Source organism: Sciurus vulgaris (assembly GCF_902686455.1).
Source record: "Sciurus vulgaris genome assembly, chromosome: X".
NCBI lineage: Eukaryota > Metazoa > Chordata > Mammalia > Rodentia > Sciuridae > Sciurus > Sciurus vulgaris.
In genome coordinates, this window is record NC_136471.1 from 54,953,951 (window position 1) to 55,026,039 (window position 72,089).

Sequence of the window (72,089 nt, forward strand, 5' to 3'; positions counted from 1 at the left end):
ATAAGACCTTTAAAGAAGAACTTACACCAATACTCCTCAAATTATACCATGGAATAGAAAAGAAGGAAACCCTTCCAAACTCATTCTAGCTAGCTAGTATCATCCTGATACCAAAACCAGAAAAAGACACATCAAGAAAAGAAAACTTCCAAACAATATCTCTGATACACATTGACACAAAAATTCTCAACAAAATACTAGCAAAATGCATACAATACCATATCAAAAAGATAGTGCACCATGTTCAAGTGGGGTTTTTTCCAGGGATGCAAGTTTGGCTCAACATACAGAAATTAATAAACCTAATTAACCACATCAATAGACTTAAAGACAAGAATTGCATGATTAATAGATTCAGAAAAAGTATTTGACAAAATTCAGCATTTATTCATGCTCAAAACACTGGAAAAACAAGGGATAGTAGGAACATACCTCAATGTAAAAGCTATATATGCTAAACCCAAGACTGACATCATTCTAAATGGAGAAAAATTGAAAGTATTCCCTCATTACTCCTCTTCAACATAGTCCTTGAAACCCTAGTCAGAGCAATTAAAAGAAAGAAATTAAAGGGATATGAATAGGAAAGGAAGAACTCAAACTATCGCAATTTGCTGAACACATGACTGTTGAATTTAAGAACGTATACAATTGGTTGATAACACATAATTACTAAAGAAAGTAGAATTTAGGTTGATGAAAAAGGAATTATTTGCTTTACTTCAAATACATACTTAACATAAAGTGCCAAACTAATTATTATGAATGATCAAATGGTGTGATTAATCAACCTATAAAGGCACTTTTCATTCTCACTTTCAGATAAGTAACACTTGTCTTTTTTCCTGATAGCATGGCAACATGTACTGACTTCCTCATTTATTTGATTAGGCATTATTAGGGGAATTATTGGTAAGCAAGTAGTTTCTGTGATTACCAAACTTCAGTATAAGCTTGGATGTAGGTAAATCATGGAGGTGAGATACTGCTTATCTTGAAGTTCTTTCTCAACAATATCTTTACTGAGGTATACTCAGTGCATGAAATCCTGCACATTCAATGTATATGATTTGATGAATTTGAATATAAGCCAACCCCATGACACCATTGTCAAAATCAAGCATGTATATCACCCGTTTCCTAGTACCCTTTTGTTTGTTTGTTTTATTATTATAATACTTAACATGAGACCTATGTGCTTCACAAAAGTTTTAGCACTAACTATAGGCACTATATTGTATAGAAGATTTCAGGAAATTATTTATCTTGCAATAATTAAAGATTTATACCCATTGAATACCAACTTCTCATTGCCCTTTCCACCCAGCCTCTGGTGACTCCATTATATTATTTGCTTTTATGAATGTGATTATTTTACATATTGCATGGAAGTGAAATGATGTACTATTTGTCTTTCTGGGACTGGCATATTTCACTTAGAATGATATCCTCAATGTCTATCCCTATTGCTGCATATGACAGAATTTCATCACTTTTATGATGGCATAATATTCCATTGTATGTATATACCACAATTTCTTTATCCTTCCATTCATTAATAGACATTTAGGTTGTTTCCAAATCTTGGCTATTGTGGATAATAATGCAATGAACATGGAAGTGTAGCTATTTCTTTGAGATTCTGTTCCATGTGAATCTAGTACTTTTTTCAAGTTCTGTAACAAAAAGACCATTGTGAATTGAAAGGAGTAGTATTGAATTTTCTAGATCACTTTGGGTAATATGGACATATTATCCACATTATGTCTTCCAATGCATGAGCCTGGGATATCTTTAACATCTTTAATTTCTTTCATCGATGCTTTGTAGTTTTAAGTGTACAAAAATTTCAATTCCTTGGTTAAGTTTATTCATAATTATTTTATTCCTTTTGATTGTTTTCCTAAAGTTCTTTTGGATAGTTCATTGTTATTGTATAAAATACAACTGATTTTTGAATGTTGACTTTATATACTGCAATTTTATCGAATTCATTTATTAGTTCAAATACATTCATTGTGGGACATATTGCTGCTGGGACCAAAAGACCTGATAAGAACAATGTAGAGGAGGAAGTTTATTTGGAATTCATGATTTTGGGTCTCAGTCCATAGGTGGCCTATTCCTTTCCACAGGATCTGAAATGAGGCAGAACATCATGGCAAGAGTATGTGATGGAAGAAAGCAGAGGGGGACATGGCACCAGGAAGCCGAGAGAGACAGAAGAAACTCTCTTCTCAAGGAAAAAATGTAAACCCCAAAGGCATACTGCCAGGAACCTGCCCCCTCCAGCAACACCCTACCTACCTACAGTCACTACCAAGTTTATCCCTATTAGAGGATTAACACACTGAATAGTTTTAAATTATTTAACCCAATCATTTCATCTCTAAACTTTCTTGTGTTTTCTCATACATGACCTTTTGGGCCAATACCTCATATCTAAACTATAACACGTATTTAGTGTTTTCTATATGTAAGATCATGTCATCTACAAACAGATAATTTTACTTCTTTCTTTGCAATTTGGATGCTTTTCATTTCTTTTTCTCCCCTAATTGCACCTGTTAGGATTCCAGTACTATGTTGAATAGAACTGACAAGAGTGGACCTCTCCACCACTAGCTCTCAGTGAAATGCAAATAAAAAACTCGGTGAGATGTAACCTCATACCTTTTAGGATGACTGTTATTTAAAAAAGAAGAAGAAATAAGTATTGATGAGGATATGCAGAAAAGAGAATGCTTCTACATTATTGGAAAAGAGAATATAAATTTTTACAGTCATTACGGAAAACAATATGGAGGCTCCTCAAAAATATTAAAAAGAGAACTACTGTTATGATCCAGCAATTCTACTTCTGGGCATACGTCCCAAGGAATGAAATCTGTATGTCAAAGAGATATTTGCATTTCTGTTTTCATTGCACCATTGTTTACAATAGTCAAGATATGAAAACAACCCCAACACATGTCAATGAATGAACAATCATGCTATATATATAGCAGAATATATATATTATTCTGCCTTAACAAAAAAGGAAACAATGCAATCTGCAAAAACATGGAAGAATTCGGAAGACATTGTGCCAGACACAAAGAGACAAATAAGAGTATCCCTAAAGTAAAAATCCAAATCTAAAATGTTCCAAAATCTGAAACTATCTGATTGCCAACAGAACACCACCAGTGGAATATTCCACACCCACTGCTTCAGATGATGAGTTGTAGTCAAAATACAGGTACACTAAAAATATTTTCTAAAATTACCTTCAGACTATGTGTATAAGGTGTATATAAACATAAATGAATTTCATGTCTGAAGTTGGGTTTCTTCCCCCAAATATTTCATTATATACAGATATGCAAATATTCCAAAAGCTGAAAAAAATTCTCAAATCTAAAACACTTGTGGTCTCAAGCATTTCTGATAAGGGACATTCAACTTGTACTACATAATTTTATTTATATGTGTAATCTAAAAAAATAAAATTCTGAGAAATAGAGTAGGAGTGTGATTACTGGGACAGGGGGTGTGGTTGGGGTAAATAGAGAGATGTTGGTCAAAGGATACAAATTGTAAGATGAGTAAGTTATAGAGATGTAATATATAGCATGGTGACTATAGTTAATAACAATGTATGGGGTAGTTGAAATGTGGTAAAAGAGTAGATATTACATATTCTTGTCACATGTACAAAAAGACAACTATTTGAGGTGATTAGCCTGATTGTGGGGATTTTTTTACAACATTATCTAAATAGCAAAACATGATGCTGCATACCTTCAATATATAAAATTTTGTAAAATAGACCAAATGAATCTGAAAAAATGTCATTATCTTATGACCCAGCAATGAACTCTTGAGCAATTTATCACACAAAAATAAAAAGTTATACTCACAAAAGAACTGTATATAAATATTTATTGTAGCTTAATCGGTAATCACGAAAAATTGGAAATGACATTGATAGAAATCAAAGGGTGCATGGTTAAACAAATTAAGATACATTCATATTATGGAATACTATTGAGGCATAAAAATGCCCAAACTATTGGTATATGCAGCTTAGATGTTCTTATGCTGACCTATAAAGGCCATTCCAATTAGAATGGCTATTATCAAGAACACAAACAATAATAGAAGTTGGTGTGGATGTGGGGAAAATGGCACACTTTTACATTGCTGGTGGAATTGCAAATTGGTGCAGCCACTCTGGAAAGCAGTGTGGAGAATCCTCAGAAAATTTGGAATGGACCCACCTTTTGACCCGGTTATCCCACTCCTTGGTTTATACCCAAAGGACTTAAAATCAGCATGTTACAGTAACATCAATGTTTATAGAAGCTCAATTCACAATAGCTAGATTGTGGAACCAACCTAGATGCCCTTCAACAGATGAATGGGTAAAGAAACTGTGGTGTATACACATACAATGGAATATTATTCAGCCATAAAGAAGAATAATTTTATGGCATTTGCAAATAAATGGATGGAATTGGAGAATATCATGCTAAGTGAAATAAGCCAATCCCCAAAAACCAAAGGCTGAAGATAAGCGGATGATGTTATATAATGGGGGTGGGGGGTGGAGAATGAGAGAATAATGGAGGAACTTTAGATTATGGAGAAGGAAATGAGAGGGAGGGGATATGAAAAATGGTGGAATGAGACAGACATCATTCCCCTATGTACATGTATGATTACACAAATGGTATGAATCTACATCGTGTACAACCATAAAAATGAAAAGATGTCCCCCATTTGTGTACAAGGAATCAAAATGCAGTCTGTAAAAAATAAAAACAGTAATAATTTTAAAAAGGCCATTCCTGAAATGTTATATAATATGTGATTTCATTTTATGACATTTTTGAAATGACAAAATTAAAGAATGAATGACAGATAAGTGATTGCCATGAGTTAAGGTTGGGGTATGATAGGTGCAAGACGAGTATGGTTAATGAAATAAAATGTTAAAAAATAAGTAAGATTTATGTAAATAAATAGAATTTTTCAGCAAGACATTACATTTGTGATGCATTGTGGTTTTTGAGAAGAGATTGCCCAAATTACTTTTAGTTCCTTTGTTTCATATTAAGAAACAGGATTGACAGGCTGAATCTTTGGGTTTTATGTAAAGAAGGTATGTGGTAAATGAAAAGAGAAGATCTCTCCTTTCTGGGTCTGAGACATTGTAGAAAGGAAAAATGAGACACAGGGCAGGCTGGCATCCTAATTTCTCATCTCCCAACTTTTTCTTAGAGAGGGGGATTCATGATAATAAATGAGATTAATTATGGTAAGTTAAGTGATTGAACTCACTTCTTACCTCCTTGCATTCATACTCTTACCAAACCCTTATTGTGAGCAGAGTCTATTTCCCTGTCATTAGACTTTAGGATTGGCCATGTAGGTAGAAGGGATAGTGGGCTAGCTCTGAGTCCAGGCCTAAAAAGACCTCCATATTTTGGCTTGCCTCTTATATTTCTAATGTCACTATGAGAAAATATTGCACCATGTAATCTACTGGACCAAGAGGGATGAGACATACGTGGACTAGAGCAATGCTGATGATCCATAGTACTAAGAAAGGCAGCAGACCTTCCTAAACTTACACAGCTTGAAGAAACCATTCAGTTGATCTCAACCCAAGGTAGCTACACCACATCTCATCTGCATATGCATGGTGATAATAAATCATTTTGTATATTTTAAATCACTTGTTTGTGACAAAGTAATATCTAACTGATAAAATTAATCCGATGACAGTACAGAGTATGACATTTGACTATTTTGTCTCTCACATGATATAAACAGGACTCAATAGTAGTTAAGGATTTGCGTGAGAACTCATAAAATGTAGCCACAGAACTGGGTTCAAAGTGACTTTGATTAGTGGACATTATAGCTGAAATGCCAAGTCAGGAATAAATATAAGCAAGCTCCAGAGAGTTCTATATTGTTCACAAGAACTAAGGTTCTGCCGCAGCAACCAGGGAACACTGTTGGGCTGTGACTAAGATGAAAGGGAGCGCATCATATGCTAAATAAGCCCCAAAATTCTTCCATAAGTTTCTTTTGGCAAATAGTACCTGGGTAGACAAGTGATATGACCCAGGAGACCAGAGAATAACAGAGGTAACAGGGTTTATGGGACATAGGACCCCAGTTCTCCTTCTCCGCTCAGAGGTCCCTTAGGCTACATATAGCCTTACTGCATTAGTGTATTAGTCTGGGGTTTTGGGACAAAAATGTGTATGTACACACATACACACACACAAATATACATCTTAAGTACACTTATTCTCATGTACTATTTCTTAGAAGCATAGTAACAAGCATTTGCAGAGTGTTTATCATGTGCTAGACAGTATTCTACTAATTATTTGAAGAGCATAATGTCATTTAATCTCTTCTGGAAACCATATGAGATAGATATTATCATTGTATCCATTATATAGGTGATGAAGCTGAGTGACTAACTATAAATAAATGACATATGAACTCAGCCTATATTCAAAACTTACACTCAAAACCAGTATACTATTCTGTCATTTCAGAGAGGGATTATGGGAGAAGAAAAGCTATTTGAAAAAAAAAACAATTTCATATAAAGTAAAACAAGATTGAATTCAGTTATGTTCATATGCTGACCAGTGAATTACTGCTTAGGAGAAAGAAAATATCAGCTCTAGAAAAAAAGGAAAGAAATTTTAATTTCTGAACAGTTGTAGTGTGAGTTCAATTTGTTATCTCAATATAATTGCATGCAAATGCATTAGAAACTTTGTTCTACATTTTGGGAAATGATTAATTCTCAAAAAAAGCATCTAAACTGGGTAGGCGTGGTGGTTCACACCTGTGATCCCAGTGGTTTCGGAGGCTGAGGCAGGAGGATCACAGGTTTGAAGATAGCCTCAGCAATTTAGCAAGGCTGTAAGCAACCTAGGGAGACCCTGTCTCGAAACAAAAAAAATAAAAAGGGTGGCAGGGAGCGTAGCTCAGTGTTTAAGTGCCCTTGAATTCAATCACTGGTGCAAAAAAAATAAATAAATAAAATAAAGGGGAATAAGAGATTCCCAGATGAACCAACTAATAACTAATATTTGGTCTGAAACTGAATTTCTTTACTCTTCAGATTATGCAAATGAAAGAAAACTTTGAACACATTTGGGAAACATAACAGACCACTGCAGAAAAATTTTGTCCTTTGTGTTTCTGGGATTGAAAATACGACAGAAAATTCATAAGGATATCAACGGTCAATTAACAAGAAAATATATAGTTAATTATGTGAAAACTATTAGACCTTACTCAAAATCAAATAATCTCACTTATAAATAATGACATGCCTTAACCCATCAAATTAAAACTTATCGTCTAGTGTTTTGCTGCTGATGAAATAATAGACAATCTCATATGTCGCCTCCAACATGACATTCTTTGACTAAGAAATACTGTTTTTAAAAGTTTATTCATGATAATAAATCCTTCTTTTTAGTGCTAGGCACCGAACCCAGGACCCAGCCTAGATAGGTGCTCTATCTTCAACCCTATAAAGTGTCTAAAGATTTTTAAAAGTGTCATAATGGTCAACAATGGGACATAGCTAAGTAGGTAATAGCGCAACCAAGCAGTTGAATACTCTGGAAGGATTAGCAAGGATAGCATGCTTTTGTTTAATGACTTGGAAAACTGTTCACAAATGCATTTCTAAGTAAGAGAAACAGATCTGACAACTAGGTGTATAACATTTTTTTTCAAAATATGCATATACATGTGAACTCAGAGATAAAATATCTTGTAGTATACAAAAAATGCTTGTGCTGGGATTACAAAAGATGAGCTACAGTGGAAGGTTTATATTTTTGTTTACTCTTCACCAAATATAGATTAATTTTTAAAGGGAAACAATTTATTTTTGTGTGAAAGGAAAAACATCAGTCAGTAAGGTGGTACACACTTGTAATCTCAGCAACTCAGGAGGCCGAGGCAGAAGCCTTGCAAGTTCAAGGCCAGCCTGGGAAACTTAGTGAGATCCTGTTTCAAACAGAAAATACCAAAAAAATGTATTGGGGGTGTAGTTCAGTGGTAGAGTGTCCCCGGGTTTAACCCCCAGTACTAAATATAAATAAATAAATAAATAAATAAATATTGAACATCAAGGCAGGTAAAATGAGATCCAGTCTAAAAATGAAGCAGAACAATCAGTAGTAACCTGAGGTTATTTGTGACCTCAAGAGTCTGATTTTTTCATTATTGTCTTGCACATCAAAGGCCAAAAGATAAACATTGAAATGCTTGTGAAACCTATGCAAATGATCTTCAGTTTTTAAACATTTTAACATGATCTTCGCTAGTAACTATATCGTTACATTGAAATTAAGTACGATTTAACATAGTTCATTTAAAGTCTGAATCATAGATTAGGATCATATATAAATCACAAGATGATATTTTTCAGTCCCTTACTCAGGAAATTATTTTTATGGGTATAATCTAAGCAGAGAAGATGATAGATAGGTGCGAACAGTGAAAGCAGATTCCAGGTGGTAATGGGAAGTAAATTAATAGCCTTCTTCCATACTCTGGTGATTCTCCTTTGAGATGTGGTTTCTTATCCAATTTCCACTAACATTTAAAAAATTGATATTCAGCTCTGATGGCTATAAAATGTCAAGTAATATATTTAGAAGTTTAAGGTTAGTTTTTGCATAGTGAACTGGGGTTGAAAAGAAACTTAAAAACTTAATGCAGAGATTTTGAATAGCCTTTTTATAAATAAATCAATATTTTCTATAACTAATCTCTCCAGTTCTTTTAATTTCTGCATATGTCCAAAGACTATGTATGAGCAAAAATGGTTAAATTTTCGCTAATTTTTACTTTGTAGTTTTAGAAAGCCGTAATCTGGTTTATACAGTCCAGATTTGGTAAGGAAAGTAGGCAACCTTAAAAACATTAAAGAATTTAATGTTTTGGGTATCCATGTTCTATTAAGTACAGTTAGCTTTCTGTTTTGGTTACAAATAAACACCTTTGGTATGGGAATAGTAGCACCTTTCTAAGATAATTTACTCAGGCAATATGCTACAAATCATCAACAGGGTGAGCACCATGAAAGAAATCTATGAAACACAGAGAAAAGTACAAAAATAAGCAACTTTTCTTTTTTAGAAATCTGATTATCATCAATAAAATGAGAAAAAGAGTTATCTCTTTGTTGATATATAAACATATATGTGCTTTTTCTTTTTTCCTTTTTTCTTTTTTTAGGGGGAGTGGTTACTGGGGGTTGAACCTAGAGATTCTTTACATCCCCAGTATTTATTTGTTATTTTGAGACAGGATCTTGCTAAATTGCTAAGGCTGACCTTGAATTTAGGACCCTTCTCTCTTAGCCTCCAGAGTCACTGGGATTACAGATGTGAGTGAGTGTACCTGGCTTCTTTCTCTTCCTTCCTTTTTCAAATACAAGTAAGCTAGTGGGGCTAAAACAAAGAACAGTAATATATGGTCACCTACTTGCTGATCATAAGAAGAAAATTCTCTAGTTTAAGGTAACTTTCACTGAATATTTTAGGGCTTAAATATATTTATTTCTGTATCTATAAGTAGTATGATTAGAAATGAGAGGATTGATGTGGTTGATTTTCAGGTAGTTTTAGGATGTTTTAATCTTTGCTTAGAGTACTGTTTTGATGCTTTAGCCTGACCTAAAATATGAATATTTAAGATTTTAAAATATTGGGAAGCTTGTATATTAACATACAACTTTTATATGGAACATTCTTTCCATTTTCACCCCATTTTTCTCTTGCATTATCTTTGTAAAGTGACAGTTTCTTTTCTTTATATTGGAAAAACAGAGGCTATTTCAATTATTTCTGAAATACTAATTATACTATCCTTTGCATTAAGTCAGTTTTTGATTGAATTATGATTCAGATAAAAGTAACATACGGAATAAAATTTCTTAAGAAAATTATTTAAGGATTATTATGACTGAGCCACATGATCAAGAAAAGTTTATGTATTACAGAAGACAACTAGTGAAATAAGAGAGCTGAAGAGTTGCTCTAAACTTCAAAATAATTATAACTGGGTACCAGAAAGCCTTGTCAATGTTTATCACATTACAAACACTTTAAAATATACTCTAAGGGTAATTTTAGTAAGTGTGGGTAATGAATTACTGACCCAATATTTTTATTGATAATCAATTAGCTGAATATAAACAAGAAAGTGATCATTAATTTTTATTATGCAAATAGTTCACTAAGGTGACTATTTCCCTATCTGTGTATTTCTCATTTTAATACTGACAACCTCCCCGAAAGAAAGTGCATACTAGCCATTAGATTCACTGTTCAGAGAATTTAAAACTCCAGAGGGTCCTGTTAAATTCAGCTTTATGTTGGCATAAGTATCTGCAATTGTGTCAGTAATTTACATTTAGGGAGAGCTAAAGTACTTTTCTTTCTTCCTTCCTTCCTTTCTTTCTTTCTTTCTTTCTTTCTTTCTTTCTTTCTTTCTTTCTTTCTTTCTTTCTTTCTTTCTTTCTTTTTCTTTCTTTCTTTCTTTCTTTCTTTCTTTTTTTCTTCCTTCCTTCCTTCCTTCCTTCCTTCCTTCCTTCCTTCCTTCCTTCCTTTCTTTCTTTCTTTCTTTCAATTTTTTTTTTTCCCTTTCTGCCCTTGAATGAATACAACTGCTTAGTCAGTATGGGAAATTAAATGAAGTAGTACTTTTTGGTCATTTTTTTTCATACTTCACCTTAAAGACTCAATTTGAAGCTAAAATTGTAGAATACAATGTGCATTCTATTATATTTTAAAGACATTGTTTCTTTGGTGGAAAAGTAGCTCAATCTCAAGAAAATGTAATATTCTATAACTTTTTAAATATCTTAGAATGTGTAACACAGGTACATTAAAGATGATGCATAGGGAAGGGTAGCCAATAGGAGTCATAAATGAAATGAAGAGGAAAAATTCAAGAGATTATTAGGCATTTATTACTTTAGGCCAATTAGCAAAGTTATAGTTCTGGGATGAATTTAGGAAATCATATGGACCAGACTTTCTTCTGTTTGGCAAGACTGTCCTTAATGATCAGTGACAAGGACAATGATAGAAATTCTGACCCAGCAGTGCAGACAGAAGAGATGTTGAAAAGTATGTCTTGAGACCCTTAAATTCACAAAACTTTGTAAATGCACCCCACAATTTTGACAGAATTGCTTTAGTAAATTGGTCATAAGTAGTTAGAACACATACTTTCACCTCTGGCAGAAAAATTCCTTTTGAATAGGGTAGGGTGCATTTGTGTGTCTGTGTGGGTGGCCTGGTTTATTGGAATTTTGGCTGAGCTTGGTGCAGTAACTCCATGTGTATATGTCCTCTGGATTTGAAATTCTATAGTGAGGCTATTAAAAATATACATAAGGTATAAATGACAATGACAAGCAAATAGGAAGAGAAGTACACAAGATTGCAATGTATATTTTTGAAAGCAGAAAGTGAATGAAAAGATATCTTTTCAGAATAAAGGATACAATTTAAAATGGTTTCAGAAAGAAATGATAAAATAAAGTGGATCAGTGACCTCTATAGAACTTTGAAAGTTTCAGAATTTAAAGATACTAGGTATTATCAAAAGTAGGGAGAGGAAAGATAGAGGGGAATGGAGAAGGAAATAGCTGAACCAGGGGGATTAAACACCTTTCATGCAGTTGTTCGAGCCTCCATGTCTTGCTCTTTACCTCTACATCCAAGAGAAAAGTGATCATCTTTCTCCAAACATGCAGTATTTGAAGATTTATTACTTGGAGAAATTGAACAGTGTTCAACTAGAAGTCTTACATATGACTAGTGGTGCTTTTATACAGGACAAAGAAAAGAGAATAGATAAAATTGCATATTTTCAGAAAAGAAGGAAGGAATGAGGGAAGGAAAAGAAAGGGGAAAAAAGAAAAAAACAAGAAAAATGGTCCTATCCTAACACACAAAATTTTAAAAAAGGATCCCAACCACTGGACATTGTGACAGTGTGGATCTTAAATACCCCGCAAAAGAGTATGTTTTGAAGGCTTGGTCTCCAAAGTAGCAGTGTCCAGAGGTGGGCTTTGGAGAGGCAATTGAACCATGAGGGATCTAACCTCATGAATGGTTTAATCTGTTTATGGGTTCATAGCTCAATTGGTTTTGGGGGAGGGGTTTTATCAAAAAAGCAAACTCTCTGCTTCCCAGCTGCCTGGAAGTGAGAAGTTTTGCACTAAGTACCCTCCATGATGATGTTTTGCCTTGCCACATGCCTACAAGCAACATCGACTAAAACCTGTGAAACTATGAACCAAAATAATCCTTTCCTTTTTAAAAAATACCTTTATTATTTATTTATTTTTATGTGGTACTGAGGATGGAACCCAGTGCCTCACACATGCTAGGCAAGTGCTTTATCACTGAGTCACAACCCCAGCTGTAAACTTTCCTTTTTAAAAAGTTGTTTTTATCAGGTATTTTGTCACAGTGATAGAAAGCTGACTAACACACACACAATTTAAAATTCCTAGCCCTAAAGGCAATGGAAAGACATCAAAATTAGTAGAGAGATAAAATTATATACATAAAAAGTAAATGAGTAGAATGCCATTTCACATTTCAAAAGCAATACTACCATATAGAAAATAATACGATATCCTCAAAATTCTGAGGGAAATAATTTTCTTTATGGAATTCTATATCAAAACAAACTAAGAATCAAATATAAGGGTAGGTCACCAAAAATTTACCTTCTGTGCACCTTTCTCTGGAAGATCCTCTTTCAAAATGAAAGATTTAAACCAGACAGAAGATGTGAGACATAGAAAATAGGGAGTCCAAGTTAAGAAATGAATTAAAAGAAATCCTGATATGATCATTGTGTAACAAACCTACAGAACAATGAGTCAGGAATGAAATGGAAAACAAAACAATACTAGAGGAAGAAGTGTTCCAGGGACAGAAAACTTCATAGATCGTTTTGATCATTAGGAAAATTAAAAAGGTCTTTAATTACTGACCTAAGGAGTATGTGAACACAATTATGAGTAGGTATGTAGGATAATACGATGAGTCACAAAAATTAAAAGCAGCAGCAATAATAAACTCTCGTTATATTATTCATCCATAAATGTATGTAGACTATAATGAGGGCAAATTTTCAAACCATTTTAATAAAAATTAGCTACAACATCAGGCAAAATACTGTTAATGTCTTTTCAAAGAATTGTCATACTAAGCAGAAACTGCAATTACTAGAAGAAAACATAGAGTCATCACTCCAGTAAAATTGAGCAAGGGGATCGGGGACAGGGGCAAGTGGAGGGAAAGGGAGTACTGTAGAATAAAATTGATCAAATTATGTTACATGAATGTACAAACATGGCATAATGAATCTCACTAGTATATATACTTATAATGTACCAATAAAAAATAAATCTTTCCTTAAAAAATATAATTTGCAGAGTAAGATAAGAAGCTGCTCTTACATATGACTATGGAAGTTTGTATACTCCTAATATCCAAAGACTTTGCGTTAAAATAATGTCCATAATAGTACCAATGTATTATATTAATTAATTGTATTTTATATAATTAAGGTGTACAATATATTTTAAATATACATATACATCATGAAATGATTACTATATTCAAGAAGACTAATATTTGTATCTCCTCACATAGTTCCTTTTTTGTCTGTTGTAAGAGCACTTGAAATCTGCTCATTTAGCAAGTTTCCAGTACACAAAACTAAGTATATATACTTTTTGTTTTGCTTTTTGGAACTGGAATTGAACCCAAGGGTGCTATTCCACTGAAGCTCCGCTTCCACCCCTTTTTACTTTTTATTTTGAAAAAGGGTCTCGCTAAGTTACCCAGGCTGGGCTTGAATGTATAATCCATGTCTCTTGGATTAGAGGCATACACTACAGCACCCAGCATTCACAATATTATTAAGTACAATCATCATGGTACACATTAGATATTTAGACATCCATCCTGCATAAATGAAATATCGACTCTTTGACCTACATATCCCTATCAATATTCTATTGTTTCTATGTATTTGATTTTTAAAAACTGCATGTCAGTGAGCTCATGCAGTATTTTTCATCCTTTGCTTCGCTTCATTTAGTATAATTTCCTCCAGATTCATCTATATTGTCAAAAATACCAGGATTTCCTTCTTTTTCAAGAGTAAATAATTATATACATAAATCACACATTATCAGTCCATCCACTAAAAGACACTTTGGTTTCTTCTATATGTTGGCTATTGTGAACAATGCCACAATACACATGGGAGCAAACATATCTCTGTAAGGTATTGACATTATTTCTGTTGGCTACATACACAGAAAAGGAATTGCCAGATCATAATGGCAATACTCTTAAAAAATTTCTTTAGGAACCTCTGTACTGTTTTCCATAAAGATTGTACCAATTTGCATCCCCCAAAATAATACAAAGTTCCCTTTTCTCCATACCCTCACCAATGCCTATCTCCTATGTTCTTGATAATAGTCATTCAATATATTATATTTATATGAAATCTTTCATCTTAAAAAATAGTAACAAGGTACCTGAAATTATCTGATACTCAAATATCCCTGTGAAGATGGCAGGACAGGTATGGTCAATGTCAATCTCATTTTGTACATTAAAAAAAGCGAAATTTGCCCATTAAGAAAAAAGAGGCAGATCTTATAGTTCAGATTTTGTCTCAAGAAAAAAAAAATGAAAGGTTTTCACAGCTTCATATAGGAAAGACACAAAGTTTATAATTTCAACTGAAATGCTAACTGCTGATATCGGTTGGGGATTTCTGTACCCATGTTATGTACACCTGAAGCTATGTTAAAACATAACACTACTTTTATATAAATCCTCCCAGTTCATAAAGAATAATATTTTCTTTACAAAACTAAGCTTTTAATTTTCTTGAAATTCTTGATTCAGAATAACATACATTTAAGTTAGAGCAATGGTGTGCACTAACACTTTCTAAAAATTATTTTGTATTATCAACTTGCCCATTGGAGGTGATAATGTAAAATATGTATTATAATCAGGTGGCCATCATAAAAGACTGAGAATTCATATTGCTTTTTATACCTTTAAGAACATTTTCATAACTATTATACGGTGCTATAGTCAAATGAATTTATTATAGGGGATTAGTCTTCAAAGTTTTCATGTAATGCAATTTCATTTGCAAAGACACATTACAGGAGCATTTGCTGCAAGAAAACACAACTTGCATTGTTTTGCATTTTAAATGCTAAGTCGCATCTTTATTTTCTACCTGTATTTGATATATATTCTTTGATACATGTAAACATTTACCATATATGATAATATATGTGGTATGTAAACATTTTTTATTTTAAAATCATTTGTCCAATATGATGGGTTTTAAAATATTTTTACTGGTAAATTATAATCATACATAATAGTAGGTTTCATTGTAGTATATTCATAACTGCACATAGCACAACTTTGTCAATTTCATTCCCCCATGCCTCCTCATTCTCTCCCTTTCTCCCTCCATCTAATCTCAATTCTCTAATGTACTGGTTTCTCTTCCTTTTTCATGAGATCCCTTTTTCCCTCCTTTTTCTCTCTATCTGCCACCTATGAGAGAAAATAAACAATACTTGACTCTCTGAATCTGACTTATTTCACTTTAGCCTGATATTTCTCCATTTCTATCTATTAACTAGTAAATTACATAATTTCATTCTTCTCCATGGCTGAGTAACACTCAGTTGTATATGCATACCATATTTTCTTTATCCATCTATGCATTGGAATACCTAGGCTGGTTCTGTAACTTGGCTATAGTGAATTGTGCTGCTATGAATGTAGGAATGCATGTATTATGGTAGAATGACAATTTCAGGGTTTTTTTGGATAAACACTGAGGAGTGGAATAGCTGGATCACATGGTAGGTCATTCCTAGCCTTTTGAGGACTCTCTATATGTGGTTGTACGGATTTGTGATCACACCAACAGTGTATAAGTGCAAGTTCCCCTCACATCCTCATCAACATTTATTTTTATTTGTATTCTTGATGATTGTCACTCTTAACTGGAGTGAGATGTATAGATTTGATTTGTATTTCTCAAATTGCTAAGGATATTGAGCATATTTTCATATACTTGTTGGTCCTTTTAGTTCTTCTTTTGATAAATGTCTATTTAGTTATTTTTCCCATTTATTGATTGTTTTTTGGTGTTTTCTGAGTTCTTTTTATATATTGAATATTAATCTGTTATTAGAAGAGTAGCTGGCAAAGATTTTCTCCTATTCTGTAGACCTTCTTTTCTCACTCTTGTTTACTGTGCAGAATCTTTTAGATTTATTGTCATCTTACTTATGGATATTTGAGTTTATTTCTTGAACCAGGAGTCTTGTTAAGGAAATTGGTGCCATGTCAACATATTTAAGGGTTGACCTTACATTTTCTTATAGAAGTTGCAGTGTTTCTAGTTTAATTCTTAGGTGTTTGATCCATTTCGAGTTGATATTTGTGCAGGGTAAGAGAGATTTATTTTCATTCTTCTACATATGGATATCCAGTTTTCCCAGCACCATTTGTTAAAAATGTTATCTTTTCTCCAATGCATATTTTCAGCACCTTTGTTAAGGATCTGATGACTGTCTTTATGTGGATTTTTCTCTTTCTTCTATTCTTATTCCATTGGTCTTCATGTCTATTTTTAAGCCAGTACCATGTTATTTTTGTTACTATATCGAGGTAGTATAATTCAAGATCAAATGTTGTAATGCCTCCAGCATTGTTCTTATTGCTCAGAATTGCTTTGGGCTGTATGTGGTGGTACATACCCATCATCCTATGGCTCAGAAGGCAGAGGCAGGAGGATCACAAGTTCCAAGTCAGCCTCAATAATTTAGCTAGTCCCTAAGTAACTTAGTGACACCCTATCTCAAAATAAATAAATAAATAAAAATGGCTGGGGAGGTGGTTTAGTGCTCAGTGGTTAAGCACCCCTGGGTTCAATTCCTGGTATTTAAAAAAAAAAAAAAAAGAAAAGAAAAAGAAAAAATTGCTTTGGTGGTTCTGATTTTTTTTCTTCCATATGAATTGTAGGACTTATATTTTTCTCATCCTGTGAAGAATGTCATTTGTATGTTAATGGGGATTGCATTATATTCAAAGATTGCTTTAGGTAATATGATCATTTTGACCATTTTGATTACATTAATTCTTCTTATCCAAGAACATGGGAAGTCTTTTAATCTTCTAAGGACTTCACTTTCTTTCTTTGTTCTTCTATAATTTTCATTGCAGAGGTCTTTCCCCTACTTGTTTAGGTGTATTCCCAGTTTTGTTTTTTTTTTTTTTTTTAAGACTATTGGGAATGGAATTGTGTTTTCTGCTTTCTTTCTCAGCACGTTCATTATTGAGGAAAGAAAACTATAGACCACTATTCTTGATGAACACAGATATAAAAATCCTCAATAAAAAATTAGCAGTGTGCATTTTAAAACACATTATGAAGATTTTCCACTATGATTAAGTTGTTTACATCCCAAAGATGCAAGATTAGGTTTGCATACACAAATCAATAAACGTAATTCATCACATGAATAGAATTAAGGACAAAAATCACAATAGATGCGGAAAAATCCTTTGTTAAAATCTAGCATGCATTCATTTTAAAAACACCAGAAAAACTAGGGATAGAAAGAACTTATCCCAACGTTACAATGGCTATATATGATAGACCCAAGGTCAATATCATACAAAACAGAAAAAACAAAACAAAACAAAACTGAAAGCATTTATTCTAAAATCAGAAACCAGACAAAGATTACTCTCATCACTTTTTTCCAATGTAGCACTTGAAACTCAACCCACAGGAATTAGGTTAAGAGAAGAAAATTAAAAGGATACAAATAGGAAAATAAGTAGATTATCTCTACTTGCCAATGACATGATCCTATAGTTAAAAGATCCAAAATAACTCTCCGGAATCTTCCAGAGCTGATAAACAAATTCATACAAAAATCAATAGCTTTCCTATACACAACTAATTTTTAAGATAATTGTTGTAGTAGCTTGGATTCCCCAGTGAAATCAATTGTGAAATACAGATTAGTATGTAGGAGTTTATTAGAATATGCTCTCTTGATCAACATCTGTGAAGGAAACAAAGTAATCAGGACTGGATAGAGGGAAACTTTGATACAATCCCAACAAAGGCTTCAGCTGACCCAAAAGGAATCTCTCAAACTGTGATGACACTTCAATATTGTCCCAAGGCCTATTTTGCTTATTTTCAAAAGAAATCAATATATAAAATAAAAAAAATTAAAGACCCTGTGAGTTAATATTAGATGTGAGCTACCTCTCAAGAAGGGGATGAGATAGTTTTTTACAGTTTAAGGCAATTGCTTTAAAGGACTGACAGCAGAGAAATCTCAGGCAATAAATAACATTCCTAGACACTGGAGGAACTGAATTGATAAATTCAGTTCCAAGATCCAGGTAATGCATTGCAGAATCCCCTCCAAGTATCTCCCAAAACCCAAAATTAATATCGTACTTAAGTAACATATTCCTTTTCTAGTGGACATATTTGAAATATAAACACTTAAGATTGTATATCAATTTGAGTATAGTCAGTTTCCTACATTTTAAATTCATATCAGAACCATTTTGAATATCAGAAAAAATTTTAGCAATCAAGTATCTATTTGGAAAAACATCCACACTTGTGTCTAACAAATGATTTATTTTTCTTTTGCTTACTCCTTTGCAAGAATTTTAGTCAAACTACAGAAATAAAATAAACATTTACCTTGGATGATTTAATTAGCCCAACATACTGCATCAAAATGTGATTATTTTATGAATCTTTGTGACCAAATAGAAGATTTAAAATAAAATCTTGACTGTTAACTCTTGTAAGATTAACCATCTCTTTAGAAATTAGGTTTTGCTTTATCTCACATGTATCATTTCTTATTTGAAATTGTATGATATGCTTAAGCTTCAGACTCAAAGCTTTATAGTCTGAAGAATTTATACAGTTTGTTAATCTTTTGTATAATAAACACTGATAAAGATTAGAATATTTTAAAAACTGGATTAATCTCCATGCTAATGAAGACTATATTTTGAACAAAATCCTCAGAAAAAAACATAAACAGTAACTTTTGTGGTCAGAGATTTTTATGGGTAAGAAGGCAAGTTTTTCCATGGAAAAATGAGAATCCCTAAAAAAAATTACTTTTTTCCCAATAAATTCATCTAAATGAATCAGGTCCAAAAGAATAAATATGAATAGCCTAGAAAGATAGATGATATCATAGAACAAGAATTTGCAAGCTAAACTTGAGAAAATACTGGAGATGAATGTGGGTTAAGTTTGTGAAAAACAGTTTTGTGCAGAAAATAGCTTTTCATCTTAATTCTCAAGACTTCTACTTTCCCCTACCAACTTTGTTGAGATGTAATATATAATTAAGATATACAGCATGATGTTTTGATATAAGTATACATTGTGAAATGATTAGTATAATTAAGCTAATTAACATATCAATAACCACATACGGTTATCTTTTGTGTTTGCATGTGCTGAGAACAACTAAGATCTACTGTCTTAGCACATTTCATGTATATAATAAGATATTTTAAACTAAAATCACCATCGTGAATCTTGTCTCCAGAATTTATTCATCTTAATACTGCAAATCTGGGGCTGGGGTTGTGGCTTAGTGATACAGTGTTTCCCTAGCATGGGTGAGGCATTGGATTCAATTCTCAGCAGCACACATAAATAAGTAAATAAAACAAAGGTCCAACAGCAGCTAATAAAAATGTTTTTAAAAAAATACCACAAATCTGTATCTTTTGATCACTATCTCCCTGATTTTCTTTATCACCAATCCCTGGTAAACATCCCTTATTCATTGCTTTATGAGTATGACTTTTTTTTTTCATTTTTAAATTTATTTTTATTGTAATCAAATGGGATACATGTTGTTTAAGTTTGTACATGGAGTAACAGCATACCATTTGCATATTCATATATTTACAGAGAGTAATGATGTTTGATTCATTCTGTTATTTCCCCCCCCCACACCTCCCACCTCTCTTTTCCCTCTATATAGTCCCTCATTCCTCCATTCTTGCCCCACTCCCACCCTCCATTATGTGTCATCATCCGCTTATCAGTGAGATCATTCATCCTTTGGTTTTTTGAGATTGGCTTATCTCACTTAACATGATATTCTACAATTTCATCCATTTGCCTGCAAATGCCATAATTTCATTATTCTTTATAGCTGAGTAATATTCCATTGTATATATATACACCACAGTTTCTTTATCCATTCATCCATTGAAGGGCATCTAGGTTGATTCCACAATCTGGCTATTGTGAGTTGAGCAGCTATGAACATTGATGTGGCTGTATTTCTGTAGTATGCTAATTTTAAGTCCTTTGGGTATAGGCTGAGGAGTGGGATAGCTGGGTCAAATGGTAGGTCCATTCTAAGTTTTCTAAGGAATCTCCACACTGCTTTCCAGAGTGGCTGCACTAATTTGCAGCCCCACCAGCAATGTATGAGTGTATCTTTTTCCCCACATCCTCTCCAACACCTATTGATGCTTGTATTCTTGATAATCACCATTCTAATTGGGGTGAATGGAATCATAGTGTAGTTTTGATTTGCATTTCTCTTATTACTAAAGATGGTGAACATTTTTTGATATGTTTCTTGATTGCTTGTAGATCTTCTTCTGTGAAGTGTCTGTTCATATCCTTAGCCCATTTGTTGATTGGGTTATTTGTATTCTTGGTATTCTTGGTGTAGAGTTTTGGTCGGGAAATTAGTGCTCTATCTGAAGTATTAGTGGCAAAGATATTCTCCCACTCTGTAGGCTCTCTCTTCACATTGCTGATAGTTTCCTTTGCTCAGAGAAACCTATTTAGTTTGAATCTATCCCAGTTGTTGATTCTTGCTTTTATTTCTTGTGCTATGGGAGTCCTGTTAAGGAAGTCTGATCCTAAGCCAACAAGGTGAAGATTTGGACCTACTTTTCCTTCTATAAGATGCAGGGTCTCTGGTCTGATTTCAAGGTCCTTGATACATTGTGAGTTGAGTTTTGTGCAGGGTGAGAGATAGGAGTTTAGTTTCATTCTGTTGCATATGGATTTCCAGTTTTCCCAGCACCATTTGTTGAAGAGACTATCTTTTCTCCATTGCATATTTTTGGCACCTTTGTCTAGTATGAGAAAATTGTATTTATTTGGGTTTGTGTCCATGTCCTCTATTCTGTACCATTGATCTACCTGTCTATTTTGGTACCAATACCATGCTGTTTTTGTTACTATTGCTTTGTAATAGAGTTGAAGATCTGGTATTGCGATACCCCCTGCTTCACTCTTTCTACTGAGGATTGCTTTAGCTATTCTGGGTTTCTTATTCTTCCAGATGAATTTCATAATTGCTTGCTCTATTTCTGTAAGGTACATCATTGGGATTTTAATTGGAATTGCATTGAATCTGTATAGCACTTTTGGTAGTATGGCCATTTTGACAATATTAATTCTGCTTATCCAAGAACATGGGAGACCTTTCAATCTTCTAAGGTCTTCCTTAATTTCTTTCTTCAATGTTTTGTACAATGTTCATTGTTTTCTACAATGCTTCATTGTAGAGATCTTTTACCTCTTTGGTTAGATTGATTCCCAAGTATTTTTTTTTTTTTTTGAGGCTATTGCAAATGGAGTTGCTTTCCTCATTTCCCTTTCAGCTGTTTCGTCGCTTGAGTATAAAAATCCTTTAGATTTATGCGTGTTGATTTTATAGCCTGCTGTTTTACTGAATTTATTGATGAGGTCTAGAAGTTTTCTGGAGGAGGTTTTTGGATCTTCTAAATATAGAATGATGTCATCCGCAAATAGTGATAGCTTAAGTTCCTCTTTTCCTATTCATATCCCGTTAGTTCCTTTAATCTGTCTAATTGCTCTGGCTAGAGTTTCGAGGACAATGTTGAATAGATGTGGTGAAAGAGGACATCCCTGTCTTGTTCCTGTTTTTAAAGGGAATGGTTTCAGTTTTTCTCCATTAAGAATGATGTTGGGGTTCGATCTCAGCCGAAATCATACCTATTCAAGACTGCAAATGTTCACCTCTTGTGAGTGCTGTATGACCACTGCCATCACAGGAGGACACAGGAAGAGCCAGAGTTGGAGGAGATGTGAGAATTGAAGCAGAAGTTGGAGTGATGCCTTTTGAAGATGGAGTAAGGGACCACAAGCCAAGGAATACAGGAGACTACTGGATACTGAAGGATCATGCTAAGTTGCTGAGGTGATCCTCGTGCTTCAGCCTCCTGAGTAGCTGGGATTAAGATGTGAATCACCAACAGTTACTTTTAAAATGGTTCATTGGTTTAAAAAATCATTCGGAAGACAAGGCAGCCAGGGACTTCCCCAAGCAGCCAGGCTCCCTCTGGTGGGAAGTGCCTTTTTAGGCTAGCTTCTCGGAGCAGACCGCCCAGTGAGAGCCTTTCTACACAGAGCCATCCAGAAGTCCCCAAGAAGCAGAGACCTCTGACCCGCAAGCAGCCTCTGGGACCAGGGCAGGGCAGTCAGAGACCTCTCCAGGTGGCCCTGCCCCCCTCCGGCCACAGGCTTTTACAACGGGGCAATCCAAGATGGTGGACTACAGGGTGACTGCATCTCCAGTCTCTTTAGAACTCAGGATTCAAGAAGGGGAGGTATTGAGAAACTCGGACTAAAATAGAAACACGGGGTGAGTCTCCCCCACCAGGTGAAGCTAGGCCTGGGTGGCAGACCCAGATTTGGGTGGCTTATTAGAGTAGGGCAGGGCAGCTAGAGTCTTCTCCAGGCAACCCTGGGCACTCCAGCGGTGGGCTTCTCCCACACGGCCGCTTCTCGGAGCAGGCCCCCGAGTGAGAGCCTTTCCACACAGAGCAAGCTCCAAGCCCAGGAACCAGTAGCAGGCTAGGGACAGCTTTCTTCGGAAGTACTGCATTATCAAGTTACTCCAAGACTTCAGGCTACTGAAGGCTGGGAGGTGATACACTGGAAAACTACAGGGACACTATAAGCAAATAGAGGAAATCTGCAATATCACAGAGTCCCACTGACATCTGACCAAAATAGAAAACAAGGGAAGAAAATGTCCCAAACAAACCTAGATACTATATCAATAAAACTCAATGACAGCACAGCAGAAGATATGTCAGAAAGGGAGTTCAGAGTGTACATAATTAAAACAATCAGAGAAGCAAACGAGGAGATGAAAAAGCAAATGCAGGCATTGAAGGAGGAGATGAAAGAGCAAATGCAGGCATTAAATGATCACACCAACGAACAGTTAAAAGAGCAAATACGGGAAGAAAGAGATCATTTCAATAAAGGGTTAGAGATACTGAAAAAAAAAAAGAAAACAGAAATCCTTGAAATGAAGGAAACAATAAACCAAGTTAAAAACTCCATAGAAAGCATAACCAATAGGATAGAACACCTGGAAGACAGAACCTCAGATATTAAAGACAAAATATTTAATCTTGAAAACAAAGTTGACCAAACAGAAAAGATGGTAAGAAATCATGAACAGAATGTACAAGAATTATGGAATATCATGAAAAGGCCAAATTTCAGAATTATTGGGATTGAGGAAGGCTTAGAGAAACACAGCAAAGGAATGAACAATCTATTCAATGAAATAATATCAGAAAATTTCCCAAATCTGAAGAATGAAATGGAAAACCAAGTACAAGCGGCTTATAGAACTCCAAATATACAAAATTACAACAGACCCACCACAAGGTACATTATTATGAAAATACCTAACATACAAAATAAAGACAGAATTTTAAAGGCTGTGAGAGAAAAGAATCAAATTACATTGAGGGGGAAACCAATAAGAATATCAGCAGATTTTTCAATCCAGACCCTAAAAGCTAGAAGGGCCTGGAACAACATTTACCAAGCCCTGAAAGAAAACGGATGCCAACCAAGAATCCTATACCCAGCAAAACTTACTTTCAGATTTGATGATGAAATAAGATCCTTCCATGATAAACAAAAGCTAAAGGAATTTACAAAAAGAAAGCCAGCATTAAAGAACATTATCAGCAAAATATTCCATGAGGAAGAGATGAAAAACAATGATGCAAATCAGCAACGGGAGGAAATAGCCTAAAAGAATAGCCAAATAAAGGAGAAACCAAATCATGTCAAAAAAACAAAAATGAGTCAAATGACTGGGAATACAAATCATATCACAATAATAACCCCAAATGATAATGGCCTGAGCTCATCAATCAAAAGACATAGACTGGCAGATTGGATTAAAAAGAAAAATCCAAAAAAATGTTTCCTGCAAGAGACTCATCTCATAGAAAGAGATACCCATAGACTAAAGGTGAAAGGATGGGAAAAAAACATACCATGCACACAGACACAGCAAAAAAGCTGGAGTATCCATCCTCATTTCAGATAATGTGGACTTCAAGCCAAAACTACTCAGAAGGGACAAAGAAGGACATTACATACTGCTTAAGGGAAGCATAAATCAGCAAGAGATAACAATCATAAATATCTATACCCCGAACATTGGCTCATCCATGTATGTCAAACAAATCCTTCTCAATTCCACAAATCAAATAGACCACAACACAATAATACTAGGCGATTTTAACACACCTCTCTCAGCACTGGATAGATCATCCAAACAAAAATTGCGTAAAGAAACCATAGATCTCAATAACACAATCAACAATTTAGACTTAACTCACTTATATAGAATATACTATTGAACAAAGCACGAATGCACTTTCTTCTCAGCAGCACATGGATCCTTCTCTAAAACAGATCATGTTTTAAGCCACAAAGCTACTGTTAGCAAATACAAGAAGATAGAGATACTACCTTGTACTCTATCAGATCATAATGGATTGAAATTAGAAATAAATGACAGAACAAAAAACAGAAATTTCTCCAATACTTGGAGGTTAAATAATATACTATTATATGATGAATGGATAACAGAAGACATCAGGAGGGAAATTAAAAAATTCTTAGAAGTAAACGAGAACAAAGACACGTCATATCAAAATCTCTGGGACACTATGAAAGCAGTATTTGGAGGAAGACTTATTTCATGGGGCGCGTTCAACAAAAGAAGTAGAAATCAACAAATAAACGACTTAACACAACAGCTCAAAGCCCTAGAAAAAGAAGAGCAGACCAACACCAAAAGTAGTAGAAGATAGGAAATAGTTAAAATCAGAGCCGAAATCAATGAAATTGAAACAAAAGAAACAATCGGAAAAATTAACAAAATAAAGAGTTGGTTCTTTGAAAGAATAAACAAAATTGATAAACCCTTAGCCACACTAACAAAGAGAAAGAGGGAGAAAACTCAAATTACTAAAATTTGGAATGAAAAAGGAAATATCACAACAGACACAAGTGAAATACAAAACATAATTAGAAGCTATTTTGAAAATTTATACTCCAACTAAACAGAAAAACCTCGAAGACATCAACAAGTTTCTAGAGACATACGAATTACCTAAACTGAACGAGGAGGACATGCACAATTTAAATAAATCAATTTCAAGCAATGAAATAGAAGAGGTTATCAAAAGCCTACCAACAAAGAAAAGTCTGGGACCACATGGGTTCTCAGCCAAGTTCCACAAAACCTTTAAAAAGAGCTCATTCCAATACTTCTCAAAGTATTCCATAATATAAAAGAGGAGGGAACCCTTCCAAACTCATTCTATGAAGCCAATATTACCCTGATACCTAAACCAGACAGAGACACATCAAGAAAAGAAAATTTCACATCAATATCCTTAATGAACATCGACGCAAAAATTCTCAACAAAATTTTAGCAAATTGCATACAAAAATATATTAAAAAGATAGTGCACCACGATCAAGTGGGTTTTATCCCAGGAATGCAAGGTTGGTTCAACATCCGGAAATCAATAAATGTCATTCACCATAACAACAGACTAAAAGTTAAGAATCACATGATTATTTCAATAGATGCAGAAAAAGCATTTGATAAAATGCAGCATCCCTTCATGCTCAAAACACTAGAAAAATTGGGGTAGTGGGCACATTCCTTAACATTGTAAAGGCCATCTATGCTAAGCCCATGGCCAATATCATTCTAAATGGTGAAAAACTGAAAGCATTCCCCCTAAAAACTGGAACAAGGGAGGGATGCCCTCTTTCACCACTTCTATTCAACATCGTTCTTGAGACTCTAGCCAGAGCAATTAGACAAACCAAAGAAATTAAAGGGATATGAATTGGAAAAGAAGAACTCAAACTATCCCTGTTCGCTGATGACATGATTATATATTTAGAGGAACGTGGAAATTCCACCAGAAAACTCTTAGAACTCATAAGTGAATTCAGTAAAGTAGCAGGTTACAAGATCAATGCTCATAAATCCAATGCATTTTTATACATAAGTGATGAATCTTCAGAAAGAGAAATTAGGACAACTACCCCATTCACAATAGCATTGAAAAAAAAAATACTTGGGAATCAATGTAACAAAAGAGGTGAAAGACTTCTACAATGAGCACTACAGAATACTAAAGAAAGAAATTAAAGAAAACCTTAGAAGATGGAAAGATCTCCCATGTTCTTGGATAGGCAGAATTAATATTGTCAAAATGGCCATACTACCAAAAGTGCTATACAGATTCAATGCAATTCCAATTAAAATCCCAATGATGTACCTTACAGAAATAGAGCAAGCAATTATGAAACTCATCTGGAAGAATAAGAAACCCAGAATAGCTAAAGCAATCCTCAGTAGAAAGAGTGAAGCAGGGGGTATCGCAATACCAGATCTTCAACTCTATTACAAAGCAATAGTAACAAAAACAGCATGGTATTGGTACCAAAATAGACAGGTAGATCAATGGTACAGAATAGAGGACATGGACACAAACCCAAATAAATACAGTTTTCTCATACTTGACAAAGGTGCCAAAAATATGCAATGGAGAAAAGATAGTCTCTTCAACAAATGGTGCTGGGAAAACTGGAAATCCATATGCAACAGAATGAAACTAAAACCCTATCTCTCACCCTGCACAAAACTCAACTCAAAATGGATCACGGACCTTGAAATCAGACCAGAGACCCTGTATCTTATAGAAGAAAAAGTAGGTCCAAATCTTCAACTTGTTGGCTTAGGATCAGACTTCCTTAACAGGACTCCCATAGCACAAGAAATAAAAGTAAGAATCAACAACTGGAATAGATTCGAACTAAAAAGCTTTCTCTCACCAAATGAAACTATCAGTAATGTGAAGAGAGAGCCTACAGAGTGGGAGAATATCTTTGCCACTCATACTTCAGATAAAGTGCTAATTTCCAGAATCTATAAAGAACTCAAAAAACTCTACACCAAGAATACAAATAACCCAATCAACAGATGGGCTAAGGAGATGAACAGACACTTCACAGAAGAAGATGTACAATCAGTCAACAGATATATGAAAAAATGTTCAACATCTCTAGTAATAAGATAAATGCAAATCAAAGCTACCCTAAGATTTCATTTCACCCCAATTAGAATGGCGATTATCAAGAACACAAGCAACAATAGGTGTTGGCGAGGATGTGGGGAAAAAGGTACACTCATGCATTGCTGGTGGGGTTGCAAATTAGTGCAGCCACTCTGGAAAGCAGTATGGAGATTCCTCACAAAACTTGGAATGGAACCACCATTTGACCCAGCTATCCCACTCCTTGGCCTATACTGAAAGGACTTCAATTCATCATACTACAGAGATACAGCCACATCAATGTTCATAGCTGCTCAATTCACCATAGCCAGATTGTGGAACCAACCTAGATGCCCTTCAGTTGATGAGTTCATAAAGAAACTGTGGCATATATATACAATTGAATATTACTCTGCCATGAAGAATGATAAAATTATGGCATTTGCAGGCAAATGGATGAATTTGGAGGATATCCTGCTAAGTGAGATAAGCCAATCTCTAAAAACTAAAGGACGAATGATCTCGCTGATATGCGGATGAGGACATATAATGGGGGGTGGAAGGGGTTAGCGTTAGGGTTAGGGTTAGGTTTAGGGTTAGGGATAAGGAGGGTGGTAAGAGTGAAGGAAGGAAGGACTGTATAGAGGGAAAAGAGGGGTGGGAGGGGTGGGGGGGAAGGGAAATATATAACAGAATGAATCAAACTATATTGGCCTATGTAAATTTATGATTTTTAATAATAAATAAATAAATAAATAAATAAATAAATAAATAAATAAAAAGAATGCTGTTGGCCATGGGCTTAGCATAAATAGCCTTTACAATGTTCAGGTATGTTCCTACTATCCCTACTTTTTCTAGTGTTTTGAGCATGAGAGGGTATTGTATTTTGTCGAACACTTTTTCTGTGTCAATTGAAATAACCATATGATTCTTATCGTTAAGTCTATTGACATGATGGATTACGTTTATTGATTTATGAATGTTGAACCATCCTTGCATCCAGGGATGAACCCCACTTGATCGTGGTGCACAATTTTCTTAATATGTTTTTGGATACATTTTGCCAGTATTTTGTAACGGATCTTTGCATCGATATTCATCAAGGATATTGGTCTAAAATTTTCTTTCCCTGATGTGTCTTTTCCTGATTTGGGTATGAGGGTGATATTAGCTTCATAGAATGAGCTTGGTGGGGTACCTTTTCTATTTTCTGGAATACTTTGAGAAGTATTGGAATGAGTTCTTTGAAGGTCTTGTAGAACTCGGCTGAGAATCCGTCTGGTCCTGGGGTTTTCTTTGATGGTAGATTTTTAATGGCTTCTTCTATTTCATGGCTTGATATTGATCTGTTCAAATTTTGTATGTCCTCCTGGTTCAGTTTGGGAGGAGCATACGTCTCTAGAAATTTGTCAATGTCTTCGGTAGTTTCTGTTTTCCTGGAATACAGATTTTCAAAGTAGTTTCTCATTATGCTGTATCTCAGTGGTGTCTGTCATGATATTTCCCTTTGCATCATGTATTTTAGTAATTTGAGTTTTCTCTCTCCTTCTCTTTGTTAGTGTGGCTAAGCGTTTGTCTATTTTGTTTACTTTCTCAAAGAATCAACTTTTTGTTTTGTCAATTTTTTGAATAGTTTCTTTTGTTTCAGTCTCATTGATTTTCAGCTCTGATTTTAATTATTTCCTGTCTTCTACTTCTTTTGCTGTTATTTTGTTCTTCTTTTTCGAGGGCTTTGAGCTGTAATGTTAGGTCATTTAGTTGTTGACTTTTCATTCTTTTCTGGAATGCGCTTCATGCAATGAATTTTCCTTTTAGTACCGCTTTCATAGTGTCCCAGAGATTTTGATATGTTGTATCGCCGTTCTCATTGACCTCTAAGAATTTTTTAATCTCCTCCCTGATATTTTTTGTTATACATGCTTCATTCAATAGAATATTATTTAGTCTCCAGGTGTTGGAGTAATTTCCCTTTTTTATTTTGTCATTGATTTCTATTCTCAGTCCATTGTGATCTGATAGGACACAAGGCAGTATCTCTATTTTTTTGCATTTCCTAAGGGCTGCTTTGTGGCATAACATATGGTCTATTTTCGAGAATGTTCCATTTGTTGCTGAGAAGAAAGTGAATCCGCTCATTGATGGATGGAATATTCTATAAATGTCTATTAAGTCTACGTTATTGATTGTTTTATTGAGTTCTATGGTTTCTTTGGTTGGATTTTGTTTGGAAGATCTATCTAGTGGTGACAGCGGTGTGTTAAAGTCACCCAGAATTATTTTGTTGTGGTCTATGTGATTCCTGAAATTGAGAAGGATTTGTTTGATGTACAGGGATGCATCATTGTTTGGGGCATAAATATTTACTATCGTTATGTCTTCCTGATTTATGGTTCCCTTAAGCAGTATGAAATGTCCTTCTTTATCCCTTCTGACTAACTTTGGCTTGAAGTCCACTTTATCTGATATAAGGATGGAAACCCCCGCTTTTTTACTGAGTCCATGTGCATGGTAGGTTTTTTCCCATCCTTTCACCTTTAGTCTGTGGATGTCTTTTTCTATGAGATGAGTCTCTTGCAGGTAGCATATTGTTGGGTCTTTCTTTTTAATCCATTCTGCCAGTCTATGTCTTTTGATTGATGAGTTTAGGCCATTAACGTTCAGGGTTATTATTGAGATATGATTTGTATTCCCAATCATTTGGCTTATTTTTGGTTTTTAAGTTGGCTTGGTTTCTCCTTTGAGTGGTTTGTCTCTAAGGTAGTTCCTCCATTTGATGACCTACATTATTGTTTTTCATTTCCTCCTCATGGAATATTTTGTAGAGAACATTCTGTAGTGCAGGCTTTCTATTTGTAAATTCTTTTAACTTTTGTTTATCATGGAAGGATTTGATTTCATCTTCAAATCTGGAGGTTAGTTTTGCTAGGTATAGGATTCTTGGTTGAGAACCATGTTCTTTCAGAGCTTGAAATATGTTGTTCCAGGCCCTTCTAGCTTTTAGAGTCTGGGTTGAGAAGTCTGCTGCTATCCATGTTGGTCTCCCCTACATGGAATCTGATGCTTTTCTCTTCCGGCCTTCAAAATCCCATCTTTATTTTGAATGTTAGACATTTTCATTATAATGGACCTTGTTGTGGTTCTGTTGCGATTCTGTGCATTCAGTGTTCTGTAAGCCTCTTGTATTTGATTTTCCATTTCATCCTTTGGGTTTGGGAAATTTTCTGATATTATTTCATTGAATAGGTTGTTCATTCCTTTGGTTTGTATCTCTGTGCCTTCCTCAATCCCAATAATTCTTAAATTTGGTCTTTTCATGATGTCCCATAGTTCTTGGAGATTCTGTTCATGATTTCTTACCATCTTCTTTGTTGGGGCAACTTTATTTTCAATATTAAATATTTTGTCTTCCTTGTCTGAGGTTCTGTCTTCTAAGTGGTCTAGTCTTTTGGTGATGCTTTCCATTGAGTTTTTTATTTGGCTTATTGTCTCCTTCATTTCAAGGATTTCTGGTTTTTTTTGTTTTTTTTTTTTTTTTTTTTTTTTTTTTGAGAATCTCTATCTCTTTGTTGAAATGATCTTTCACTTCCTGCAGGTGCTCTTTCAGTTTATTGGTATTATCATGCATTGCCTGCATTTGCTCTCTTATCCTTTGCTTCACAAATCATCTTAATCATGTATAATCTGAAGTCCTTTTCTGATATTTCTTCTACTGTACTGTCATTGGATTCTATTAATATAGAATCGAGATTCGTTTGGATCATTTTCTTCCCTTGTTTTTTCATGTTGTTCATGTATCTTCCCCTCTAGCAGTGCAGATCTGGGGTATTGCAGATTTCCCCCTATAGGCTTGTAGTGGCCCTATAGGTTTCCAAAACCCTTTCTTTAATGGGAGATCAATATTAGCAGTGCCCAAATCAGACACTATGCAATCCTAGATCAAATAGCCCCTATGGGGACAATAACAAGATTGTCATAATAAACAAAATGAGTTCAAATATTATCTTCAGTAAAACAAACAGGTTTGCAATAAGGTCTGCAATTTCTAGTGGAGGACAAGGAGGATGAAGAGGGATGTGGAATGTGGCTGTTAATGGGATAAGAAAATAATATACAGAAGTTCTAGAAAATAGAAAGGGTGAGAGTGTAATCAAAAGAAATCGGATGTTAGCATGCAAAAAAGGGAGAAAGATTCTCTGAGGGAACAGGTAAACAAAAGGAAAAGAGAGCAAGAAAAGTAAAGAAATAAAAACTTAAATTTTTTAAAAAGGAGAAAAAAGAAAATCTACTGTATAGCAGTCATATACTAATGAAACCTCCCAGTGTTCAGTAGCCTGATGCATGAGAGGTACCTGACAATGAGCTTCAAGCCTCCAGCAGGCATAGCAGGATGGGATTTGCCCCACCCGAAGATCGAAGCTACGGCTTCCAGGATTATCCAAGATGGCCACTCTGGCTTAAAAATGTGTTGGCAAATGTGGAGCTGCAGCTCAGGGGTGGATGCAGTCAGCTGGAGGTCCTGGAGACGGGATGCAGTTGGTCTGGCAGGGGTCCTGGAGGTCCAGTGTGTTTGGTGTGGTTGTGGGATCCTGGAGGCTGGGTGCAATCTGTTGGTCTGGGGTCCCGGTGATAGGGCGCAGTCAGTTGTTCTGGGGGTCCTGGTGGCAGGGAGCAGTCAGTCGATGTGAGGGTCCCAGAGGTAGGGAGTGGTCGGTCAGGCTGAGGGATCCTGGAGACGGGGCTCATTCAGTCGGGCCAGGGGTCCTAAGGGGACTGGCTGTTGTCTCAAAATGGTGGTAGCCACGTGTAATCAAACCTGCAGGTACTGTAACAGTGAACTTTCAGGCGACAGCAGGCAGCTGGTGCTCCACTGGCGGTTGCCGATCAATTTGCTGACTGTTGTCAGACGATCCGGAGGTGAACCTTGTGGGTTAGGTGATGGATAGGTGTAAGGCAGGCGATGGACAGGCGAGAGGCAGGCAAATGGCAGATGATAGATGCCTAACAGTGAGTAATCTGCTATCAAAAAATGCGTTGATATGCTGGCAGACTGCAGGTCATCACAGCAGACAAATGGGTAAACACCAGGGGATTGATAAGCAGCAAAAACTTCCTCACCGAGAAACAGATATCCTCTGCTTTAAACCGGCATTATGAAGCGACCAAGAATGCAGCCTCCCTGTAGTCCGCCATCTTGGTATCTGCCTGAGTATGACTTTTTAGGCTTCACATGAAATTGAAATTAATGAAGTGAAATTATCCAATATGTGTCTTACCATGTCTGGCTACCTTCATTCAGCACAATGTCTTTCAGTTCCATCCATGTTATGGAAATGTCAGAATTTCTTTTTTAACTTAAAAAAATTGTACTTTATATATGTGTACATAGATACAGGGATACATTGACGTATATCATGGATATTATGAAATATATATAATAAATATACATATTAGGAATTCTTTGGAAAGAACTGGATGATTCAATTATACATTCATCTTTGACTGTTATTTAGGTTTTTTCCATGTTTTGACCATTATTAATAACACTGCTATAAACATGGGAATGCAGACATACTCTTGAGATAGTGATTTGCATATATACCCACAGACTCTTATACTTGCTCTTTTCAGAGATGTGCTAAAACAGCCCTCCTGTGGGGGCACATGGTACATTAAATATTCATGATACTCTTGAAACAGTTGGAGGGGGTTCATTCGTGAGATATGTCAATTATTTCATGAGGAGTTTTTGTTGTTGTTGTTGTTGTTTTGTTCCATGGATTGAACCCAGGGACACTTAACCACTGAGCCACACCACCAATCCTCTTTTTATATTTTATTTAGAGACAGGGTCTGGTTAAGTTGATAAGTGCCTCACTAAATTGCTGAGACTGGCTTTGAACTTGTGGTCCTCCTGCCTCAGCCTCCCAAGCCGCTGGGATTACAGACATGAGCCTTGCGCCCAGCTCATGGGAGAGTTTTGATACCATTAATGAAGTAATTAGAGGATCTTTAGCTTCCCCTCTCTACTCTCAGTCTTTCCCAACCACCAAGCTATGACAATCACCTTGTTATTCTGGATGGGTTGAAAACAAGTGAACTTCTTAGGCAATGTCCCATACAACTAAATGAGTCATATCCTAACACACTATGTTCTCACTTTCTCCTGTAAGAAAAATTATAAGCCAATGGGGTTCTCCTTGGAAATAGATTTTGCCATATTGAGGCAGGAGTAACCCAGGAAAAATGAAATTTTCATCTTATCCTCTCCAATACATCTATTCTCACCTCTTTTTGCTCAAATGTGTGCAAGCACTTATCTGCTAGATTCTCAAAAAGTTAATCTCATGTGCAGATATTTGTAAAAATTAATATCTGTGTGTGTGTGTGTGTGTGTGTGTGCATATGTGGGTGGACAGGGGTTGAAGTGATAGTATGAAAGCTCTTATTCTGTATTCTTCCTGATGTAATTCTCAAATCTTTTACCTTCTCACTATGCTTCCAAATTTATGCAATTGTGTGGTGTTATTTTCAGGGTCAAATGCAGTCAGACAGCTGAATAAACTTCATATTTAATGAATATCAATCATAAAGTTAGGAATTTTTATTAGTTCTTGCAAGCATATCTCATTACATCCACACATCAACCCTAAGAGGTGACATTATTTTTCCAATATAATTGCTGAAAAGGGGATTGAGAAGTAAGTTAATTGCCCTATGTTACATGGTAAATAAAAGCCAGAACCAGATTCAAAATGAGGTCTGCCTTCACTGCAAATCTGATTCTCTTTTTTCACTGCTGTATGCTGAATCTTCATGGTACCGTTTCCTACTTTACCCCCACATTCTGTAGTTATAGCCCTCTGATCTGCATTGCAATATGCCTTCTAAAACTATAGAAAGAAACAATAACCCCAATTCCTTTAGTATATGGGTGGATCTGAAGGCTGATAATAGTTGACAATGTGACACACTGGATTTTGAAACATCAATTTCCAGTCATTTTAGGGAAGCATTTATTTTTCCAAAACTTCCTAATGGGAAATTATATGCTCTTCATTAAAAAGAAAAAGAGAGACTCTTTAGAGAGGAAGACATGCTTCAATTTTCCAATAACATAGTGTTTTTCTCTCATGTGAAAATAATGGAATAAATTTTAGCAGAAACTCAACCAAAAAAAGAAAAAAAGAGAAGGAAATTGTCCTGTTGATCTTTCTGATTTTCTTTGCCTTCACATGAAACTTGTTATTCTTTGAAATCACTTTTAATAAAACTTACATTCTATTGAGAAACTCACATAACTCCTCAGTATAATAAACTCTGCATATTATATAAGTATATGAAAAGTGTATACATAAATTTAGAGGCCAGGATTCCCAAAAGCAATAATTACTTATGTTTAGAACTGTTTTGTGTTGTTTTGATGAATTATCCCTAGCTTTTCTGTATTTTTATTCTTTGGTCTTTTAATTTCTTCTCTCCTTTGCCTATAATTATTTTTCAACATGCAGACATATTGGGAGAAACGTAAAGATGATATGGCCTCCACATGTGCTTCCTGCTGAGTTGTGTGCTGGGCGCTCCTTCAGTTTGCATAACTTAGCTTTAGTGTTTGCTTTGATATCTGTTCAAGCTTGTACTGCTGCTCTCCATTAGGCTGTGTGAGGTACTTGGAGCAGGCAAATTTAGTGTCATAATTAGTACTGTGTTTCACCCTGTTTAAACATACCTGCATAGTTTTCAGTTGGAAAAAGACATCCTAAAACTAAAACTGCTAAAATACCTAGGGAGATCAACTGAGGAGTAAAGCTGACTAAGTGACTGGAAAAATGCTTCTACCCTGAACCACCTACTTGACTGTGGACCTGCACCCAGCTCTTCTCTAGATGCTTTTTTAAAAAAATTTCTTTATAGCACGTTGTTGATTATACTGTTTTGTTATGATCATACTATTTTTATTGTTACTAATTTATTAAATAAACTTTATCATAGGTTTGCATATTATAAGAAAAAACAAGGTGCAGCAAGCTCTTCAAGAGAGGAAATGGTTAGAAAGACATAGCACTTTCTCTCTTTTCATGTTGGTGAAAACAGATTCAACCAGGTTGATTTATCTTTTCAAGTATCATATTCACTCTGGGAAGCTTTCCCCCCCATGTTTTAGAGTATGCTGAGTTTATTTAGAACTGGTTAAAATGTTATTTCCAGATGAAAAATGACTTCTACCATTTGGTTTCAGGGTAAGATAGGGAGGGGAAACTTTGGTCTTTTAATTTAATAATTATGTTGAGCCAGTGATGAAGTATTTGATTATTAGATAGCAATATCACTAGTAAGTTTTCAGTTGTCCAAAATTAATTGTAAACATCAGTACAATACCCTTTAGTTATGGTAAAGACATTTCAAGATGAATGGCTTATATTTTGTTACAATGTTTGATGTTCAAAACAAAATGTTACAATAATAAACATTAACTGAAAAAAAAAGAAGATATGTTTAAAAGAAATACTATTCCAAGAAAGTGTATTGTATATGTGGCATGAAACTTGGGTGTAAAATTTATTATTTCCCTACCTTTTCTAATTTCTGTTCCTATAAATGTTCATTATCTATTCCTCAAATTGTAGCTGTTTATTTTCTTGCGGTGCTTTCCCTTTAAAATAATAGTACTTAAATCAAAATGTTTCATCATCTACAATTTATGTGCAACTTTTCAATTGGTTATGCCTCTTCTAAAAGACATAACTGGTCTTAATTTCTCAAACACTAAAACCAGGATGGATATGTGAAGTTAAACATTTGCGTAAAAGTTTTCATTTTTTTCTTCATTTGGCTTAATCCTCTGTGCATTGACATGTATAAATATAACATAAACAATAAATGGAAGTATTTGGGTAGCAAATTAAAAACTATAAATTAATTAAACTATTAATTAGAAATGGTTTATAGTACACTTAAAATTGACTAAAATAATTAGTATTACAGAAATTATGTCTTTACTATTGCCTTTTTTTATTTGATGAAAGAATTAATTGATCAGATCATGAACTAAAACTTTAACACCTAAAATAATTGGCTACACCATATATTTAGATTTTAAGTTTTTTTCTGTTTTTATTGAAATTGTTAAATCATATGAATGATCTATATTATAATTGAAGTATTTAATAAATACAGATGGAATACTACTTAAAATTATGCCCAGGGGTCTTTGTGTCATGCCATTGGCATGTTAAAATAAAGGGACAAATTGATGAATTAATTTAGCTTTTCCCAAGCAATATGTTCAATTTGGTTCTAACAAAAATCCAATAAATGACTTTGTATCAACTTTGAGGAAATGTGATTGCATAAAAATTTATAAAGCCTGTGTTAGACAACTTCAATGGTCTAAGAATGCTAATTGTGTTCTTGGATATAATTTTCATTGATTCATTAAAAATGGAAACTCACATCTGTCAAGTATTGCTGTTCATGTTTGAAAAAGGTAATGTGTTTTGGTATTAGTCCATCACCATCATCAACAGGAATGTGTTTACAATAAATTAGGTGAGAAAGTATATGAACCATATATGCAAATCATTAGATTTTATTAGACCACATTTGTATGATTCAACTTAATTTTTTTTTCAGCTTAATTTTAAAATATCAGATTCTCCTACACTGCTATTTGGCAAATCTTAAGCCATAATACTTCATAGTTGATGCTTTTATACTTATTCCTATTAATTTTGTTGATCAAATCATGTATATCTAACCTTAGTGTTTGTGTTAGAATATATAAATAATTCATCCAACTGCTGTAGAATAGCTTGAAAAAGTAATCAAAACCTTAGAAAACAAAATGCATTAAACTCTTTTACAAAGCACTAATTAAAAATTTAAATCTGCTGTAACATTTTAAAATAAAATTATAGTTAATTAGCATAGGAATGTGATTACTTAATATTTAATTTTTTTTCAGCAAGGATATGCACTTGCCACCAAAATCACAAGTAAAATTCCACACGAAATGTATAACTTAGAAAATAATTGTGAGAGACTAATAAGATACTCCAGTTCTGAATTTATACCACATTTTAGGATATTATAAGAATAACCATGAGAAAATATTTTTAAAGAGATACACAAAAATAAAAAAACTAAAGATGAGTAAGGAATTCTGAAATTATTGAAAAATAAAATAGTAACTATAAAATACACATAGTAGGATGCCAGCAAGATGGCAGAATAGGAAGTTCCAGTCCTCATTCCCCCATAGAATACTGACTTTAGAAACCACCTACAGAGAGAGGAGACATTTGTGGGAGACCTAGATTTCAGCAGGGAAGTTCTAGCACCCTGGTAAAAAAAAAAAAAAAAAAAAAAAAAACGTCTGAGAAGAAGCACACCGCCGAGGAAAAGAAGAACAATTTTACTGCACTTGCATGAGCCCACATTTACAGTGGCATAGCTTGGTGATAAGAAAAGCTCTCTTCAGTCTGCAATTTCTACTATGGAAAAAAAATAGGAGCAAAGAGTAGCAGGTTTCCCTAGTATTGATGGATACTCCTTACAGTGTTTTCTTCTCCCTTATCCCATCCAGAAAACTGAGGAAATTGCCCCAGGGAGATTCAGCTGTGTTAATATTTTGCAATATTTATTCGTAATAATTAATGAATTAGGAACTTTCAGCAATTTGCACAGAATTCAATAGTCTTTTTCAGTTCCTGTTAACTAGCTTGTGGGTTAATGAATCCCAATCAAGATCCCTGGGGACAACTTACTTTTGGACCTCCTATAGTAAGCTTTTAAGTACCCTCGGCATGCTACATTTACCCTGTGTACAATGTCCTACACGTTCCCATGTTAACATCCCTGTGTACTCCCAGAATCTCAAAATCTTATGGATTCAAACAACAGGTATGGATCTCTGTGGTCAGCTTGACTCAAGTGGATTGGGAGAATGCATACAACCTTGAACATTTCATGGTACTACACTAAGGAAAATAAATGAGATGCTAACAGCAATAAATTTGGATTTATAGGATCATGAAAATGAACACAGTTCCTAAGAGTTCTTTGCATAAGAGAAAGCAAGAGAAGTGGAGTAATACATACATGCAAAGATTTGATAGATATCCAGAATTTCCAGCAAGTGTGACTGGTGAAGGTATTTCTCTAAAACCAGTCAGTAAAGACTAGAGGAGATAATTCTTCAAATTCAAAAATAGCAATGTAGATTTCAGGAAATATAAAGAATCAAGAAAGCATGATACCACCAAAGGAACAAAATAAAACTCAAGTCAATGACTCCAAAAAAAAAAAAAAAAAAAAATGGAGACCCATGAATTTCCTGACAGAAGGCATAAAATAGTCATTTTAAAGAAGCTCTATGAGGTATAGGAGAATAGAAAGAAAAGTAACCAATATCAAGAAAATGGTGAATAAGCAAAACGAGAAGTTCAACAAAGAGAAACGATGAAAAAGAATCAAATAGAAATAATGGAGTTGAAGTATTCAATGAGTTAAATGAAAATTTCAATAGAGAGATTCAACAGCAACTCCAGCATGGTAGCACATGCCTGTAATCCCAGCAATTTGGGAGCCTGAGGCAGGACAATCACAAATTTGAGACCAACCTCAACGACTTAGTGAGATACTGTCTCAAAACTAAAAAAGGGTTGGAAATTTATATTAGAAGTAAAGGAACCCTTGGTTCATTCTCCAGTACCAAAGCAGAGAGAGAGAGAAAGAAAGAGAGAGAGAGAGAGAGAAAGAGAGAGAGAGAGGAAGAAGAAGAAGAAGAAGAAGAAGAAGAAGAAGAAGAAGAAAAAGAAAAAGAGGAGGAGGAGGAGGAGGAGGAGGAGGAGGAGAAGGAGGAGAGGAGAGGAGAGGAGAGGAGAGGAGAGGAGAGGAGGGGAGAGGAGAAGAAGAATGAGAGAGATTCAACAGAAGACTAGATGAAAAAGGAGAATCAGTGCAGTTAAAGGTAGATGATTTGAAATTGTCCAGTGTTTCAAAGATAAAAAAAATGAAAAAGTGTCAAAATCTTATAGGTCTTGTGCAATCAATACATGCTTTGTTTATGTGTATTTTAGAAGCAACAGAGATGTAGAAAGGGATGAAAACTTATTTAAAAACATGATAGAAATATCCTAAATCTGAGTAAATAAATGAATTTCTATATTTATGATGCTCAGAGAACTCCAAATAGGTTAGATATGAAGAGGTATTTACTGAGACCCAATATAAGCAAATTGTCAAATGTCAAATAAAAAAAAATTTGAAAGTAGAAAGAGAAAAGTTAATCATAATACAAAGAATCTCTACAAAAGTACCAGTGGATTTCTCAGTAGAAACACTGCAGGCAAGGATAGAGTAGGATGATATATTCAAAGTACTAAAAGAAAAAAAAAAAGAAGCTGCCAGCTAAGAATAGTATACCTGATAAGGTTGTCCTTCAATATTTTTCATTTATTGCAGCATTACTAACAACAGCACAAAATAGAAGCAACCTATATGTCTATTGATGGATGAATGAAGAAAATATGGTATGTACATACAATGGAACATTTTTTATCCTTAAAAATAAAGTAAACCCTATAATATGCATAAAAAATGATAAACCTGAAAGACATGTGCTAAGTCAAATAATCCGGTCTCAAAAAACAAACACTATATGATTCCACTTATATAAAATATTTAAAATAATTGAACTTGTAAGCAGAGAAAGTAATGGTGGTTTCCAGGGATTGTGGAAAGGGATAAATAGTTATTGTTCAACTGGCACAAAGTGTCAATTATACAAGATGACTTAAGTTTTTGAGATTCACTATGTAACATGGTATACTCATTAATGACAAGAGAGTTTGCAACACATTTTTATTTATTGATGGGGTATATATTATGTTAAGTGTTCTTACCACAAAAAAAGAAGACATAAGAAAGCATTTGGAGATGATGCATATGATTTTAACTTATGGAAAAACTATTACAAATTGATGCATATGTAAATTTTTTAAATTTTAAGCTTTAAATATGTGCACTTATTTTTTATATCCAAAATACCACAATAAAACTGCTTTACAAAAGACAAAGATTGTTGGTGAAGACCACAGGCAATACTTAGTTATAATTTCTACATAAAAAAGTTACTTTAAAAAGATTAAAAGTAAAAAAATTGGAGAAAGGAGTATCATGCTAACTTTGTTCTAAACAAAGTAGATATGGCTATATAAATTTCAGGCAGAACAGAATTCAGATGAAGAAATGTTATCAGAAATAAGGATGGGTATTATATAATGATAAAAGGGAAAATTCCTCAAGAAAACATAACAATAATTTTGCATATACATCTAACAATGAAAGGTCAAAATACATGATGTAAAAATGGATAGAGCTGTCAGTAGGAAGAGATGAATTTTCTATTATAGTTGGAGACTAATAACCTTTATCAGAAAATGGAGAGATTCATCTAGTAAAAAATTGATAAGTAAACTCAACAGAACAAACTGATCAATTGTATATAATTGACAATGATAGATTACTTCATTCCAAAACTGCAGATAACATATTTTTTAAGCTTACATGTAACATTTACCAAGATGGTCCACATTCTGGGTCATGAATCATAGTTACAAAAATTTAAATAATAGAAATCTTGCAATATTTGCACTGAGATCCCAGTGGCATTAAGATAGAAAGCAATTAAAAAAAAGATAGCTGGAAAATCACCAAACAGTCAGAGATTAGCAGCACACCTACAAATAACACATGGATCAAAGAAGATAGCTTAAGACAAATTTTGAAATATTTTTAACTAAAATGAAAATACAACTCTTGTGGTTTGAATATTTCCTCCAAAATTCATTTTGAAATATAATTGTCAATGTAACAAAATTAAGAAGAAGGATTCTAAGAGTTGATTATGTTATGAGAGCTATGCCCTTGTGAATGAATTAATGTCATCATCATAAGAATGAGTTAGTGATACTGACCGGCACCCTCCCTCTCCCCGCCCCCCCCCCCATCACAGAAGGACCTCTGCACACCAGTGCTATGGCACCCCAGCTTCTTTGGAGGCTGGTGCTGACATTTTGAATTATTCCTGAGGGTGTGGCCACCATCATTGGAAGGGCGGCTCCCTTCCTGAGACACCTACAGGAAGGAAGACACCTACAGGAGACTGGAGGCCCTTTGACAGGTACCTCTATTTACTAACTTACATCCTACACCCTTCACCATCCTCTTGTTCACAACTAGAAATACTGTAAATAGTAATTGAACTAATCCTGTTTATTTTAATAATGTTAGTCTTTATGGGGGCTATCTGGTTCAGGGTTGCATTTTCTCTGTATTGGGTGCTGCTAATATTGATCTCCCCCTCAAAAGTGAAGTACTGGAAATTTGCAGGGTCACAATAAGCCTGAAGGGGAAAACCTCAACTTCAGATCTTCACTGCTAGAGGGGAATATACAGAAACAATATGAAAAAACAGGGAAAGAAACTGTCCCTAACAAACCAAGATGCTTTTTTGATAGAATCCAAAGTCAGCATGGCAGTAGAAATGACAGAAAAAGAGTTTAGAATCTGCATAATTAAAATGATCTGTGAAGCAAAAGATGAGATAAGACAGCAAATGCAGGAAATGCATGATCGCTCCAATAAATAGTTCAAAAAACAAATGTAGGATGCAAAAGAGCATACCAATAAAGAGAGATTCTGAAAAAAACCCAAACAGAAATACTTGAAATGAAAGAAACAATAAACCAAATTAAACACTCAATAGAAAGCATCACCAACAGAAGAGATCTCTTGGAAGACAGAACCTCAGACACTGAAGACTAAATATTTAATCTTGAAAATAAAGTTGAACAAACTGAGAAGATGGTAAGAAATCATGAATGAAACCTCCAAGAATTATGGTATATCATGAAAAGACCAAACTAAAGAATTATTGGGATTGAAGAAGGCACAGAGATACGAACCAAAGGAATGAACAAACTGTTCAATGAAATAATATCAGAAAATTTCCCAAACCTGAAAAATGAGATGGAAAATCAAATAAAAGAAGCTTACAGAGCACCAGATGCACAAAATTGCAACAGATCCACACCAAGGCATATTATAATGAAAATATCTCACATACAAAATAAAGATACTATTCTAAAGACTGGGAGAGAAAAGGCTCAGACTACATATAAGGAAAAACCAATATGGATAGCAGCAGATTTCTCAGCCCAGATCCCAAAAGCAAGAAGGGCCTGCAACAATATATTTCAAGCTCTGAAAGAACATGGATGCCAATCAAGAATTCTATACCCAGCAAAACTGACCTTCAGATTTGAACACGAAATAAAATCCTTCCATGGTAAAAAAAAGTTAAAAGAATTTGCAACTAGAAAACCTGCACTATAGAACATTCTCAGCAAAATATTTCCTGAGGAGGAAGTGAAAAACAACAAGTCAGCAAAGGGAGGAACTACCCTAAAGGAAAGTCAATCAAAGAAGAAACCAAGTCAAGTTAAAAACCAAAAATAAACCAAAATGACCAGGAATACAAATCATATCACAATAATAACCCTGAAAGTTAATGGCCTAAACTCAATAATCAAAAGACATAGACTGGCAGATTGGATTAAAAAGAAAGACCCAACAATATACTGCCTTCAAGAGACTCATCTCATAGAAAAAGACATTCACAGACTAAAGGTGAAAGGATGGGGAAAAACATACCATGCACATGGACCCAGTAAAAAAGCAGGGGTCTCTAAAATCAGCAAACTACAGTAACACAGCCACATCAATGTTTATAGCAGCTCAGTTCACAATAGCTAGATTGTGGAACCAACCTAGATGCCCTTCAACAGATGAATGGACAAAGAAACTCTGATATATATACACAATGCAATACTTTTTAGTCAAAAAGAAGAATAATATTATGGCATTTGCAAATAAATGAATGGAATTGGAGAATATCATGCTAAGTGAAATAAGCCAAGCCCAAAAAAACCAAAGGCTGAATGTATTCCCTCATAAGTGGAGAACAATATATAATGGGGGTGGGAGGTGGGGAATGAGAGAATAATGGGGGCACTTTAGAATATGTAGAAGGAAATGAAAGGGAGGGGGTATGAAAAATGGTGGAATGAGACAGACATCATTACCCTATGTACATGTATGATTACACAAATGGTATGAATCTACATTGTGTAAAACCATACAAATGAAATTATGTACCCCATTTGTGTACAATGAATCAAAATGCAGTCTGTAAATAATTAAAAGTTGAATAAAAATAATAATAATTTAAAAAGTAGGGGTCTCCATCCTCATATCAGATAAAGTGGACTTCAAACCTAAGTTAGTCATAAGGGATAAAGAAGGACATTTCATACTGCTTAAGGGAAGCATAAATCAGCAAGACATAACAATTTTAAATATTTATGCCCCAAACATTGGAGTATCTCTGTATATCAAACAATCGCTTCTCAATTTTAAGAATCAAATAGACCAAAACACAGTAATAGTGGGGGACTTTAACACACTGCTCTCACCACTGGATATATCCTCCAAACAAAAACTGAACAAAGAAACTATAGAATTAATACTATCAATGATATAGACTTAATGGACATTTGCAGAGTATTTCATCCATCATCAAGTGAATATACTTTCTTCTCAGCAGCTCATGGATCCTTCTCCAAAATAGACCATTTGCTATGCCACAAAGAAGCCATTAGTAAATATAAAAAAATAGACAGTACCTTGTATTCTATCAGAACATTATGGAATGCAATTAGGAAAAAAAATGATAAAAAACAAAAACTACTCCTACATCTGGATACTAAAACATATGCTATTGAGTGATGCAATGATAACAGAAGACATCAGGGAGGAAATAAAAAAATTCTTAGAGGTAAACGAGAACAATGATATAATGTATAAAAATCTCTGGGACACTTTGAACTCAGTACTAAGAGGAAGGTTCATTGCATTGAGCTCATACATTAAAACAATAAAAAGTCAACAACTAAGTGACCTAACATTACATCTCAAAGACCTAGAAAAAAAAGAACAGATCAACATCAAAAATAGCAGAAGACAGGAAATAATTAAAATCAGAGCTGAAATCATTGAAATTGAAACAAGAGAAACAATTCAAAAAATTGGCAAAACAAAAAGTTGGTTCTTTGAAAAAGTAAACAAAATTGATAAACCCACAGCCACACTAATGAAGAGAAGGACAGAGAAAACTCAAAATACAAGAATTTGTGATGAAAAAGGAAAGATCAGAACAGGCACCATTGAAATACATAACATAATTAGAAGCTACTTTGAAAATCTATACTCCAACAAAATAGAAAATATCAAAGACATTGACAAATTTTTAGAGACATATGATCCTCCCAAACTGAATCAGGAAGATGTACACAATAAACAATTAAAAAGATCAATTTCAACACCAAAATAGAAGAAGCCATCAAAAGTCTACCAACAAAGAAGAGTCCAGGATCAGATGAATTCTCAGCTGAATTCTACAAGACCTTTAAAGAACTAATACCGATTCTCCCAAGAGTATTTCAGGAAATAGAAAAGGAGGGAACTCTTCCAAACACATTGTATGAAGCTAGTATCACTCTGATACCAAAACCAGACAAGACTCATCAAGGAAAGAAAACATTAGACCAATATCCCTTGTGAACATAAATGCCAAAATCCTTAACACAATACTGACAAATTGCATACAAAAGCATATTAAAAAGATAAAGCCCGATGATCAAGTGGGTATCATCCCAGGGATGCAAGGTTGGTTCAACATCTGGAAATCAATAAACATAATTCACCACATCAATAGACATAAATTTCAGAATCATATGACTATTTTTATAGATGCTGAGGAAGCATTTGATCAAATAGAGCACCCCTTCATGCTTGAAACACTAGAAAAAATAGGGATAGTAGGAACGTACCTCAACATTGTAAAGGCTATTTATGCTAAGCCCATGGCCAACATCATTCTTAATGGCGAAAAACTGAAACCATTCCCTTTAAAAACGGGAACAAGACAGGGATGGCCTCTTTCACCACTTCTATTCAACATTGTCCTTGAAACTCTAGCCAGAGCAATTAGGCAGACTAAAGAAATTAAAGGGATAGGAATAGAAAAAAAAGAGGAACTTAAGCTGTCACTATTTGCTGATGACATGATTCTTTATTTAGAGGATCCAAAAAAACTCCTCCAGAAAACTTCTAGACCTCATCAATGAATTCAGCAAAATAGCAGGCTATAAAATCAACACGCATAAAACTAAAGCATTTTTATATGCAAGTGATGAAACATCTGAAAGAGAAGTGAGGAAAACAACTCCATTTGCAATAGCCTCACAAAAAACATAAAACACTTGGGAATCAATCTAACCAAAGAGGTAAAAGATCTCTACAATGAAAACTACAAAACATTGAAGAAAGAAATTAAGAAAGATCTTAGAAGACGGAAAGATCTCCCATGTTCTTGGATAGGCAGAATTAATATTGTCAAAATGGCCATACTACCAAAAGTGCTATACAGATTCAATGCAATTCCAATTAAAATCCCAATGACGTACCTTACAGAAATAGACAAGCAATCATGAAATTCATCTGGAAGAATAAGAAACCCAGAATAGCTAAAGCAATCCTTAGCAGGAAGAGTGAAGCGGGGGGTATCGCAATACCAGACCTTCAACTATACTAGAAAGCAATAGTAACAAAAGCAGCATGGTATTTGTTGGGGGCTGTGCCATGTTGGCGGTGCCGGGATGGCACCTGATCACTTCGGCAGCGAGGAGGTTAATTGACATAAGCACACTCAGGTGATTTTCTCGTCCACGCACACAATGTATGTGCATGTGTTCTCGAGCACTAATTGCCTGCTCTGAGCGTCTCGCCTAATTTTTGCGTAAGAGGCGTGGCCCTGCTCTCCGCGTCCTGGAGGTGATATAAGCGTAGGCGGAGCGAGACACACACACACAGCAGCCATTAGAAGCAGCCAGAGGGAAAAACACGGACAGCAGCCATTAGCAGAAGAAAAGCAGTAGCAGAAGACACGCCACAGCAGCCATTAGCAAAAAAGCCAGAAGAAAGAACACAGCAGCAAGTAGGGGCAGCGGCGGAAGGCAGATCGTGGAACGGAGAACTGAGACGCATCACTAGGGCACCTTGGGTGGACGTACCCTTAGTTCACAGGATGCAGGACTTTAAGGCGTAGCAAGTTTCTCTCTTAAGCAAAGTCTCTCTCTCTGATAAGCAAAGTCTCTCTCTCTCTCTCCTCTCAAAGCAAGTAAACCTCATTTCCTCTATCCTCTATAAGTAAACAAGCAAGAAAGCAGTGCACTAAAGAGAAAGATAGAAGTGCCTCAGTTTCCACTCCACCACCCATAAGACCCGTGCAAGTTGTTGCTGCAGGCGGTGACAAATATCCATGGATTTTTGGAACCGCAAAGAGCCAGCGACAGTATTGGCACCAAAATAGACAGGTAGATCAATGGTACAGAATGGAGGACATGGACACAAACCCAAATAAATACAATTTTCTCATACTAGACAAAGGGGCCAAAAATATGCAATGGAGAAAAGATAGCCTCTTCAACAAATGGTGGTGGGAAAACTGTAAATCCATATGCAGTAAAATGAAATTAAACCTCTATCTCTCACCTTGCACAAAACTCAACTCAAAATGGATCAAGGACTTAGGAATTAGACCAGAGATCCTGTACCGAGTAGAAGACAAAGTAGGCCCAAATCTTCATCATGTTGGCTTAGGATCAGACTTCCTTAAGAAGACTCCCAAAGCACAAGAAATCAAAGCAAGAGTCAATAAATGGGATGAACTCAAACTAAAAAGCTTTTTCTCAGCAAAGGATACAATCAATAATGTGAAAAGAGAGCCTACAGAGTGGGAGAAAGTCTTTTCCACATGCACTTGACATAGACCGCTTATCTTCAAAATTTATAAAGAACTTACAAAACTTTACACCATAAATACAAAGAACCCAATCAATAAATGGGCCAAGGAACTGGACACTTTACAGAAGAAGACTTACAGGTGAGTAATAAATATGTGAAAAACAGTTCAACATCTCTAGTAATTAGAGAAATGCAAATTAAAACAGCTCTAAGATTTTATCTTACTCCAATTAGAATGGCTATTATCAAGAACACAAACAATAATAGATGTTGGCATGGATGTGGGGAAAATGGCACACTTTTACATTGCTGGTGGAATTGCAAATTGGTGCAGTCACTCTGGAAAGCAGTATGGAGAATCCTAAGAAAACTTGGAATGGACACACATTTTGACACAGTTATCCCACTCCTCGGTTTATACCCAAGCGACTTAAAATCAGCAAACTACAGTAACACAGCCACATCAATATTTATGGTAGCTTGATTCACAATAGCTAGATTGTGGGACCAACCTAGATGCCCTTCAACAGATGAATGGGTAAAGAAACTGTGGTATATATACACACAATGGAATATTATTCAGCCATAAAGAAGAATAATATTATGGCATTTGCAAATAAATGGATGGAATTAGAAAATATCATGCTAAGTGAAATAAGTCAATCTTCAAAACCAAAGACTGAATGTTTTACCTGATAAGTGGAAGATGATATATAATGGGGTTGGGGATGTGGTTGGTGAGAGTAGAATGGAGGAACTTTAGATTATGTAGAAGGAAATGAGAGGGAGGGGGGTATGAAAAATGGTGGAATGAGACAGACATCATTACCCTATATACATGTATGATTACTTGAATAGTATGAATCTACATCATGTACAACCATAGAAATGAAATGATATACCCCAATTGTGTACAATTAATCAAAGTGCATTCTGTAAAAAATTCAATTAAAAATAAGAGAAAAAGAATGAGTTCATTATTATGGGGGTAGGTTCTGGTAATGGAATGAATTTGGCCTTATTTTCTGTCTCTCACACATGTGCTTTCATGCCATTCCATCATTTGTGATATGGCAAGAAAGTCCTTACCAGATGTAGGCGCCATGCTGTTGGACCTCATAGTCTCCAGAACCACAAGGTAAATAAACTTATATTGTTTATAATTTACCCAGTTTGTGTTATATTCTATTACAGAAGCAGAAAATGAACTAAGACAATTTATCAAAATTTGTAGGATGTAGCTAAAGCAATGTTTGAAAGGAAATTTGTATCATTAAATATATATATATACATATGTGTATATACATATATTAAAATTTTTTTAAAAAATCTGAAATCAATAACCTAAGCTTTCAACCTAGGAAAGAAGAAAAATAGACTAATTGAGTCCAATGTAATCAGAAAAAAAAATTATACAAACAGAGATGAAATTAAAAATAGGAAATCAAATGAGAAACAACAAAAATTAAAGCTGTTTGTTTGAAGAAATCAATAAAACCAATAACTTATAAGGAACCTAACAAAGAATAAACCAAAGCATAAATTATTAATATCTGAAAGACAGGACATCACTGTAAATCCCATGTATATTAAAAAGATATTCAAAGATAGTGTGAATATGTCTATGCCCACAGATTTGATAACCTGGATGAAATGGACCAATTCCTTAAAAGAAACAATATGCCAAAACTCATACAAAAGAAATAACCTCAATAGACCTATGTCCATAGAAGAAATTAAATGAATACATTCTGAAGTGCAATTCTACAAAACATTTAAGAAAGAAATTAGACCAATTCTCTATGCCCTCATTCAATAGGTGGGAACAGAGGAAATACTTCCTATATCATTTGAAGTCAGTATTAATCTAGTATCAAAATTATACAAAGGCCTTACAGGAAAAGAAAATTATATCCCAATATCTTTTTATAAATATTGATTCAAACATCCTGAAGAAAATATTAAGAAGTTGTATTATGATTCCATAATTTGGCTATTGTGAATTGTGCTGCTATAAACATGGGTATTCATATATCTTCTATATTATACCCACTTTGTAATTTTAGCTTTTTTGAATGTTACGTATTCTAAATCTTTTGGATAAATACCAAAGAGAGGTATAGCTGGGTCATATGGTGGTTTCATGCCTAGTTTTATTTCTTATTGTAAACAAAATTGGGTACATCTTGTTTCTCTGGTTGTACATGAAGTAGAGGCATAGCATTTGTGTAACCATACATTTACATAGGGTAATAGTTTTTGATCCATTCTGTTATTTTTTCCTCCCCCCATCCCTCCCACCCCTCTTTTCCCTCTATACAGTCCCTCCTTCCTCCATTCTTTCCTCCCTCCCACCTCACTCATTCCTCGTCTTTTGAGAAAACTTTATACTGATTTCAATAGTGCTTATAATAATAATTTGCAATCCAACTAAAACTGTATATGAGTTTTTTTCCCCACATCCTACCATCATTTATTATTATTGTATGCTTGATTGTCTAACTAATGTGACATGTAGTTTTGATTTGCATTTCCCTGATTGCTAAAGATCTTTAACATTTTTTTTTCATGTATTTGCTGCTCATTTGAATTTCTTTTGAGAAATGTTTATTTCTTTCATTGGCCCATTTATGGATGGTGTGCGTGTGCGTGTGTGTGTGTGTGTGTGTGTGTGTGGTGTTAGATTTTTTTGAGTTCTTTATGTGTTCTGTGTATTAATCCTCTGTTGGAAGAATAGCTGGCAAAAGGTTCTTTCTTCTGTAGACTTTCTCTTTATGTGCTTGTTTCTTCTATTGTTCAAAAGCTTTTTTATTCGATGTCATGCATTTATTAATTCTTGGTTTTATTTCTCAAACTTTAGAGTCCTATTAAGGAAGTCACTTTCTGCACCAATATGTTGGAGTGTAGTTCCTATACATGGAGGGTGAGAAGTAGGGATTTAGTTTAATTTTTTTATGTATGTATATCCAGTTTTCCAGGCACCATTTCTCTAACGTATGTTTTTGGCACCTTGCTTTTTCAGTGTCATCTAGTCTGTTCCGTTGGTCAATGTATCTATTCTTACACCACTACCATGCTGTTTTTGTCACTAAAGTTCTGTAGTATAATTTTGAATTGGGCATTTTGATGCCTCTAGCATTGCTCTTTTTTTCTGCTTAGAATTGTTTTTATGATTCTGAGTCTTTTTTCTTCCATATGAGTTTATGTGTTTTTTCCTAGTCCTGTCAGCTCTTAGGAATCTTCTGGTGGAACTTTTTATTTTAATCTTCTAAGTATAGGATCATATCATCTGCAAGCAGTGATAATTGTTTCTCCCTTTGCTAACTGTATTCCTTTTCTTTTCTCTTCTTTTCCATTTGCTCTGCCCCCAATTTCAAGTTCTTTACTGAATAGGGTGATGAGAATGGACATAGTTGTTTTGTTCCTGGTTTTAGAGGAAATTCTTTCCCCATTCAATATGATCATGGCTTTAGGTATGTCATATATAGCTATTATGGTATTAAGGAAACTTCCTTCTATCCCTAGTTTATGCCACATTTTTTAAAAGAATGAGTAATGAATTTTGTCAAATATTTTTTTCTGCATCTATTGGGATGATCATGTAATTTTTGTCCTTAATTCAATTTTTGTGATTAATTACATGTATTAATTTGTGTATGTTGAACCATTCTTGCATCCCTGTAATGAAACTAACTTGATCATGCTGTACAATTCTTTTTTGTGTGTGTGGGGGATGGTGGCTACTGGGGATTGAACTCAGGGGTACTCTACCACTGAGTCACATCCCCAGCCCTATTTTGTATTTTATTTAGAGACAGGGTCTCACTGTAATGCCTAGCACCTTGCTTTTGCTGAGGCTGATTTTGAACTTGTCATCCTCCTGCCTCAGCCTCCTGAGCTGCTGTGATTACAGGCATCAGTCACCACACCCAGTGTGATATAAAATTCTTTTACAGAGTTTTGAATACTTTGCTAATATTTTGCTAAGGATTTTTGTGTCTATGTTTATTGAGAATATTGGTCTGTAGTTTTGTACCTTGACATGTCATTTACTGGTTTTAGTACCAGGATGATACTGAATTCATAGAATGATTGTGGAAGTATTCCACCTTTATATTTCATGGAATTATTTGAGAATTGGTGGAGATCTTTAAAGGTCTGGTAGTATTAAGCTAAGAATCCATCTGGTCCTAGGATTTTCTTTGCTGGAAGTTTTTTTTTTTTTATTATTTCTCCAATCTCATTTCTTATTATTAGTTTTTTAGGCTTTTTGTATCATCTTGGTTAAATTTTTGTGGGTTGTGTATGTGTATAAATTTATCTATTTCTTCTGGATTTTCTAATTTATTGGAATAAAAGTTTTCAAAATGGCTCTAATGATCCTCTGAATTTCAAGATGTCTATAGTGATACCTCTTTTTTCTTTTATAATTTTATTAATGTTCATATTTTTTTCTTTTTGGTTACTTTGGTTAAGGTTTTATCAATGTTATTTATCTTTTCCAAGAGTCAACTCTTTGTTATGTTGACCCTTTAAGTTTTTTATTCTCTATTTCATTAACTTTGGCTGTGATATTATTTCTGTCCTTCTACTAGCTTTGTAATTGGGACTTGTTTTTCTAGGACCTTAAGATTCATCATTAATTTGCTTATTTGGGATCTTTCTAGATATTATTTTTTAAAGTTGACACTCATTTTCCTCTTAGAAATTCCTTCATAGTATGCCAGTAACACTGGTACATTGTGTCTCTATTTTCATTTGATTTTAAGAAGTTTTCAACTTCCCTCTAATATCATCTATGGACACTCATTGCTCAAAATTTTGTAGTGCAAACTTCATGTGTTTATATAGATTGTGTAGTTTTTCTTCCTGTTGATTTATAATTTAATTCCATATGACCTGAGATGATGCAAAGAATTATATTGACTTTTTGTATTTGTTAAGACTTGCATTGTGAAATAAAATATTGCCTAATTTGGAGATAATTCCATAAGCAAATGAAAAGAAAGTATATTATTCTGTCATTGGATAAAATATTATATCTGTTTTTTAGATCCACTTATAGTATTTTTTAGGCTTGAAGTATCCTTGCTGATTTCATCTGGATGATCTATCTATTAGTGAGAGAAGTTTGTTAGAATTACCTAGTGTTATTATTGAAATCTGGTGAGCCTTGTGTAAAGTAGTGTTTGTTTTAAGTAATTAAGTGCACCAATGTTTGAGGCATATATATTCACCATTATTATATCTTCTCATTTCATTGCTTGCTTTACCATTATCAAGTGATCTTCTTTTTCTCTTCTGATTAATTCTGACTAGAAGTCTGCTTTGTCAGATGTAAGAGTAGCTGTTCCTGGTTTCTTTTGGGCTCCATCTGCATGAAATATGAATTTCCATTTTTCACTCTCAACCTGTGGATGTCTTTGCCTGAGAAGTATGTCTCCAGAAAGCAACATCTAGTTGGGCTTTACTTTCCAATTGAACCTAACAGTATATATCTTTTAATTGGAAAGTTGAGACCACTTACATTCGGTGTTACTATAAAGAAGAATTTGTTTATTTCTGCCATTTTGATTAATTCTAATGTTAAATTTGATCCTAATAATCATTTGCTTAGCTGTTCTTTTAAAGAGATTCTACTATTTGCTGGCTATGAGATTTCTTTTTGTTTGTTGTTGTTGTTTGTTTTGGGGTATTTGTTTTGTTTTTTGAGGGGTTAGGGTTTTGAGGAAGGGTACTACGGATTGAATTCAAGGGTACTTAACCACTGAGCCACATCCCCAGCCATTTTTATTTTTTTATTTTGAGACAGGGTCTTGCTAAATTGCTTAAGGCCTCAATAAGTTACTGAAGCTGGTTTTAGAGTTGTGATCCTCCTGTCTCAGCCTCCTGAGTCACTGGGATTACAAGCGTTCCCCACAGCACCCAGCTTGAGATTTGTTTTTAACACATTCTGTGTGTAGTATTCCTTTGAATACTTTATTTAGTGCTGACTTAATATTAATGAATTTTTTTAGCTTATTTGTTTCTTAGAAGGTTTTTATTTCTTCTTTGATTCTAAATGATATCTATGCTAGACATAGAAATCTTGGTTCCAATTACTTTTTTTCAGTGCTTGGAAATACATCATTACAAATCTGTCTTTTAGAGTCTAGGCTGGGAAACAAGAAGTAATTCTGATTGTCTTGAATCTAAATGTTACCTAGCATTTTTCTGTACCCTATGAATTTTCTATTGAGCCTTTTAAAACTCTATCCTTAAACTTTCAAAATAGAGAAAATAGAGTCCCTCCCTCTCTCTCCTCTCTGTCACTCTCTCTCTCTCTGTCTTTCCTCGCTCCCTTTCTCTCTCTCTCTCTCTCTCTCTCTCTCTCTCTCTCTCTCTCTCACACACACACACACACACACACATTGCTTGAGTAAATAAAGAGAAGGAAAACATTCCAAGAGATAATAATGCACTTAGGATTTTACAAGAGGAAGTTCCTCTTTGCTTTTCTTTTTTTCTTTCCAATAAGGATTTTTTTTTAATTGTAAACAAATGGGATACATGTTGTTTTTCTGTACATGAAGTAAAGGTGTACCATTTGTGTAATCATAAATTTATATAGGGTAATGTTGTTTGATTCATTCTGTTATTTTTCCCTTCCCCCCACCCCTTCCACCCCTCTTTTCCCTCTATACAGTCCTTCCTTCCTCCATTCTTGCCCCTCTCCCTAAACCTAACTCTAACCCTAACACTAACACCTCCCACCCCCCCATTATGTGTCATCATCCGCTTATCGGTGGGATCATTACTCCCTTGGTTTTTTTGAGATTGGCTTATCTCACTTAGCATGATATTCTCCAATTTCATCCATTTGCCTGCAAATGCCATAATTTTATCATTCTTTATGGCTGAGTAATATTCCATTGTATATATATACCACAGCTTCTTTATCCACTCATCAATTGAAGGGCATCTAGGTTGGTTCCACAGTCTGGCTATTGTGAATTGAGCAGCTATGAACATTGATGTGGCTGTATCTCTGTAGTATGCTGATTTTAAGTTCTTTGGGTATAGACCAAGGAGTGGGATAGCTGGGTCAAATGGTGGTTCCATTCCAAACTTTCTAAGGAATCTCCACACTGCTTTCCAGAGTGGCTGCACTAATTTGCAACCCACCAGCAATGTATGAGTATGCCTTTCTCCCCACATCCTCTCCAACACCTATTGTTGCTTGTATTCTTGATAATCACCATTCTAATTGGGGTGAGATGGAATCTTAGGGTAGTTTTGATTTGCATTTCTCTTATTACTAGAGATGTTGAACATTTTTCCATATGTATGTTGATTGCTTGTACATCTTCTGTGAAGTGTCTGTTCATTTCCTTTGCCCATTTGTTGATTGGGTTATTTGTATTCTTGGTGTAGAGTTTTTTGAGTTCTTTATAGACTCTGGAGATGAGTGCTCTATCTGAAGTATGATTGGCAAAGATTTTCTCCTACTCTGTAGACTGTTTCTTCACATTGCTCATAATTTCCTTCACTGAGAGAAAGCTTTTTAGTTTGAATCTATCCCAGTTATAGAATCTTGCTTTTATTTCTTGTGCTATGGGAGTCCTGTTGAGGAAGTCTGGTCCTAAGCCGACATGTTGAAGATCTGGACCTACTTTTTCTTCTATTCTCTGCAGGGTCTCTGGGCTGATTCCGAGGTCCGTGATCCATTTTGAGTTGAGTTTTATGCACGGTGAGAGATATGGGTTTAGTTTCATTCTGTTGCTCATAGATTTCCATTGAATGGAAGTGGTGAAAGAGTGCATCTCTGCCTTGTTCCAGTTTTTAGGGGGAATGCTTTCAGTTTTTCACCATTTAGAATGATATTGGCCATGGGCTTAGCATAGGTGGCCTTTACAATGTTAAGGAATGTTCCCACTATCCCTATTTTTTCTAGTGTTTTGAGCATGAAGGGATGCTGTATTTTATCAAATGCTTTTTCTGCCTGTATTGAAATAATCATGTGATTCTTGACTTTAAGTCTATTGATATGGTGAATTATATTTATTGATTTCATGATGTTGAACCAAGCTTGCATCCCTGGGATGAAACCCACATGATCATGGTGCACTATCTTTTTAATATGTTTTTGTATGCAATTTGCTAAAATTTTGTTGAGAATTTTTGCGTCAATGTTCATTAAGGATATTGGTCTGAAATGTTCTTTCCTTGATGAGTCTCTGTCTGGTTTAGGTATCAGTGTGATATTGGCTTCATAGAATGAGTTTCGGAGGGTTCCCTCCTCTTCTATTTCATGAAATACTTTGAGAAGTATTGGAATGAGCTCTTCTTTAAAGATTTTGTACAACTCGCCTAGAACCCATCTGGTCCCAGACTTTTCTTTGTTGGTAGGCTTTTGATGACTTCTTCTATTTCATTACTTGAAATTGGTTTATTCAAATTGTGTATGTCCTCCTCGTTCAGTTTAGGCAATTCATATGTCTCTAGAAACCTGTTGATGTCTTCGAAATTTTCTATTTTGTTGGAGTATAGATTTTCAAAATAGCTTCTAATTATGTTTTGTATTTCAATCATGTCTGTTGTGATATTTCCTTGTTCATTCCGAATTTTAGTGATTTGGGTTTTCTCTTATTTTGTTAGTGTGGCTAAGGGTTTATCAATTTTGTTTATTTTTTCAAAGAACCAGCTATTTATTTTGTCAATTTTTTGTATTGTCTTTTGTTTCAATTTCATTGATTTCAACTCTGAGTTTAACTATTTCCTGTCTTCTATGACTATTGGTGTTGCTCTCTTCTTCTTTTTCTAGGGCTTTGAGCTGTAGTGTTAGATCATTTATTTGTTGCTTTCAGTTTTTCACCATTTAGAATGATATTGGCCATGGGCTTAGCATAGATGGCCTTTACAATGTTAAGGAATGTTCCCACTATCACTATTTTTTCTAGTGTTTTGAGCATGAAGGGATGCTGTATTTTATCAAATGCTTTTTCTGCCTCTATTGAAATAATCATGTATAAGAATAAAATAATTCTTTTATTGAATGTGCTCCATGAAATAAATTTTCCTCTAAGTACTGCTTTCATAGTGTCCCAGAGATTTTGATATGATGTTTCTTTGTTCTCACTTACCTCTAAGAATTTTTTAATTTCCTTCCTAATATCTTCTGTTATCCATTCATCATATAATAGCATATTGTTTAATCTCTAAGTGTTGGAGTAGTTTCTGTTTTTTACTCTTTCATTTATTTCTAATTTCAATCCATTATGATCTGATAGAATACAAGGTAGTGTCTCTATCTTCTTGTATTTGCTAACATTAGCTTTGTGGCATAATATATGGTCTATTTTAGAGAAGGATCCATGTGCTGCTGAGAAGAAAGTGTATCCTCTCTTCATTGGATGGTATATTCTATAAATGTCCGTTAAGTCTAAATTATTGATTGTGTTATTGAGATGTATGGTTTCTTTGTTCAATTTTTGTTTGGAAGATCTGTCCAGTGGAGAGAGAGGTGTGTTAAAATCACCTAGTATTATTGCGTTATGGTCTATTTGGTTTCTGAGATTGAGAAGGATTTGTTTGACATAAATGGATGTGCCACTGTTTGGGGCATAGATATTTATGATTGTTATGTCTTGCTGATTTATGCTTCCCTTAAGCAGTATGAAATGTCCTTCTTTATCCCTTCTGACTAACTTTGGCTTGAAGTCCACATTATCTGAAAGGATGATGGATACCCCAGCTTTTTTGCTGAGTCCATGTGCATGGTATGTTTTTCCCTATCCTTTCACCTTTAGTCTATGGGTATCTTTTTCTATTAGGTGAGTCTCTTGCAGGCAACATATTGTTGGATCTTTCTTTTTAATCCAATCTGCCAGTCTATGTCTTTTGATTGACGAGTTCAGGCCATTCATATTCAGGGTTATTATTGTGATATGATTTGTATTCCCAATCATTTAGCTCATTTTTTAAAATTTATTCATTTATTTTTTGACACGACTTGGTTCCTCCTTTATTTGACAATTCCTTTAGGATAGTTCCTCCCTTTGCTGATTTGCTTCTTTGTTTTTCATCTCTTCCTCATGGAATATTTTGCTGAGAATGTTCTGTAATGCTGGCTTTCTTTTTGTAAATTGTTTTAGCTTTTGTTTATCATGGAAGGATTTTATTTCATCGTCAAATCTGAAGGTAAGTTTTGCTGGGTATAGGATTCTTCGTTGGCATCCATTTTCTTTCAGGGCTTAAAAGATGTTCCAGGCCCTTCTAGCTTTTAGGGTCTGGATTGAAAAATTTGCTGATATCTGTATTGGTTTCTCCCTGAATGTAATTTGGTTCTTTTCTCTCAAAGTCTTTAAAATTTTGTCTTTAATTTTTTGTTAGGTATTTTCATTATAATTTGCCTTGGTGTGGGTCTGTTGTAATTCTGTGTATTTGGAGTCCTATAAGCCTCTTGAACTTGATTTTCCATTTCATTCTTCAGATTTGGGAAATTTTCTGATATCATTTCATTGAATAGATTGTTCATTCCTTTCGTTTGTTTCTCTAAGCTTTCCTGTATTCCAATAATTCTTAAATTTGGCCTTTTCATGATATCCCATAGTTCTTGTAGATTCTGTTCATGATTTCTTACCATCGTCTCTGTTTGGTCAACTTTGTTTTCAAGGTTAAATATTTTGTCTTCAATATCTGAGGTTCTGTCCTCCAGGGGTTCTATCCTATTGATTATGCTTTTTATGGAGTTCTTAATTTGGTTTATTGTTTCCTTCATTTCAAGGATTTCTGTTTGTTTTTTTTCAGTATCTCTAACTCTTTATTGAAATGATCTTTTGCTTCCTGTATTTGCTCTTTGAACTGTCGATTGGTGTGATCATTCAATGCCTGCATTTGCTCTTTCATCTCATCGTTTGCTTCCCTGATCATTTTAATTATGTACATTCTGAACTCCCTTTCTGTCATTTCTTCTGCCATGCTGTCATTGGGTTTTATTGATGTATCATCTAGATTTGTTTGCGGCATATTCTTCCCTTGTTTTCTCATGTTGTTCAGGTATCAGTGGATCGCTGAGATATTGCAGATTTCCTCTATTGACTTATAATGTCCCTGACGATTTCTAGTATATCCCCTCTTAGACTTCCGTAGGCTGAAGTCTTGGAGGAAGTTGATAATGCGGTGCTCCACAAGGAAGCTGTCTCTCTAGGGGTGGTGGCCTTCAGGTGGGGTATATTCCCTGCTAGCCGGCAGAGGTGCCTCCACTTGTTGACCAATGGTCATCCAAAGGGGAACTTGGCTGCGGGCTGAGGCAAGGCCTGTTTGGGCCTGTGTCTCTGGTTTTATTGTCCTTGTGGGAAAACCTCACCCGGCGAAGAAGACTAACCCGGTGGGGAGGTCTTGCTGGTCAGTTCCCCTCCTAGAGGTTCCCCTCAATCCACAACTACTGCCTGGGCTGGGAAGCCTTCCTCTGCTATGTTCCCAGGGGCCCTGACCTACCTCCTGGGCCTGGGAGCCTCACCCTTTGCAGATGAGTCTCCTTAGGCTGCCCCTCCTCAGAGAAGCTGCCCGCAGTCCTGGAACCTTTGCTCTGCCCCTCAGCTTGTCTCTGTGTGGCTCTTCCACCAAGAAGTCACCTAGGTCCTGGGACCCTGCTCTGCACCTAATCGCCTGGCTATGTGGCCCCTCTTCTGAGCAGCCCCCTGGAGTCCTGTATAGTCGCTCCAAGTCCAAGTCACCTGCCGCACTCCTCCTCCTCCTCCTCCTCCGGGTAGCCCCCGCCCGTGTTCAGGAGTGGTCACTCTGAGTCCAAACAGCTCGCTGTGCTCTCCTCCTCAGGGCAGCCGCCTGGAGCCCCAGTGGTTGCTCTGAGTCCAAGCGCTGTGCTGAGCGGCCTCCTCTATGATGCTCCCAGTTGTCCGAGTTCACTGCTCCAGTGGGGGGAGGGGTGTCTCATTGGGCAGCTCTACTTCACAAAGTGCCCTGCGTTCCGGGACTACCGCTCCATCCGGGATGCCTCCCCAACGAGAGAGACTCACCCGGCGACTTTGAGTTGGTCCCAAGTCTCTCAATATCTCCTCTTCTTGAATCCTAAGTCCTGCAGCAACATGAAATGCAGCCACCCTCTAGTCTGCCATCTTGAAAGTCCTCCTCTTTTCTTTTTCCTTTATTTTGTTCCTCTTGTCACATCAGAACAGATGTGTTTAGAATGATTCGAGGTCTCTCTATGTCAAGAGTCTTGCAAAATAAAAATTGATGGGGAGATGGAAGAAGAAACATTTGAAGAAAGAGGGACACAGTTAAAAATTAAATTGTATCCCTGTTCTTTATTTTAGAAATTTTATTTTTAATATTATTATTATTATTATTTTAATTATACCATGTCATGAAAAAGTTCTTTTTTAATCTTGTCCATTTGGGGTTATGAATGCATCCTATATCTGAATTCCTATTCCTTTCCCAAGGTTTTGAAATTTTTCTGAAATTATTTCACTGGAAAGATGATCAATAACCCTTGGATCCCTCTTGGACTCCAGTGATTCTTGGGTTTGGTCTCTTAATAGTTTTCTCACAGTTCTTGTATATTCTGATCATGTTTCCTTTTCTTTTCTTATTTTCAAGTTTGTGTACCTCGTCTTTAGTGCATGAAAATAAGTCTTCTATTTGATGCAATCTTTGTTGAGACTTTCAACTGAGAGTTTTTTTTGTTGTTGTTGTTTTCTATTTTTTTAAATGAGTCTTTCATTTCCAGGATTTGTTTGGTTCTTTTTTAGAATATCTTTTCATTGAAATACTGATTTATATCCTGTTTTATGTCCTATTTTCTCTCCTAATTCATTAATCATTGTAGTCTTCGAATCTCTGAAATCCTTCTATAGCATTTCCTCCACTTTAGTGTCTATAGGGTCAGTTGTTGCAGTGTTGCAAACTTTGAGAGGACTTGTATTACTTTGTTTTCTCATATTGCCTGTATTTCTAAGTTGATTTTTTGTATCTGCTGGGATAATCATGTTTCCTACTATTACACAAACAATTTTTCAGGGAGCCACTTTCTCTTTACTAAGTTTCTTGAGCTGAATATATATCTAATTGTGAATACCCCCACTCAACATGATCCTGCTGCTCTGTTCAGTTTCTAGCACTACATCGAGAGGAGATAATAATCACCAGTAACTGCAACTACTTTGGAACAAAGCCATATATTAATAAACCTTAAAAATTAGTAAAAATATTCTGTACAATTCCATTAATCTGTGGAAAATGGGAGTCACGTTCTAGAATACACTAAGAAATTAGGTATGAAAATTACTCTTATATAATGTGAATGAAAATGAATAAGAAAAAAGTACATAAAAAAGAAAGAAAATATTAGAGGGAATAGAAACACAAGCAGATAATGGAAGAAGAACTTGAGACAAAGGAGGAGAGAATATAAATATAAGCAAGGAGGAAAAAGAATAATTCCTATCCATATTTTAAACCATTAAAAGTAATACATCAAATCGGATTAAGGAATACAATATAAAATAAGAAAAAAACCTGTCAAATCAATACAGAAGATAATATCCGTGAAATCAAAGCCAACATTAGAAAGATTAGTTATTCTATGCCAAGGTATTTGAAATGGAAACACTCATGAATGAGCCTTCCTATTTTGGATTTTATCAGATTTGGAGAGGTTTAGTAAATGCTTACACCTCCTTGATTTTACCTCTAAGTTTCTTTGTGTTGGACACAGCAATCTCAACAGCCCACTTCTGCTACAAATCTAGAAGGTTTCCCCCATTCTTTGGTGTGTGTGGACACCTAGTAACTTTATGGTGAGTCACAGGAGACAACTCCTAATTGACTGTGACCTATCAGGTTGGTCTCTTCATGGTTGGTATGCAGTCTTTTTTTATTTTTAAATATATGCATGTTTATATGGAATATCCATTTCTGGAAGTTATACAAGGAACTTAATTGGAAAACCTTGGAATGTGAGCTAGAGAGCAAATATTTACCCCTTCACCGCTACCAAATGTTTACTTTTCGCTTTTTACCTTTCTGCTCCATCTACATTTTTTTTCTTCCCAGCAGCATTATATTTATTTAAAAAAAAAAAAAAAGCCCAATTAATTTGGTTTGGCCAAAACCACTTAGTCTGAGCTTTGTTTCGCAAGCACTTCCCAACATAAAGCTTTGTCTATTATATATCATCTCACATAATTTCTAACAAGGCCCAAGAACTTTAGAATTCTGAAGTCCCTAGGCTCCCCTCCCGTTACCAAATGCACCCAAACCTGGAAGCTGCTTTATGTCACTCTGTCCCTCAATTACTGAGTCCTCTTTTCTTCTCCATGTACACTCACTCCACTGGTGATCTCATCCAGCTCCAGTCTCTGAAGATACTGTCCAAATAGTAACTTCCACATATTTAATGTCCAGCCTATACTCCCTCCTGAACTCAGACACCCAGCACTCCAATTGCCACATCCACAGCTCCCCCTTGATGTCAAGGAGGCATCTACAATTCAAGATATTCAAAAGTGAACTCATCTTCCCTTCCTAACTTGCCCTGTTAATAGCCTTCCGAATTTCAGTTGATGGCATGTTCTGCCTTCTAGTTGCCCAATTCTATAGTTTCAGAGTAAATAAATAGTTGGAAAGTAGAGTCTGACTTGTAGTGCCTGTTACCCCAAAACAAAGTTAGTCTTGGGTATTTTGTATTATAAAACCATTAAAATATTTTCTGAATCCAGGATTTGAATTTTGCCATTTTAATTTATTTTGAATATAAGTCACATTTCTTAGCAAGCTAGGAAAAAGGATTAACCAAATCATCTAGTCCTCTGGGGATCTAGGTCAAGTTTTGAGACTTTTTAACAGAATGACATTTTAGTACCAGGTGCTAGCAATAAGGATCTAAACTCTAAGTAGTAAGCATTTATCTTTATTTTTCATTAGAAACAGCCAAGAGTCCAGTCTTTAAGGGCATGATATAAAGAACATACTGATTTATGAAGGATGAAATGATTCAAACCATATGCTGACCAACCTATTGGAAAACTAGATCAGAACTGGTCATGGTTTGGTTATCAAAGAAAGTGTTTGAAAACTTACTCTGTGGTACATTTTGAAAACTTACTCTATGGCACACTGGGAGGTGGCCAGCATCTGTGGAACACTTGTCTGTAGGTCATTTCTGTGTTTCTTGCTGGGCTGCTGAGTCACAGGATGCCTTTGCTGGCTGCTGCAGGTTACACTGGCTTGTGCCTGCTACTGCAGAATGCTGTTGGCAGGCCCATGTCTGCATGTGCTTGGTGGAGACTGGAGGCTGTGGGGACCATTTCTGTGAGACATGAGGTGCTTTTGGGCCATGGGGGGTCTCTGCCTCTACTGCTGAGGATCATGGGGCTTCTACCTGCCATCAGGGCACACTGTTAGTGGATCCATGTCGGCATGCACTCAGCAGTGGCTGTCATCTGTGGAGCTCATGTGTGTAGGACCTCTGTGCAGTGAGTGCATGGTACTACTGGGACATAGGGTGCTTCTGCTGGCTGTTGGGTCTTGTGCTGTGGTGGCCAGCAGCTGGTGTACTAGCTGCTTCCTCAGTGCTGTGCTCCCTGTGTGTAACTTTTTCTTTCTTCAGCTCCACCCCATAGCCCTTATGAGAAGTAGAGGACTGGGTATATGGAAACTTCAGCTAGCAGTGATCCCTCTGCATGGATTACTAGGACAACCCATTTCAAAGGTATTCCCTGTAATGGTGTTACCAGCCATGGACCTGGGAATCTGGAGGTCACATTGTGTTTCTTGGGTCTTGCGTTACAAAAGAAAATATTAAGCCAGACATAAAACAGCAAAAGTATAGCAAAGTTTATTTGGAAAGAAAGCACTTTAAAGAGGGAGGCAAAGAAAGCATGTTATCTCTAAGAGGAAAGAGCCATCACACTCCTCCTTTGTTCCCCAGTTTTATTAGGGGTCTTAGGGCATTTTCTGGAGAGCCCTGCCCAGGTAATACCTCTTAACTCTTGACTGATGAGCGATTGAATGAGATCTAAGACCCTATTGCCACAGTTAGCCAAATGAAACCCATGTGGGAGGAGGGGCATTTTAATATCACAAAGAGATTTAAATAATACGCTAAAGATCTAAAGGCAACTCTCAGTCACCTTGGCCCATGCTGACTGTTTCTCATTGGATTTTTTTAAAAAAACAGATTTCACGGTCAGTGGGCTTTGCTTTTAATTATCCTGTTTTCCTGGATCTTGGAATCTTTCACTTGTATAAAGTTCACAAAAGTGTGTCCCCTGCCCCCTCCTCTCATAACTTGGTTCCTTCTTATCTTCTTATGGAAAGAGGAATATTATATTTCTCAGCAGGGAATAGTCTTAAGGATGACAGGTTGTTTTTCCAGGAATGTAACATTCTATTAACTTAAACCAGAGTAGGGCCAGAATGGCCTTAGGTAAATTACTGTTTAAAGAAAGCACATGACCAGGTGTGGTGGCATATACCTGTAATCCCAGTGGACTGGGAGGCTGAGGCAGGAAGATCACGAGTTCAAAGACAGCCTCAGCATCTTAGCAAAGCCCTAAGTAACTTGGTAAGACCCCATCTCAAAATAAAATATAAAAAGGTAGGGGGGATGTTGCCCAGTGGTTAAGCACCCTGGGTTCAATCCTTGGTACCAAAAATAATAAATAAATAAATAAATGAATGAATGAATCAAGCAAGCAAGCATGTGGAAGGCCAGTCTGTAGTCCCAATCTACAGAATTATTTCCTTCATGTGTCTGACACTCATGTCTGTTTGCTACCTATCAATAGTATTTTCTGTTGTCTAATGGGAAGATGCTGTATAAATTTAATTCCTTCTAAGGAGACAGGCTTAGGTGTGTCCTCTACAAGATAGCTTCCCTGCAGTTTTCCACCAATAATTTGAGATAAATTGTGTAGTTCTTTCCTAAGTGGATTTGCAGAGTCTTCCTTGGATTAACTGGATCATTCTTTCTTTTCTACTGTTGTTATGTAAATAAGGTTATCAGCTTTGCCTTTCCTTCTTTCTGCCTTTCTTGCCTCTCCCACCTGAACCATGGTCAGGGATCAGAGTTAAGTAATTCTTTCCTGTTTCCTGGTCTAGTAATCAAAATTTCTGAATCCCTTCAAGTTTTCGACTACCCAATATGGTCTTAGTGCATTCCCTCTGATACTCACCCTCCGATCAGCTGTTCCGACACAGCTTATCTGTCACTGTTGCTGCAGAAGAGTCAACGTTTGTTGCCTAGTTCCACTCTGCCATCTTTAGTCCATTCAAGATGACATAATATTTTATGTATAAAAATCCAAAAGAACTGACAATGAAACTCTTAAAACTAATAAAGGATTTTTCAAGTTTGCAGGATACATGGTTAATGTACAAAAGTCACTTTCTTATGTACCAGTAATGAACCTTTGGAATATGAAATGAAAAATTGTATACAGTAATAGCAACTTCCAACATGAAGTACTTAGTTATAAATCTTGTGTATATGTGTGTGTGTGCACGCACATGTGAGTTTTCCATATGAAGGAAATTACAAAACTAATGAAATCAAAAGGCTAATTAAAAGATATTCCATGTTATTGACAGGAAAACTTGATATTTTCATGAAGTCAGTCCTTCCCAATTTGATCTATAGATATCATGCAATCCCAATCAATATCCATACAAGTTATTTCGTAGATATTGATGAACTGATTCCAAGGTGTATAGGAACAGAAAGAAGATCAAGAATGGTGAACAAAATATTGAAGAGGAATAAGATCATATTATTGACCATAACTGATTTCAATAATTACTATAAAACTTCAATAATTAAACAATGTGGAATTGTTGAAAGAATAAATAAATAGATCAATATAGAATTGAATAAAGAGCTTAAAGATAGGTCTACATAAATATAGTTAGTTGCTCTTTATTGAAAAACTAAAGAAAATTCAATGGAGAAAGGATAATCTTTTCAACAAATATTTCTGGAGCATCTGGAAATGTGGGGGTCTCTCAGTCCATGTGGATGAGAAAAGGGTTAACTGCCAGAAAATGACATTGGCCATAAATCAATCAATTACCCATAAACTCATCTACTCAATAAACACACAAGAGTTAATACTCCTTTTAAATGAGATGGGGTGTGACATGTCTGGCCACACCAGCTCTGGCCTCTAACAACATGGAGTAGCCCAACTCTCCTTTATTTATAGACACACAGGTAAATGGGCCTGGAATGGGAGAAACTTCTGTGATTAAACAGGATAGGGTGGAGTTAGGGGAGCCATTCAGGAAGTCAGGCCTCTGTCCCATGACTCAACCTCAACTGATTCTGCTAGATAAGGATGGCTTCCCACATGGAAACACATAAGCAGAAGAATAAACCTAAACACAGACCTTAAGTACAGTCATAAAAATTAACTCAAAATGGATGATATACTTAAAAGAATAAGTACAAAATGCCTAAAAGATAATATAAGGGAAAATCTAGACAACTTAAGTATGGCAATGACTTTTAGGTAAATCAAAGTCATGATCTAATAAAAAATAATTGATAAAATGGAGTTGATTAAAATTTAAAAACTTGTTTTGTGAAAGAATCTCTCCAGCAAATGACAAGACAAAGTGAAAATATTTGCAAAAGACTTAAGACAAAGTACTATTGTTCAATATACATGAAAAACTTAAAAAACTCAAAAATAAGAAAATTCTACAAGTTAAAAATGTGCAGAGGACCTAAAATATACAGATGGAAAAGGAGCATATAGAAAAAATGCTCAAGATCATATGTCATTTTAGGGTGACAAATCAAAACCACCCTAAGATTTCATCTCACCGCAATTAGAAAGGCTATTATCAAGAACGCAAGCAATAGTAGGTGTTGGTGTGGATGTTGGGAAAAAGGCACACTCATACATTGCTGGTGGGATTGCAAATTGGTGCAGTTACTCTGGAAAGCAGTATGGAGATTCCTTAGAAAACTTGGAATGGAACCACCATTTGACCTAGCTATCCCACTCCTTGGCCTATACCCAAAGGACTTAAAATAAGCATACTATAGTAACACAGCCACATCAATGTTTATAGCAGCTCAATTCACAATAGCTAGATTGTGGAATCAATACGGATGCCCTTCAATAGATGAATGGATAAAGAAACTGTGGTGTATATACACAAAGGAATATTATTCAGTCACAAAGAAGAATAAAATTATGGCATTTGCAGGTAAATGGATAGAGATGGAGAATATCATGCTAAGTGAAATAAGCCAATCTCCAAAACCAAAGGCCAAATGTTTTCTCTGATAAGTGGATGACGATATGTAACGGGGGGTGGGGGGAGTGTAAAAGTACAATGGAGGAACTTTGGATTGTGTAGAGGGAAATAAGGTGGGGAGGGAGACGAAGAAGGAAAGATAGTGGAATGAGATGGATTTCATTCCCCTATGTACACGTGTAGGATCACGGGAATGATGTGAAGTTACATTGTGTGCAACCACAGAAATGATAAATTGTACCACATTTGTGTATAATGAATCAAAATGCAGTCTGTAAAAATAAACTTTTTTAAAAAGTAAATTAAACACAGATATTCTTCCAGTTGAAGGGAGCAAGAAGAAAAAAAAAAAAGTACCATAGTAACTGTTGCTAGGTTTGACTTTAAAATATTGACTTTAAAATATTTGGCTTACCAAATAAAAACTTTAAGAACTGGGAAAAAACAAACACACAAACAGAAAAAGCAATTCAAACACATTCACTATTTTTTTAATCTACACAACATTGTTGTGATAATAAAATTAAAGAAAAAAGAAAAAATCATACATTATGAAATTGCAAATTAAAATGAGATTACACTACATTTTTATTAGAATGGCACAAATCTTAACCACTGACCATACCACATGCTGATGAGAAGGTAACATTAACAGTAATTCTCACTAATTGCAGGTTAGAATGTGAAATGATGCAGACACTTCAGAAAGCAGTTTGTCAGTTTTTTAAAAATTAAAGACACTCTTACCACATAATCCAGCAGCCATATTTTTCATATTTCCTGGAAGGACTTAAAAACTTCTGTCTATACAAAATTTTTATAGCAGCCTTATTCATAACTACCACAACTTGGAAGCCATCAGAATGCCTTTCAGTAGATGAAAGAATAATTAAACTGTGGTACATCCAGACAATAAGATATTATTCAGTGCTAAAAAGGAAATAAGTTACCAAGATATGAAAAAACATGGAGGAAAATTAAGCATATACTACTAAGTATAAGAAGCAATTTTACATCATTCTGTGCCACATGATTCCAACTATAAAATTAATCTTGAGAAGAATGAATCTATTAAGAAAGTAAAAAAAAATTAAAGGTTAGGGGAGAAAGAAGGATTAATTGAAAATAGGGGATTTTTTTTGCGGTACTGGGGATTGAACTCAGGGCCTTGTGCTTGCGAGGCAAGCACTCTACCAGCTGAGCTATCTCCCCAGCCCAAAATAGGGGATTTTTATGGCAATGAATCTAATGTTTCTTTAACAATGAATACATGTCTTTATGTATTTGTCAAATCCCATATAATATATAACATCACAAATGAAGTCTTGGGGCTGGGGTTGTAGCTCAGTGGTAGAGTGCTTGCCTAGCACATGTGAGGCAGTGGGTTTGATCCTCAGCACCACATAAAAATAAATAAGATAAAGGCATTGTGTCCATCTACAACTAAAAAGAAAAACAATAATTCTTTTTTTTTTTTTTAAAGAATGAAGCCTAATGTAAACTATGGACATGGCATATAATGGTGTGACAATGTAAGTTTATTAACTGAAACAAATGTGTCACTCAGATGTGAGATATTGATAGTGGCAGACTACATATTTGGAGGCAGAAGGTACATGCAAAATTAACTATATCTTCTGCCCAGTTTTGCTGTAAACTTTAAACTGTTCAAAAAATGAAGTCTTTTGAAAAGTGAAGGGAAAATAAAATGTTTCTAATCAACATAAACATAATTTTGTAACAACAGAGTCACATTGAGGAAAATATTAAAGACAATGTTTTAGGCTTGCAGCATGAAGAAATGCACTGGATAAAGAATTATTAAATCAGTAAACACATGCTGCTATGGGCTAAATTGTATCCCCCCCCACCCCAAATTCATATATTTAAGTCTTAATTCTCACTACATTGAAATGTAACTATTTTTGGAGACAGAGTCTTCAACGTGGCAATTAAATTAAAATGGAATCCTTAGGGTGGGTCATAAGCGTGTCCTTATAAAGAGAGAAGATTAAGACATGGAAAACACAGAGGAATGAGCATGTGAAGGAAGAACAAAAAAGTAGCCACCTGTAAGCCAGGGAAAGAGGCATCAGAAAAAAATTAAACTTGTCAACACCTTGATTGTGTACATGTGGCCTCCAAAATTGTGAGAAATTAAATTGCCATTAAGCCACCCAGTCAATGGTATTTCTTTATGGAAGCTCTCACAAGCTAATACATGCACATAACATGAAGTTAAAATTCACTTAGAAAATGATAAGAATAATGATGATGTTACTTTTGGCTTTTAAAATAAAAGTATGTAGCAAATATATTACAGATGTGGGAGTGAAATACTTTAACTTAATGTGTTTAAAGGTCCTTACGTTAACTAGTGGTAGTAAAACTACTGAGATTAGACTTTAATAAGTCAAGGATAGATGTTGAGAAATATCAAGTATCAAATAAAAAGAGTAAAAGAATGTATAGTTACAAAGGTAATAGGGGGAATGGAATATTAAAGATTTACTTAATCCAAGTGAAGTTAAGAGACTTTAAAAGACCACAACAGACAATGCAAATAGTAATTAAGGGTAAAGATAGTAGGTATAAACACACATGTATATGTAACTATTAAGTGTTTTCAAGAATACTCAAATTAATGAGATTGTTGGATTTGGCATTAAAAAATAGAAACATACATCTACTCACAAGAAAGAAGTCGTAAATATAAGAATACAAACAATTAAAAGAAAGGCTTGAAAAAGACCATACAAATGTCAATGACAAATAGTGATGTATTAACCCCATTTGGATATATGAAAAGATGAATATACAGAGTTAAAGAAAGATATTTAATAATGATACAAATTTCTATTTTCAAAAGATATAGCAATTTGAAATTTGTAGTTGCCTAAAGACATACCTTTAAATTCATAAATCAAAAATGAACGGATCTAATAAATAAAATTTCCAATTTCAGTATGAGATTTTAGCACATCCCTCAGTAACTAATAACAAACCAAAAAAAAAAAAAAAAAAAAAAAACCTATGAGTGAGATGTAGAATCCAGTTTACCAACTTGAAACTGTATGTTTATATGTGTGTAATATTCTAATGAAAATAAATTTTCGAAAAAGTGAAATGGACTTGTTCTGTTTTTTCATTTAGTCAAGAAATTGTAACAATTGGTATTTAGCCCATTTGTGTTAATAGAATTGGTTTTCTGTTCATAAGAAAACAATCCGGATATTAAATTTGAAATTTCCCAGATTTATGTGTAACAAATCTTCATTGAACATCTGCTATGCAAACAGTGGTAATTTGGATAGAGTCTCAAATACATCTCATTTAATTATTTCAATTATTCTATAATATGAGCAATTTCTTTTTCTTTTTTAACCAACGAGAAAGCTGAAGTAGAGTGATTTCAAACCTAGGTCTCCTAGTACCAAAACCCAACTTTTTACATTTCAAGTCGAATTGACCCAGAATAATGAAAAAGTATGATAAATAAAACTTTGAATGATAATTGAAAGATAGTAATGTTAACTAGAATAATATTTAGGAAAGAAGTTAAAATACACTAGATTAATTTATAACGTTATTTATTATTTCAGCATTTAGTGAAGTACTAAGGTGATTATCAAGCTGTTTAATGCTATAATATAAGGATACACCTAAGATTTTCTCCCCTCATTAAATTCTAAATATAGAGGAAAACCTATCTTCACAAACTTTACATGTTTATTTAGAAACTTTACCATCTGCCTTGAGACACAGGAAAATAACTGATATTTCTCTGAAATTGTGTTATTTTTCTGTCCCGATTTCTAGAAAAAAAGATTTCGAAGTGTTATGGTTTGGATATTTACTGTCCCCCAAAAACTCATGTGTGAGACAATACAAGAATGTTCAGAGATGAAAATGATCAGATTATGGGAGGTGTAACCTATTCAGAGGATTAACCCACTAACATGGGTTAATTGGTTGTTTATAGTAGGCAGGTAGGGTGTGGCTGGAGGAAGTAGATCACCAGGGATGTGACTTTGGGATTTATATTTTGTCCCTGGTAAAAGGAGCTCTTGCTCTCTCTCTCTCTCTCCTTCTTGTTGCCTGCTTTCCTTGGGCCATGCTCTTCTGCCTCAGTTTGGGCCCAAAGTTGTGAGTTGGCTGACCATGGACTGAACATCTGAAACTATAGGTTGAAATAAACTTTTCCTCCTCTACACTATTCTTGTTAGGTCTGTTAGCTCCAGTGACAAAAAAAGCTAATCAAAACAGGTGATATCATTTTTTAATAAGCACTGATGGCACTACATGAGTCATATTGATGATCTATAGACCTACAAGTTATAAATATAAAATAGCATATTGGAGGTAAAACTAGAACTTGAGACTGTAATACCGAACTAAAGAACTAAGCATGGAAAAAGAGAAAACACAGACACCTTCCTGGTCTTAGTATCTAGTAGGTATGCCAAATATCTGCTACTACTAAGAAACACTGTCTAAAAATAGACCTAACATCCTTTTAACTACATAACAAATTTTGCAAGAAATAGAGTGCAGTAACAAAGAACTAAAATATGAGAACGACTAACATCCATTCATGATTAAAAGAAACAAAAAATCTTTCAGTAAACTAAGAGTAGAGGGAAATCTCCATCTGTTATCTTTGATAAAACCCATCCCAAAAAACCAAAGACTGAATGTTTTCTCTGATAAGTGAATGATGATATATAATGGGGGTAGGGGAGTGGGAGGTGAGAGAAGAATGGAGGAACTTTAGATTATGTTGAGGGAAATGAGAGGGAGGGGTTATGAAAAATGGTGGAATGAGACAGACATCATTACCCTATGTACATGTATGATTACACGAATGGTATGAATCTACATCGTGCACAACCATAGAAACGAAATGATGTACCCCATTTGTATACAATGGATCAAAATGCAGTCTAAAAATAAAAAACTTAACAAAAATTAAAAAAATAAAATTGTTACCTATTAATGTAAAATAAAAAAAGAATAGCTACAAAAACCCTGAAGCTAACTTATTTATTTATATTTATTTTATAGTGGGTGCTTAACCACTCAGCCACATCCCCAGGCCTTTTTATTTTTTATTTTGAGACAGGGTCTTACTAAATTGCTGAGGCTGGCTTTGAACTTGCAATCCTCCTGCATCAGCCTCCCAAGTTGCTGGGATTACAGGCATGAGCCACCAACACACATACACATACAAGTAAATATTATTCAAACTTAATACAAAGGAAATTCAGTTGCACGCTACAAAGTAACTTCGAGCAC